Source organism: Lampris incognitus, chromosome 11, assembly GCF_029633865.1.
Source record: "Lampris incognitus isolate fLamInc1 chromosome 11, fLamInc1.hap2, whole genome shotgun sequence".
Lineage (NCBI taxonomy): Eukaryota > Metazoa > Chordata > Actinopteri > Lampriformes > Lampridae > Lampris > Lampris incognitus.
In genome coordinates, this window is record NC_079221.1 from 25,801,793 (window position 1) to 25,856,410 (window position 54,618).

Below are 54,618 nucleotides of genomic sequence, written 5' to 3' on the forward strand. Positions count from 1 at the left end.
CGGTCAATTCCGTTGCCTACCAACATGTATTTCTATCCCGATCGTTTTATTATTACTGTTGATGCAGTGTTGTGTTCATTATCTTATTGTTTACTTGACATGATGGGGCGTTTATATCCATTTTTCTGTGTAGGCCATTTCAGTTTCTTTAGAAGCAACCTATAAAAGAAATGTAATTATTAAAATTAATGTGTTCCTTTGTTGATTATCTATTGGTGCACAATCTAATCTGGGGTCACCAGGGTTTACCAACTACTCCAGTAAGCTTTGGGTTGAAGGGAGGAAGATATCCTGGGCAGGCCAATCGCACCAGTCGATGGGCAATATTGAAGACTTCAACATGGCCAACATGAACGTCATCGGACTACTGGAAGAAACCCACTTTCCAACTGGACACTTAAGACTGGAGACTTAACATTGTTCAACTCTTACCCACCATGTTGTCCCCATTATCATCATTATTGGGCGGCACAGTGGCCCAGTGGTTAGCGCTGTTGCCTCACAGCAAGGTCCTGGGTTCGAACCCCGGGGTTGTCCAACCTTGGGGGTCATCACAGGTCGTCCTCTGTGTGGAGTCTGCATGTTCTCCCCGTGTCTGCGGTGGGGTTTCTCCGGGTGCGCCGGTTTCTCCCACCATCAAAAGAAACATGCGTGTTAGGGTTTATACTCCTGTCTGTGCCCCTGACCAAGGCAATGGGAAAAGAACTGGAGTTGGTCCCCGGGTGCAGCATCAAGGCAACTGCCCACTGCTCCTAGCTACACAGATCACAGCTAGGATGGGTTAATTTGCAGTAACTGAATTTCCCCAAGGGGATTAATAAAGGAAACTTAATTATTGTTAGTGATCCAACATCCTGCCTTTACTGCCTTGTTTTTCCAAGAGCCCATAAATGAGATTGAATGAATGAGATTTTTTTGGAACAACTTTTAAATAATATTAATAATAATAATAATAATAATAAAGTAAACTTATATAGCGCTTTTCTAATACTCAAAGTCGCTTTACAATAAACGGGGTGAAACAAGACGACAGATAAACATAACACAGACATATGGGGTGGATGGGAAGGGGGGCTACGAGAGGGAGAAGCGGCAGTCACACATGGTGCCAGCAGTACTCTCCGACTTAGACAGATGCAAAAAGGAAAGAAAAACAAACATCACAAATCACATAAATCACAGATGAAGTCTGTAGAGGTGAGTCCAGACCAATGACCTGAATGTGGGCAGACCGCAGCAGTGTCTGATGCGCTTGGGGAGGGAGTTGAGGGAGGGAGCAGGTCGAGCGCCTGGTCCCCAGCCTGCCCCAGACCAGGGGTGGACGAGAGGATGGGGGGGGGGGCATGAGAAGGCAATGGAGAAAAGGTCTGTCTTGAGACGGGATTGGAAGAGTCGGAGGAATTCCGCCGAGTCTCCAATGATTTGGGGGAGTGAGTTCCAGAGCCTGGGGGCTGCCCTGGAGAAGGCTCGGTCACCAAAGCTGCAGAGGTTGGACCTGGGGGTAGAGAGAAGGGAGGCTGAGGTGGATCTGAGGGACCGAGAGGGTTGGTAGGGGGAGAGGGCTTTATAAGTAAGAACCAGGATTTTGTAATTGATCCGGTGGGAGATGGGTAGCCAGTGGAGGTCTTTTAGGACTGAGGTGATGTGGTGCCAGGATTTGGTGAAAGTTAAAAGTCGGGCGGATGCGTTCTGGACCAATTGGAGTCTCTTGATAGAGCTACCACTGATACCATAGAGGAGTGAGTTGCATTAATCAAGGCAGGAGGAGATGAAGGCATTTAAGTATGAATGACGCAAGCAACATGTCATACACTCAACACATTCCAGTTCTACGTTAAAACACAATTTGGCAGGCTGCTTGGACATTGCATTAACTGATTTTTTTTCACCTTCACCTTTCACCTCCCCTTCTCAAAGTCACATTGTGTTCAGATGTATTTTATTCTTCTGTTTTCCTCATTCTACATTCTAAGTTTTGTCAGTCCTGTTGCCCATCAGAAGATACTGTGGCAAGATTTCCTTATAGTATTAGTTGGTCGTATCAGAAATACAATAGTAGAAAAGGGTCAGACTACATTTTTTTTGGGGGTGGGGGTGGGGGTTGTGATTTTTGTCCCCTCTTTTTCTCCCAAATTGTATCCGGCCAATTACCCCACTCTTACAAGCCATCTCTGTCGCTGCTCCACCCCCTCTGCCGATCCGGGGAGGGCTGCAGACTACCACGACTCCTCCGAAACATGTGGAGTCGCCAGCCGCGTCTTTTCACCTGACAGTCAGGAGTTTCACCAGGGGGACGTAGCACGTGGGAGGATCATGCTATTCCCCCCAGTTCCCCCTCCCCACCTGAACAGGTGCCCCAACCGACCAGAAGAGGCGCTAGTCCAGCGACCAGGACACATACCCACATCCGGCTTCCCACCCGCAGACACGGCCAATTGTGTTTGTAGGGACGCCCGACCAAGCCTGAGGTAACACGGGGATTCGAACCGCTGACCCCCGTGTTGGTAGGCAACGGAATAGACAACCGCGCTACCCGGATGCGCCACACTACATTTTTGACCAATAAACATTTTTGTTGATACATCGTGGTACAGACAAAATGTTCCATTGTGAAATATAACTGTACCAATGCTGGAAAATGTAACAGCTTATTCTCTCATTCGGTCAGATAGAAATGAAAACACCCTTAATTGCACAAAATGTGGGTGACATAAAATTCATGCATGCTGGGACCACAGAAGGGGGACAATTGTAAAACTGTGACAGTGCATAACATGAAGTGTAAAAATGTGGCTTTACACAAAAGTGTCCACTGCAAAAAGTTTTTGACTTTAAGTGTTATTTATTTCGAAAACCTTTTGGAGGGCTGAATGCTACTGCATACAGAATTAAGGTAGTTCTAAAAACTCATGAATGTCTGCTCACCAGCAGAGTTGAAATAAGCCCCAACAGAGCAAAGATTGACAGCTATGACAAAGAAAACTTGAACGATTCAATGGATCTTGATGGCTAATTAACTACGGGGTTCCCACAGATTTTCCATTTTAAAATTCCACATCTTTTCCAAGACCTTATAGATTTATTTATTTTTTTTAGCTTTTTTTCAATTGCTAATAAAGGAAGTTTTCTTTCCATCCTCTGGGGCACAGGAGCAGCCAAGTCTTCAGGTCCCCGGGAACAGGAGGGGATCATGGTCCATAACACTTTAAGGTTTAACCATGGAGGATTGAACCTGGTCCTTTAGTTGGGACAAAAAAAATTCTAGACTTGATTTGAAATTCTGGGTCATGGAGGTTGCAAACTTTCCAGTTTCAAAACCCTGTGCTTACGGAAATGTTACTATTTGTTCAGGCTGTGTGAAGCATAACATTCCAGTACTCAATCTCAACAAAGTGAGAATCGCACACAATAAAAATCACAGTACATCTTTCCGATTAAATCCACTGCTGCTTCTTCATCAGCTCCACATGGCACATATGAATGGCACATTAGTAAATCTAAAAGGCAGAACACACTTCACGGTGGTTTATATTCAAGTCAAAAAATAGCTAGAAAATTTGTTTACAATCTTATCAACTGTAAAATATGCCGACACGGAGGATGGAATGTCAAAGACAAAAAAAACCAAACCCTGATCACTGATTGGGTTTAGCCCAAAGAAAATGCATGGTCCAGTTACAGTTGAAATATTGAGAAGGTGAAGGTCAAAATACAGACTGTTCATACAGAAGAGCGGTCAGGGCTATGAGGCACCCTTTGTCCTCAGCTTGGATAGCAGCATCTCATTCTTCCGACACTCCTGTTGACGAGAAAAAAAAAGACATAATGGGAAGAACGGTGATTTCAAAGACTCAGCCATTCATCATTATCATCAATCATACATTTGACATTCAAGCACAAGTGGCAAATTCCCTGCATGAACAAAACAGATAATTAAATGTTTTAGTTTAGTTTTTTTTATGATGAATTTCCATGTCAGACATTTGATTTTAATATAAGGGACTCTCATACCTTTGCATGGCGAGGACCCCAAAATAAGTTATTTATTAAACCACAGGCCCCTCTTAGGTAACATTTTGTAGGAGTGACCCAAGCTGACTAGATTTGTATTGTTGTATATAGTTGTACAGGGATTGGAAAAATAACAAGGGGGGGAGGGAGAAGCCATAATAATTATTCTTATATTGTGTTCTCTCCTTTGGCTAAATGTAAAGGGGGGGGGGGAAGACCACTCCTGTACTGCCTTTACTTTGGGACCCCTCCACAGCCAATGATGCCTGGAGTCGCCAGCCTACACATTAAAAACCATTGCTCTGTATTTTCATGTCTTTTTTCCTAAATTTGTTGTGTGCATTTTCCTGTAACCTTGGGAAGGTAAGCATGCTCACCACACAGTCAGCTATCAGGGATTCATATATTGAATGACAAGTAGTTCAATAATTCAGTAACAGAGGGATATTTGTAAGGAAAACTGTAGCTAACTGGACAACCTGAAATACCAAGAGCTGCTTGGGTTTTGGTTCCTAAAATGATGACATTTTGTTCCTTTCTACAGGGGTACCCACAAGAAACAAGAGTGCAGGTATACTTGACTGCAACAGGGTTATACTACAGGGGAAGAATTAACATTTTCTTTGGATCTTAGGGATAACCCAGCCACTGAGGATGCACAAGAGTTAAAGGAAAGATTTACAAGATGGTAGTGAGACCAGCTATGTTGTATGGTTTAGAGACATGGCACAGCACTGACAACAAGACAGGAGGTGGAGCTGGAGGTGGCAGAGTGGAAGATGCTAAGATTTTCATTGGGAGTGACGAAGAAGGACAGGATTAGGAATGAGTATATTAGAGGGACAGCTCAGGTTGGACAGTTTGAAAACAAAGCAAGAGAAGCAAGATTGAGATGGTTTGGACATGTGTGGAGGAGAGATGCTGGGTATATTGGGAGAAGGATGCTGAAGATGGAGTTGCCAGGCAAGAGAAAAAGAGGAAGGCCGAAGAGGAGGTTTATGGATGTGGTGAGGGAGGATATGCAGGTGGCTGGCATGACAGAAGAAGATGCAGAAGACAGGAAAAGATGTAAATGGTTGATCCACTGTGGCGACCCCTAACGGGAGCAGCCAAAAGTAGTAATAGTAGATTGGATCCTAGGGATGAAAATGTTTCGGGAGCATCAAATTAGGCTTATCAACCCTATTAGTTCTGGTCTTTGGTTACAACAGAATCATTTTACAAGATGTTAATTATCTGATGAATGCATTACTGTGAATGCATGAAATGTATAACTTGATGTAAATATCAATGTATACCAAAACTCGTATTGGTAATGGCACGACATCTCCAACAGGCATCTACTCATATATTTTCGTAATGTGTGTGTGTGTGGTGTTAGTATGTGTGTGTGTGTGTGTGTTAGTTAGTTAGTTAGTGTAGATAGTGGGACCGAAAACTAAAGCATTTATGACCCTAATTCTTTTTGGAGGTGGTAGGTATCGTCTCAGAGAGTAAGGGAAAAATCCCAGACAATTAAAATTATGCATAATTATGCATAAATTTGCAAAATATGCATTTTTCTAAAAATGGCTAAAAGCCACTTTTCTCGGCATTTCAGATGATTCTGAGCATCTTTGATTTTTTTTCACCAATATAAAAAAAAATATGGGACTTAGAAATGTTTTGGCATTATGCAAAATATGCATTTTTGCAAAAATGCACTTATGATCCTAATTTTTTTTGGAGGTGGTAGGTATTGTTCCAGAGAGGACCAGAAAAATAGCAGAAAATTAAAATAATTATAATAATTATGCATAATTATGCAAAATATGCATTTTCTAAAAATGGCTAAAAACCACTTTTCTCGGCATTTCAGATGATTCTGAGCATTTGGGGGGAGGGAGTTGGAGTGGGGGTGGTAAACCACTTTTCTCGGCATTTCAGATGATTCTGAGCATTTGGGGGGAAGGCGGTTAGCTGGCAGGATGAAGAGGAGGGAGATTTAGACGGGTGGATAACCAAACCGCTACATTGTAGCGGGGTTCTTCTAGTCACTCATATATTTTCGTAATGTGTGTGTGTGTGGTGTTAGTGTGTGTGTGTGTGGTGTTAGTGAGTGTGTGTGTGTGTGTGTTAGTTAGTGTAGATAGCGGGACCGAAAACTAAAGCATTTATGATCCTAATTCTTTTTGGAGGTGGTAGGTATTGTTCCAGAGTACGGGAAAAATCCCAGAAAATTAAAATTATGCATAATTATGCAAAATATGCATTTTTCTAAAAATGGCTAAAAACCACTTTTCTCGGCATTTCAGATGATTCTGAGCATCTTTGATTTTTTTCACCTATATAAAAATTTTTTTCTGGGACTTAGAAATGTTTTGGCATTATGCAAAATATATGCATTTTTGCAAAAATGCACTTATGATCCTAATTTTTTTGGAGGTGGTAGGTATTGTTCCAGAGAGGACCAGAAAAATAGCAGAACATTAAAATACAATTATAATAATTATGCATAATTATGCAAAATATGCATTTTCTAAAAATGGCTAAAAACCACTTTTCTCAGCATTTCAGATGATTCTGAGCATTTGGGGGGAGGGAGTTGGAGTGGGGGGGTAAACCACTTTTCTCGGCATTTCAGATGATTCTGAGCATTTGGGGGGAGGGAGTTGGAGTGGGGGGGGGTTTAGGGGCAGGGGGAAGGCGGTTAGCTGGCAGGATGAAGAGGAGGGAGATTTAGACAGGTGGATAACCAAAGCGCTACATTGTAGCGGGGTTCTTCTAGTGTTTAAATATTACTAAACTTTATTTTCTAAAGTTTTCTTGAGTCTGTACCATTTATTTGGGGTTTCCATTTTTAACAAAGCAATGTTAACATTGTGATACAAAAAGAAGTGTGGTATGTATTGTGCCCAATACATCATGAATGTTTAGAAACGAAAAAAAGAATGCTGCTGTAAGCTCCCATGGCCTTCTGCTCAATAAACGCAAGCAGTTCAGCCAAAAGTTGGCATGTGAGTGTTTTTCCTGCAACCTCACCTCTTTGAAGTCCTTGACAGTTTTAAAGTAAAGTCGCTGTTTGTCGAGCAGCTCCAGGTATTCATCATTGAGCTGATCTCTCCTCATCTTGTTCTCCTGCTTCTTCTTCTCCATCTGTGAAACCACACATGAAGGAACCAGGTGTTACGGACACACTTTGATGGCTGATAGTTATCCGACACACGTCAACCTCATTGATTACACACTTTAAAACACAATGAAGGAGTTTCAGTCAAAAGGCTTTATGAAACCATAGTCATAACAGAGGGAGTAAATATAGGTTAAAAGAACAAATAAAATAATTAGATTTAACAAATGGCTATATCAAATTTAATTGTATCATATCTTTAAAAATATAAATCAGTAAAAATAAGAATATGAACCACAGTTAAAAGGTCAGTGAACTGAAACAAGTTTTGTTTTTTGGATTTCCCCCCCTTTTTTTTCTCCCCATTGTATCTGGCCAATTACCCCACTCTTCCGAGATGTCTCAGTCTCTGCTGATCCAGCGAGGACTGCAGACTACCACATGCCCCCTCCGATACATGTAGAGTCGCAAGCCGCTTCGTTTCACCTGACGGTCAGGCATTTCACCAGGGGGATGTAGCGCGTGGGAGGATCACACTATTGCCCCCGGTTCCCCCTCCCTCCGAACAGGTGCCCCGACCGACCAGAGGAGGCGCTCGTGCAGAGACCAGGACACATACCCACATCAGCAGACACAGCCAATTGTGTCTGTAGGGACACCTGATCAAGCCGGAGGTAACACAGCGATTCACAGCGGCAATCCGGGTGTTGGTAGGCAACGGAATAGACTGCCATGACACCCGAACACCTCTGAAACAAGTTTAACTGTTTTGCATAAGGGACTATATTCCCCTACAGTACAAAAGTTCATATCATTATCATTAACACAATTTTATATTATATAATAAACATTAACATTTTACCCATAGAGACATTCAATCTCAACTAATTTACAGCTATATAATATCAGACTTTTTCGTTTTCTTATACGCAATATACTTGTTTTTTGTTTATGCATTTTGATGTTAAGGTAAGAGACATGAAAGATGGGACAGTTAGGGTGAGTGCTTTGGGTCTGGCTGAAGCAACATTCTCTCGCTCCATCGGGCCAAACTCACTCCCTGATCCCTGGATGAAACCGATGAGATCACTATCTCTGAGTGTGCCATGAGGTTGTGTTCACACAAACTTTTTTGTTAAAAAAAAGAAAGAAGAAAAAAGTGCATCATCAACTACATTTTGTGTTGACAATGAAAAGTGGTTTGTGTGATGGTGCAGTGTAATGGCCGACTACAGTAGCAGTCACTATCAGCAGGAAATACTAAGAGCCCCCCAAAACACAACCAGAACTCCCTCACTGATCAACCACTTTTTATGAGCAGAGTTTCTGGTAGCTATCTGACAATTTCAACCAGCATTTATACCAGTATTTTATCCATCCTCAAATCTTTATTTTTCCATTGTTGTTGCAACTGCCCAGCCGCCATCTTAAAATAAAACCCAACTTTCTCTCCTTTGTGATTTGTTGGATTATTAGATGAAGAAGTAAATAAATACATAAGTGGGTGACTAACCAAAGAATGCCCAGCACAAATGCAGCCTTGGCTCTCTGATCTAATAGGATGCATGAAACACATATGTTAGCCCTGAAGTTAAAGTCATAAAGTTAACCTTGATGCGACTCTGTTTGATGCCTTCCACAATCTGTTCCATCTGTCTCAGGAACTGTTCTTTGGCTCCTGAAGATGACATCGCCCTGAAAAAAAATAAAAAAGAAGTGTGACCGTATACAGATGTATAGAGTAGTATAAATTATTGTGAAGGTGAGATCTGACAAAGGAATGTAAAGTTCAAGTTCAGTTCAAATTCAAGCCAAGTATACTTGCACTTATTAGACAATTCCCAAAACATAGACACAAGGATCAGAACACACCTTTTTATGCAGAAAAACACTGAGTATCTCACAATATCTAGCGAAGAGTACTTACATACTTAAAGATTATCAGAATATCTAAATATTTGAATCTGAAAGTAAGTAAGGAATGAGGAAATTACAAGTATCTTTCTGTAAAGACTGCATAAAGCAACTACTACAAAGTATTCCCATATTTTGCATGAGCTAAAAACATACTGCACTCTCTAGAGGACATGTAAATATGAATATTTACAGATGGGATAAAGGTAGCATAGTAAGAGGGTAGACGGAATTATAGCTCCACTCAAATGAACCTGGTTAGGATAATGAAGCTGCTTATGTAACAATGTGTTACATAAATATTAACATCACTGAGTCAAAAGTAAATCTATACTCACTGCTGGAAGTTGTCATGGATGGAATTCAGCAGGTTCACCTATGGGAACAAATGGAGAGCCGAGATGAAATACTGGTCAAGTTGAGCTGTTCTATTTTGAATGTATTCTGAGAAAAAAAAAACCCTGCAATAAAACCTGATTGAAAATTGCTTTTAGATTGGTTTTCTTTAATATGGATAAATACTGTGTAACAGTTTAATTCATTTATCTTTTTTGACATTAGATAATTTCTAATATCTTAATCTATCCATCCATTATCCAAGTCACATCCCAATCGGGGTGGCGGGGATGCTGGAGCCTATCCCAGCAGTCATTGGGTGGCAGGCAGGGAAACACCCAGGACAGGCCACCAGTCCATCAACAGGGTCAACACACACACACACACACACACACACACACACACATACACACACACACACACACACCTGGGGACAATTTAGTACGGCCGATTCACCTGATCTATATGTCTTTGGACTGTTGGAGGAAACCGGAGCACCCGGAGGAAACCCACACAGACACGGGCAGAAAATGCAAACTCCACACAGAGGACGACCCGGGATGACCCCCAAGGTTGGACAACCCCAGGGTTTGAACCCAGGACCTTCTTGCTGTGAGGCGACCGCGCTAACCACTGTGCCACCATGCCGCCAATATCTTAATACTAATACTACTTTCGGCTGCTCCCGTTATGGGTCGCCACAGCGGATCATCCGTTTCCATTTCTTCCCGACCTCTGCATCTTCCTCTGTCACACCAGCCACCTACATGTCTTCCCTCACCACATCCATAAACCTCCTCTTTGGCCTTCCTCTTTTCCTCTTCCCTGGCAGCTCCATATTCAGCATCCTTCTCCCAATATACTCATCATCTCTCCTCCACAAGTCCAAGCCATCTCAACCTTGCTTCTCTTGCTTTGTCTCCAAACCGTCCAACCTGAGCTGTCCCTCTAATATACTCATTCCTAATCCTGTCCTTCTTCGTCACTCCCAATAAAAACCTCCAGCTCTGCCTCCTGTCTTTTCATCAGTGCCACTGTCTCCAAACCATATATCATAGCTGGCCTCACACCATCTTGTAAATCTTCCCTTTAACTCTTGCTGGTACCCTTCTGTCGCAAATCACTCCTGACACGCTTCTCCACCCACTCCACCCTGCCTGCACTCTCTTCTTCACCTCTCTTCTGCACTCCCCGTTACTTTGGACTGTTGACCCCAAGTATTTAAACTCATATGCCTTCGTCACCTCTACTCCTTGAAACCTTACCATTCCACTGTCCTCTCTCTCATTCACGCATATGTGTTCCATGCCGCCGATATCTTAATATTAGTTAAACATTTCCTTGGCTTTTATAATTTTTTTTGTTTGAGGTTTGATTTTAAAACTGCCAAATCAAAACATGTACAATTCAACTAAACAACACAAATGAGAAAAAAACGTTATGGCTGTTTTTTTCCAATTGCCTTGGGTAATTTTATTAAATAATGTCATATATGCATGTAAATTCACGGTGGTTTGCATACACAAGCCACCCTGGTAATAGTCAGCCACTTCAATTACTTACCTCCTTCTCAAGATACACTTTCTTGTCATCTAATGTGTTGTAAAGGGTGAAGAACTGCTTGGTCTCTTTATGTGTTGCAGAGACTGAAATGCACAAGCAGAAAAAAAAAATATGACGTTGCTGTACTACATATATTAAATAAATGCTGTGACTGCTAATGTTGCGACGATATTCTGTTTCCTTTTAGGATTTCATTTCTTTCCCATTGGAGGGTTGAATTGTCATACTCTCTTCTATTTTCTTTTTTCCCCCCACCAAGTTCAAGTTTTTTCAGCTACCAAGTAAGTTTGCAAATCATTCACTGTGAAGCAATTAAACTATTTTAAATATTTTTGTATCTTCCTAACACCGCTTCTTCCTGGGGCAAACGTCGGGGTCACCGACCTTGGCCATACAGTTCAATGAACCTCTTCTGATATTGGGTCAGCTCGGCCCGACTGGGCACCTCGTCGATCTTCCTTTGCAGGATGGCAATCTCACGGTTCCTCCGAGCCTGAGAGACAAAAACAGAAGATTCTGTGGAACATCCATAGGTAGAGCACAGCAATAATGCTTCCAGGGTTGAGGGTTAAACTCCTTTTGCAGCTCAGTTGGCAAAGAACAGCAGCAATACTGACAGAACTTGGGGTCAGCAATTTTCCACTCAGCAATAAAAGCTTTCTGTCACTCAGCTCCAGGTTTTCTATTTTCTACTCTGTGCTCCTCACTCACACATGAGGGAAACTCCACTCTGTGTCCACTCCTGGGCCTGAAACCACTGATCTAATAATAAAAATGCCCCCACACCCTTTTCTCCCAAATTGTACCCGGCCAATCACCCCACTCTTCCGAGCCATCCCAGTCGCTGCTCCACCCCCTCTGCCGATCCGGGGAGGGCTGCAGACTACCACGTCTCTTCCAATACATGTGGAGTCGCCAGCTGCTTCTTTTCACTTGATAGTGAGGAGTTTCGCCAGGGGGACATAGCGTGTGGGAGGATCACGCTTTTCCCCCTCCCCCCTGAACAGGTGCCCTTACCGACCAGAGGAGGCGCTAGTGCAGCGACCAGGACACATACCCACATCTGGATTCCCACCCGCAGACACGTCCAATTGTGTCTGTAGGGATGCCTGATCAAGCTGGAGGTAACACGGGGATTCGAACCGGCGATCCCCGTGTTGGTAGGCAATGGAATGGACCGCTACGCCACCCGGACGTCCCGAATAATTGTTTTTTATTATTATAGATCAGTTACACAGGAACTGAATAAACTGAACCAGTAAACAAATATTAGTTTTGTTTCTATGAAAATCTCCAATTTATTTCACTGGTTGGAATATGGATGCAACTCAAACAATTTAGCCTGTCATAGCCGACATAAGTGCAAGGCAAGCCCCACTGTGTATACCCATTCCCTGCCATTTGCATCTATGATGAATTTCACATATGATTGGCCTATAATGCATAAGGACACAAATTTTGTTAAATAGGCCAGTTTAGAAACAAAATACTGTGAATGAGCCAGTGTGAAATTGTAGAAGAAATGTGAGCATATTTTTTTATAGACTGTGTGTTTCAGTGTTGCACATTTTTGCCAAGGGCTCAAGTTTAAGTTAAGACTATGGCGAACTGAAGACTTAATTTATCTGATAGTGAGGTGTCACGAGTGATCTCAGAGCGAGGGGGAATGTCGCTCTGACTTTCAAAAATGCAGCGACCCCCTCCTGACAAAATCAGGCCACTCTGCACTGCTCACATACCCTGGTTAGAAGTTCGATTTCCTGTGTAGCTCAATTCCTGTGTAGCTCAATTCCCGTGCAGCTCATAGTGTAAAGTTTGGCCATTTGGAAGAACAATTTCTATTATTGTCTCTTGTTTTACAAATGGCCACTTATTTTCATTGTGGCCATTGATTAAAAATAAAGCCACCAGGTGAGTCGCCGCAGTTTGTGCATGAATTGAAAAGTCAGTGGAAAAACTTGTGGAAAATTATGATGCCCTTTTGCACAGCTTGATCAGACGGCATATATATAGTTAAGTCATTACCATGAGCAAGCGGATCTTCTGCAGCTTCTCTCGGTCTGTGTTGTACTGTTTATCTATGACCTGCTTCCTCTCCTAGGAAGAAACAGACAGATGGCAGTTAAAAGACACCACATGTCATGTCAGTGAACAATTGAAAACAATCTATAGGTTTTTTTTTAACCTGCTTGTTTTGCACCAGATGGGTTTTAAGGAGATAAGTCAACATATTAGAATGATTCTGACACTTTCAGGTAGGGAGTCAGGAACAGAAAGGGAAGCTAAATGAGTACACAAATCTTTCTTTCCCGTTACCGTCTGGACCTAATGGACATTCACTCTGTTGTATATGAGGCAAATCCATCTAGTATGCTGAGCAGGTAAAAACAAGCCAAAAGCATTTGCAAATACTGTCTGGCCAAGCTTTGGAGAAGATGGTGAGACAGACTATTTAGGCTCCTTGTATTTCTTAACCTGTCCTGTGTCTAACAATAAATTCTGATTTCAACACTTTCATGTGCTCACAACTGCATCTTTCTTTTCTATATTAAAAATTTCAGAAAAGTGTCACTGAAAATTTTAATGTATGAGTTAACTGGAATTTAATTTAAATTTTCACAAAATAAACTACATTTTATTATTCAAATCCTGAATGAAGAAGCCAACTATACAAATGGGGACTATCACAGGGGCATGAAGCTGACATAAAACATGAAACAATGTTAAAATAATGATTTTTCAATTACGTCTCATCATCTGGATCTCCATTTATTCATCTGCAAGGCTCAGTGTTTTCAGTTTTTATTTTTCAAAAAAAAATTAAAAAAATAATAAAAAAAAAATCTGGGAATTTATTGTTTAAACCGATCTGCTCCTTTTAAAAAATCTGGGTATTTTTCAGTGAAAATAATCCGTGGAAATATAAAATCGAAGTGAAAATCAGTTTAAACCGATCTGCTCCTTTTAAAACATCTGGGTATTTTTCGGTGAAAATTGGTAAAAACCAAAAACGCTGAGCCTTGTTCATCTGCCATCATTGAACAAAAGCTAACTCTGAAGAACTTATCATGAACACCATACTGGTATGCTTCTTAGTATGCTTCTTAAGATTTCTCAGAACATATTGAGATGCATTCCTGACGTTTATGAGGACAACTTGTTACCAAGCCATCTTCAGCAGTTGTGAACAATGAGCACGTACCCTCTCTTCCTCTGTATCATCTCCTGAAGCCATCTTTAGATCCTCAATATTTTGCTGGAGACGGGCCATCTCCTCCTGCAAAGAGCAACCACACATAGGACTTGTGTTTTAGGATTTTTCTTTTTTGTTAATCATGTCGAAAATGTTGACCGATGCCAGGATCACAATTTTAATCCACAAAAAAATGATCCTGCTGCAGTCGAGTGCAGGGAAACTCAAATCAATATCGATTGTAGGATTTCAACATTGAAATACAATTACCACCAATTTACTGCCAAATCGTTTTTTACAATAACTATATAGAGTTGGCAAAATTGGAGGAAGGCAGAAAATTTGTTTTAGTTTACACACATTATTAAAACATATCTGGAATGAATCAAAAGCATGCAACACCTTCATTGTAATAATGCTAGGTGTCTGCAATAGGACAGTGTCATGGTAATTCTCTCATTTAGGAATACAGGAATGAACTTCCATCAGAAAGTAGTGAAAATCAATGCCCTGAGTGTCACTATAGCATGAGCATGCCTTACTTGACATTTACAGAGTACCACATATTCATATTTTGGAGCTGCCCATTAAAGCCAACAATCTGCAACTATCAGTCAATGTATAAACTCTGCTGGAACAGTTGGGGATTATGTGTCTTAATCAGCAGTTGTTTGAGGGGAACAGATAATCTCATTCACTTTCCCTGTCTAGATTTTTTAGCTAATTTGGGAAAATCAAATGGGCAACTTTTCTGTGAGAAGCATGTTTTTCTAACCTCTAGGTTGCCACTACTCTCATGCCTGTAGCAAAATTATATTGGAGTGGAAATGCAGCGGTGATGCAACACAGGTAAATATGATAACAATATTGGAAATGATGCAGTAGGACAGAGGTTATTAGATGCGGTCAGGGCAAGGGACCCTTGATGGGAGTAAGATAAACCTCACTCACAGAACCCACTTCAACATATTAGCATGTTCGTCATGAGGGGACCTCTAAAAAATACGACTCCACTTTGGGTCCTAAACCATGGACTGGTATCCAAGTATGCATTTAAATATACTCACTCTGCAGTGTGTGCGGAACTCTTGTTCTTGGTTCTTGAGGTTGTCGTTCATGGCTACCAGAGCTCTCATCTTCTCTAATAGGCTGTGGTACACAAAAAAAAAAAAAAAAAAAAAAAAGTCATGGATCAGTAGAAATATTGAGGTTATAATACTGTGCATGGCAAGAATTTCATCACATTTTTATTTTGGCTGAATGCCCCAGTGAGCCAACACCAGGTCAAATTTCCAACATTTAAAAACCAAACAGGCTTACAAATCAGGTTCTTATTTCCACCACTTACCTGCTGTCAGCCTGCAACTCTCCCTCCTCTAAAGACTTCAGGTCTTTGTCCAGTTGCTCAGTGTGCTCTGTAGCCTGTTGATAAATACAAACAGAGGAGAGAGGGGATATTTTCTTACATTTCTGGCTAGGGAACTCGTGCAAATCTAATTGGTAAACTAAAATGCCATGGTGACATTAACTTTTTTTTAAAATATGAAAACATTTCTGCAATATTCCACAGGGAAATGGTGTCTTTTTATTTTCACTCATTTACATATCACATACACAGCAACATATTGGGAAAAAAGCAACCTAATTTTTATTATTCAATGTTTCAGAAATAGACTAAGTCATAAAATGCTATTCATTAATTGTTTGAGATGGCTGCTGACACTTAATGGCGAGTTTTGTTTTTAAGACCACCATCAAAGTATTGTTTTTGGAATAAAAGTCTTCAAATCTAACACGACTACTTCAATCTGCAGTCTGGCACTCATCCTGAACCACATCCTGAAGTTCATTATCTAGAAATTTGAGGAAAAGTGGGTATGGCTGAAGGCCGACACAGGGTTGTATCCTTAGCTGCTGTAACAAGCCTGTCAAAGACATCCAAGTTACCAGTTTTTAAACAGATTCATAGGTAGGATTCTATAATTTTCTATGATTTAGGTAACTGTAGCAGTTGAAAAACATCTATAGTTACCATGGCACTGGAGCATGAATTCCTTAAGTTAAAACCCAAAAGCAGATGGTTGCACTGCTCCCATTAACAACAACAACAACAATTTTTTTGCTTTGTATAGCACCTTTCAAGGAACCCAAGGATGCTTTATACTAGGTAAGAAAAAAAACAAAAAGATTAAAATAAAGATCAAAAGACTACAGTCCACAGGCCTTTGTAAAAAGGCAGGTTTTCAGTAGTCTGTTAAAACTGCCCAAAGAAGCAGCGCTGCGGATCTTCGCTGGAATAGAGTTCCAAAGGGTGGGGGCTGCCACACTAAAGGCTCAATCCCCAAAGTCCGCAGGCTGGTGTGAGGGATGGAAAGCAGGCTCGTGTCTGTGGACTGCAGATTCCAGGATGGAATTTAGGGGTTGAGGAGGTCTGATAGATACTTGGGGGTAAGGGCATGGAGGGATTTATAGGCGAGAAGAGGATTTTATAAGAAATGCGGGATTTGACTGGGAGCCAGCGAAGGTAGACAAGGATGGGAGTGATGTGTTGCCAAGGCTTGGTGTGGGTGAGCACCCTGGCAGCTGAATTCTGCACATACTGAAGCCTGTCTAGGGCATTGCTAGGTACCCCAGACAGGACTCCATTGCAATAATTCAGATGAGAGGTGATGAAGGCATGGATGAGGGTGGACTAGATTTGAAAGAAACTGTCAGCGCTACACTTAATGTCCCATGATGTCTTTCAACGGATCCAGGTGATACGACGGTATCTTACCTCCGCCAGCTTTCTCTTGGCCTCTTCACAAGCCGTCTTCACCTCTGCATGTTTGGCCTCAAGCTGTAAACATGCAGGTACCCACACAATTTAAAAAAAGTTGTTCACTTTAAAATTGTGGTTGTTGCCCTATTTTGTGGTTGTGTGTTAAGGATTTTTCTTTCAACCTAATGATTTTTTTTTTAGTAACAACAAATAACTCAATCATCAATTTAAATTGGTAGAGGGTCAGAAGCTACTGTCAAAATGTATTATTGCATACCGAGACTAAAAAACAGCTGAAAAAAAAAGCTTTTAAAGAACTTAAAATTATCTGGCTCATTCTCCAAACTTTCCCCAAACATCCCAGACTTGCATAGGAATATTTTAAATAAACACATCCCTCAACTTCATGCGTCAAAAAATGAGTTCCTGTAAATTAACTGTAGATGGCATTCAGTGTGCTTCCGATTATCAGTGAATTACAGCAAGGAAGACAAAATGGCATGTGAGATAGCAGAGTAAGACTACACAGGACTTTATACCTCTTCTAGTTGTTTTTTATTTTGCTGGATCTGTTTGTTGAGCGAAGCCACCATCCTACGATGCTGCTGGAGCGGGCCAAACCGCTCTGTGCGGTCCTCTGACGACAGCTCAGATTGCTGTGGAGGGACGGTGAAGGTATTCGAGCAGAGAGGAAAGGAAACACGATCAGAAAATGTCTCAGGGAGCAGCTTCAATGTGCATTAGTATAAAATCTACAAGTAGAGGAAGTTTTGGTGACCAATTAGCATACTGCATAATCTAAAACGTAGGACTTTGGTTTAAATCAAAATGAGGACCTGTGTTGTACGTCATCATTCACTCTTCACTGTAATGTTTAGTAAACCATAAAATTCCTGAAACTTATATAAAAAAAAAAAGCCCCCAGGAAAGTGACTGAAAAACAAAAATGCTGGTGGTGTCTGGGTAGCGCAGCGGTCTATTCCATTGCCTACCAACACAGGGACTGGCGGTTCGAATCCCCATGTTATCTCCGCTTTGATTGGTCATCCCTACAGACACAATTGGCTGTGTCTGTGGGTGGGAAGCAGGATGTGGGAATGTGTCCTGGTCACTGCACTAACACCTCCTCTGGTCAGTCAGGGCGCCTGTTCAGGGGGGAGGAGGAACTGAGGGGAATAGCGTGATCCCCCAACGTGCTATGTCCTCCTGGCGAAACTCCTCACTGTCAGGTGAAAAGAAGCGGCTGGCGATTCCACATGTATCGGAGAAGGCACGTGGTAGTCTGCAGCCCTTCCCGGATCGGCAGAGGGGGTGGAGCAGCGACCGGGATGGCTCGGAAGAGTGGGGTAATTGGCCAAGTACAATTGGGGAGAAAAAGGGGGAAAATCTGCCCAAAAAAAAAACAACCAAAAACCCAAGAACGCCATTTATTTATTCTTTGCCCATGGAGGGGTTGGGGGTACAAGCAATCTTCCGTGCTGTCTCAGATCACCATTAAATATTCAATTGCTTCAAGACAGACATGATCAATGATGGGAACAAAGTATGTGATTCACATTGTTTTACAGATCATGAGAGCATTTAGTGATTCCCTATGGATGAAAGGAAGTGTTGTGGCATTACTACTGGTAGTAGTAGGTGTTTTAACAGTGTTAAAGTTAGTGGCCCATTACTCACCTTCTCGGCATACTCTGAGGCAATCTGCTTTATCTCCTCAGACTGCAGTCCCACTATCTGACCCACTGCACTGGCAGTCAGCCTCCCCTGTAGGAAATGCATCAAGTCACAATACCACTCTGTTCCTTTTTAAATGAAGAGACACTGTGTTTTTAGCTATATTCTACAATACTGAAATCAACCTCCCTTATAAGAACAATCAGACATTATTTGTATAGCACATTACGTACACAACAACGCAATGCCAAGTGCTTCACATTAGAACAAGTTCAAAGTGATTAAAAAAAGAAAAGACAAGCATTTAATCACGCAAAGTAATAAAGAAAGACTGTGCATGCATGCATGTGTGAATATGAGGCCTCGTTAGTGGATTGGCCAAACGCAAGTTTGTATGTGTATGTAAGTGTGCCGACTGGCAGTTTTAGAGATGGATATGAAAACAGGAAAGGGAAGGGTGTTGGGGTTGGTGCCAATTTGCATTGTAGCAGTTTAGCACAGCGCAGTTCATAGTTGAAAAAGTATTAAACTATGGGAGAAAAAAAGTCTTTCCAACCTCCTCTGTTGCCATTGCAGCCATGTTGGTCATCAGAGTTTTTATGTGCAACTAAGGGAACAAAAACAGCTACCGTCAGTGACATTATTTCAACCAAAACTCAACTGCAACCTGACACTTGCTCGGCCATAATCATACACACATTTAAATGCATTACAATTTCTACAAAACAACATGCAAGATCCCTAAATTGTTCTGATTCAATTTTCTTGCGGAAGGAGGCAACAGACTGTTAATTTTTGCTCATAATTTTCTTCTTTGCATTTTCTTCTGTATATTTGTTTTAGAATGTATAACTGGATTTTGTAAGGCGCTTACCTCCTCTGCGGCCTGCAGGTCCTCCTCCTCCGACACATCTGTCCCTCCAGAAGAAGTTGTCTGAGAGCCAGCAGCCAATGAGGCCTTCTGCTCATCCACCTAACAAAGGGGACAACAGAAAGAAGAAACTGTAACAGCAAAACATACTAGTGTAGGTAAAAGAATAATAATAATGACAAAATCTTTGATTCTATGCCCTCTAAATTATACCCACTTTTTCCTGTTTAGAGTGCTTGCTGAATCCATAGCGCCTGAAGGAAAACAAAAGTAGGAAAAATGAGTAACTAACATAGCAAAAGGAGTTCAAACTAACAAGCATTAATTTCAAATAAGCAAAGTCCAGCAAACCACTATTGCTACAGCATGCTACATAAGACACTGACCACATTCATTAATAACAAATAACAAGATTAGCAATTCATGTTTTTTTTGGGTTTTTTTTATAGAAACAAGACCCCTCTCCATGCAGGAAAACTCTTCATGATTACACCACAGTATCTGAGTAACAGCAGAGGGTTGGATTGAAAATGCCAAAATGAAAGCTTTTGAAGCAGCATAATGGCATAAATGTCATGCGTGAGTGACCGGTTGGCATTCTCCGGCCTGCAATTTCAACCACAACCTCACAAAGTCGTGTGCTGCCTGAAACACAGATTCACACATTCATACTTACAGAAGGTAATCTGACATTCTATTAGAGAGATGAAGAGGGTTGAGTGGCGATGAGGAAAATGAAATGACAAAGAGATAAAAGACTGAACATGAGATGAATACATATGGAGGTCAGGGTTAAGAATCAAAAAGAATTTAATTCTTGTGGGGCTAAGAATGAATAAATCATAGGAAAAGAGTTGGTAAGAGTTGGTTAATTCATACAGGTATACTTTGAATAGAGGAAAGAAAAAGATCTCCCATAGTCTGTGATTTCACTTGTTTAGGAGCAAAGAAAAAATAATTTTTTTTTGGGGAATGACAAAGTACAGACTTGAAATGAAATGAGGCCAATTCGCCTTATTCACCTCAGCACCATGTTTGGTTGACAGATGCAATGAAGAGGATAAGACGCAGAAGTGCCATAGACTCCAAAGTTAAAACTCCGCTATAAAAATACTATTTCAAAAGTAGTACTGAATAAAATGGCATAGAGATCAGGCTATAATAATTTCAATGCCCTTATTAAAGACTTCAAATGTGTTTAACTGTAGTGGTTTTCATGATATAAAATGAATGAAGACAATGGCTGCTCTGCTGATTGACTTTCAATCATTGTAAAGCAGGGATCAGCAAACTCTGGCATGCGAGGCCAATAACACGGGCATATGGAGCAATTCAATTAAAAAAAACTTTTTTTTTTATAGGCGGCACCATGGTGCAGTGGTTAGCGCGGTCGCCTCACAGCAAGAAGGCCCTGGGTTCGAACCCCAGGGTTGTCCAACCTCGGGGGTCATCCCGGGTCGTCCTCTGTGTGGAGTTTGCATGTTCTCCCCATGTCTGTGTGGGTTTCCTCCGGGTGCTACGGTTTCCTCCCATGGTCCAAAGACATGTCGGTCAGGTGAATCGGCCATACTAAATTGTCCTTAGGTGTGAATGTCTGTGTGTGTGTTGGCCCTGTGATGGACTGGCGGCCTGTCCAGGGTGTCTCCCAGCCTGCCGCCCAATGACTGCTGGGATAGGCTCCAGCATCCCCATGACCCTAATTAGGATAAGCAGCTTGGATAATGGATGGATGGATATTTTTTATTAAAAAAAAAAAAAAACATTTTTAATTTAAAATTTAGCCTAATGGTAAACTAAACAAACTATTCAATTTAAATAATATTGAAGTAATTAATTAGTGTCAATACACCATTGTTTTTGACAGCAAGAAAGCGTGCACAATTTACATGGTCTATCATGCCCCTCCTCCTCTGATCTGCTGATGAGCCATGGATGTCATGGGACATCCAAAAGGTTGCCAACCCCTGTTCTAAAGCAATAAAACAATGGTAAGAAAACATCGCTCAGCCATGGGAAATGTTTTATTGTAGCTACTGGGATGATTTCCAGCTTTTACTGTGATTAATCCTACTCTTGAAATTGTATTTTATAGCGGCGTTATAACATTGAAGTCTATAGCACTTCCGCATCTAATCCCCCTCATGATATCTGTTAACCAAATATGGCGGCGAGGTGAATAAGGTGAATTAAGGGGACTGGGAGCTGGTAATTGATGTATTGATGTAGATAAGGCAGGAAGTAGGAGGGGAGAGAGAGAGAGAGAGAGAGAGAGAGAGAGAGAGAGAGAGAGAGAGAGAGAGAGAGAGAGAGAGAGAGAGAGAGAGAGAGAGAGAGAGAGAGAGAGAGAGAGAGAGAGAGAGAGAGAGAGAGAGAGAGAGAGAGAGAGAGAGAGAGAGAGAGAGAGAGAGAGAGAGAGAGAGAGAGAGAGAGAGAGAGAGAGAGAGAGAGCGAGAGATGAAATAGTACAGAATGAGAGCACAAGGGATAGACAGAGGAAGTGCGAGAGCTCGCATCAGAACAAGGGAGTACAGGAGAGAACTAAGGTAACAAGGAGAGATCGAGCTGAAGCCAGAAAGAGAATAAGCAGGACAGACAAGGAGGATGACAGCTGACCCTACCTGCCATACTCCAGAAGTGTAGAGTGAACCCTAGACTCCTCATCCAAAAGCTCCCCTGCGTCCACCTGCCTCTTATATTTCCTCTGTGGTTTGTACACTTCCTGTACAGTGTGCAATGAAGAAAAAGGGGCAAAAAAAAAAGAAGAAGACATTACTAAGCCACTTTTTTGGAGTTGTGGAATATGTGTTTAATAAATAAAGGTAGTAATCAATTTGACCATTAAGGGATGTGATAGGATCCATTAAAAAAGCAAGAGAATGGTCAACAGCCATTAGAATTTGAGTTTACTATGTTTAAAAAAAAAAGGAGAAGAAAATCTTTTGAGATGTGTTGTTTGCTTTGGTCATTGTCAGCATGCTGTCAGACATGTCAATAATTATTAACTATTACAATTTAATTGAACTGCTTTAGGCCATGAATTTCAAACACATGTATTTTGATCAGTTCATTTTCTACTAATTCTCAGTCCGAGTTTCAACTCACCGACACATCTCGAACAGCTGCCATGGCCTTGTCCTTCCTGTGGAGAACATCTTGATCCTAGACCATGGGGGTTAAACAGCAGATATGGAAGCTAGTTCACATTTGAATTGCAGTTGAAGGAGACAGCACACAGTTTGATATCAACCCTGATGTCTCACATGTTTTGTGTGATATACAAGTAAGCACACCTGTTGTAGTTTAATGCCAATGAAGTGCCTTAAACTTACTGATTATGTATATGTATTTCTGTTATCCGAGGGCACAGTTGAGCACATGGTATGATGCTTATTGGCTAAATCATCATGAGATCCAGCTGGACCAGGTGTTTCTGGTCTTGATTTTTGTTATCATACTCTATGTTAAAACTTTACCTCTGAGACCTTATGTTTGTTACCTCTGGGAAGCTGTGAGTTTTCTGGAACTGAGATATGGAGTAGGCTCTCACATAGTCACCCATCTCCTCCCTGGTCTCTATGGCTTTCTTCACTAGCCACTGGCAACAGACACAACATTCAGAAGATTAACTATGAGACCAACCAAGTTGCATCCAGATAGATATTTTTTAAAATACAAATGATAAAATTACTTTTGCTCACCATGCTAAGTGCCTATAAACATAACAATTCTTTGTCAAGTCAATTTTATTTGTATAGCCCAATATCAAATGACAAATTTGCCTCAGGGGGCTTTACAGCAATACAACATCCTGTCCTTAAACCCTCGCATTGGATCAGGAACAACTCCCTAAAAAAAAAAAAAAACCTTTAACAGGAAGAAAAAATAGGAAGAAACATCAGCGAGAGCAACAGAGGAGGGATCTCTCTCCAAAGAGAGACAGACGTGCAGTCGATGTTGTGTTTACAGAATAAAACACAATTTACAGAATACAACATTCAAAGAGGATAACAGAATTATAATGAAATTATAATGGAATTATAATTCTGTTATCATGACGAGGATGCCAAGCAGTGTACAGAACCACTGCACTAGTGATCCCCCGCCCCCTTAGCTGTGACTGAAATGACACGCATGGTGCAGAAGAGTAAAGACCTGACAAAATGGTGCATAAACACGGCTTGTTTATAACAATCCAAGCTGACCTGTATGACTGGAAAGATGTGAATGAAATCCAGCCCTTGGATTTGATGGGGCTCCAGGCGATGAGGGCACTTCATCTTCGGAAGAACAGACACTATTTTCTCGGTGAGGGCTCTGCAAGAAGACATACAGTGCTCGTCATTTACTGAATGGGGCTTCTCAATATTCAAGACCTTGAGGTCATTACGTGTAACTCATCAGGAGATTTATGCTGTGTATGTTGTGTCTTGGTGGCTCATGAAAAATTGTAACCAGTATATTTGTTATACAACCAACTTGTATTTAAAAGGTGACCAAACCCAATAAAAAAGTTAATTTTGGCCTGGTGTTGACCAAGGCTTTATGTTTCCATAATGCTAAATTGTGTGTACTAAAAGAATTTTGTTATATGTTGGGGAAATCTGAGATGCCTGAGTAATTTTTTCGGCCTTTTTACGTGCCTGTGGCGTACCTTAGAGAGCCACGGGTACACAGGTTTTCTCTCCAACCATAGTCCGACCAACCCTCTTCACTAAACTAAAAGTTAGCACCATTTTTGGTGATGGCAACCATGGGCTGTGATTTAAGTTAGCCAAAATTAATCTTTAAAAAAGGATTGACTGGTAATCACTCAGTTCCTGGCTATTTGCATTTGCATTCACCTGCCATTAGCTGCGTCACTGGACCCAAGACTTTATGAACAATCATTAATATCCTGAAAGGTAAACCTTAACATGTCTACTTACAGATACGCCACTTTAGTGTAACCAATTTCAGGTCATTCGTTAAACCAAGGCTGAGACTGGCCTAAGCATTACTGAATCACATGAGAGATACCCACATTTTTTGGCCGATTGTGGAGTTTTCTTGGAAAAGTAGATCCACATCAATGTCAAAGTTACATGTGGTGATACACCAGGTCATCCCACCAACCACCTGTGAATAATAGTCAAACAAAGTAAACAGAGTTAAACCAGTTAATGTCCAGCTGTTTACATTATTATTTTCCACACTAAGTTTGGGGGATACTATTATATTTTTTTTCTGCTCTTTGAAAACTTCAGGAAACAGTTGGTTACCTGTGACACATGTAAATCTTGTATTACAATAATATTTGCCTCAGTTTTACAAGGTGTGAAAAAAATACTCAACATGTTGTTGCAGACAAATGAGTGACAGTGCAACAGCTTACACTGTAGCACCCACAATAGCAACAGCGGTTCAGGACTTGGCTTTCAAAATTACTATTTACGTCAGTTTAAACTGCAATATTCAATGATGCACACAATTGTGCAGCCCCAATGGTAACTGGTTTTCTTCTGAAATGTTTACAGGTGGCAACAGATCGGCTTAGTGGTTAGCACTGTCACCACACAGCAAGACAGTACTGGGTTTTGATTTTAACCCATCCGTGTGGAGTTGGCATGTTTTCCCTGTGTTAATTTGGGTTTCCTAACAGTCCAAAGACACAGTACAAGACATTAGAGCTTCCAAGTCAGCTAGGCTTCAAAGCTCTAAATTGCCCACAGGTATGAATGTGTGTAACTGTGTGTGTGGGCCCTACACTGGACTGGTGACCTGTCTAGGGTGTCTCCTCTGCCCAATGTATGCTGGTACAGGCTCCAGCCCCCTGGACCAGGGGACTGAGCAGGTATAGACGATGGATGGATGGAGTTCATATTACCAGTATGCAAGTTAACATAAAAATCAAACCGAGTGTACCTTGTCAAAAGGGGACAGGCCTTTGATTCGGGCTCTGAAATATCCAGCTGCCAGCAGGAGCTCCAGGATCTCTGCAAGCTTAACACTCTGCTCTTCATCCTCTCGTGTTTCCACCTGTAAATCAAACAGTGTTCTGTAGCTTGTTTGCTATGAAATAATAGTGTTGCTCTTAGTTAAGTCTTATTGTTGAGGTAAACAGCAAGAGAGTGAGGACTTTCCCCCACCCATCAATTTGATCAGACAAATCGATGTCTTTAAATCCGTGGATTTACCCATATCTACAAGAAAGTAAAACAAAAAGCGATCTTTTAAGATTGAAAATAACACCAGTGTTGGAGAAATTCGGCTTATCGAGTTAACGTAAAGGTCAACGTGAGCTTCTTTTTTGGCTGTCAGACTTTGGTAGACCCGACACCATGCCGCAGCAAAGCAAAGAAACGTCATACTTATAAGTCGTGTTTTAGCGTCAGTTACAGTTGTCAGTTGCCATAGTGTCGAGAGCACTAACTAATGCTTTTTACCTGAATGAGGTTGCCCTCTTGGTCATACTGCGCACCTATCTTGGATCCTGCTCTCACTCTGTGGAAGACCGACGTAGCCGCCATGTTGGACTGATGTGGTGTTAAATCACATGACCAAAGCTTATGGTCAGCAGCGTCCTCAGCCACATAACTTTCGTTTATCTCATAAATGTCCCTCTGTCTATTTTCACAAATATCTAATTAGGCATATCTTTGTGAACAATCTATGAGTACTTGTGTACCGTGACAAATGTACGGAAATGTAGAAGTAAGCAAATTTAATAAAGGGAAATAATGATCTAGAAGGACTGTAATGACACTTTGATCCTGATGAGGGCAATCTCTCCCAACTCAAAATCAGCCGAAACGCCTGCAAGGAGGAGACAGTTTGCGACCGTTTAACTCACTTTGGGGCAATTATTTCACGACAACGGAACCGATAACGTCACACGTGTGTACAGTTCGTAGGTGTTCGGTCAACATGGCAAAGACTTCTAAAAAGACAGGTAGAAAATCGAGAAAGAAAACCGAGCAAGTAATAGATAAAACCACGGCAGTGAAGCCAAGTATGGATTATGACGATGACGACGATGAAGCGGTGCCTCATGGCGGAGATGACAACATCGAGGACGAAGAAAGCGAAGATGAGAGAAAGCACATAAAGTTACTGGAAGCTATCAGCTCTCTCGGCGGTAAGAGAAAGAAGAAACTGGCTGAACGATCCGAAGCGACCGTACAAATGTCCGAATTCATGGTAAACGCAGAAGGCGAGGGTGACAAAATCAACTTATCAGACCTCATTGTGACAACGGAGAAAACTCCTGCCATTTCAGTTAAGACGAAAAAGCAGCTGAAGAACCTCCAGCACAGTAAGAGAACCGTTGATTGCCCTCTTAGCAAACAGCAGACAGAAAGAATCCAAAGGGACGTTGCTTTCCAGCAAGCAGCCACCCAGGTTTCTCGCTGGCAGGGTATCGTTAGACAAAATCAGAAGGCGGAGCAACTGGTCTTTCCACTGAACAGAGAGCCTTCAGGACCCAAACCCATTGAGCGAGTGGTGGCTGGGTGGAAGGCACGTACTCCACTGGAAGAGGAGATTTTCAGTCTTTTGTCTATCAACAAGCAGCCTATCAATGACCCAGTCTTGACCCCTGTGGAGGAAGCATCCATGAGGGCTATGAGCCTGGAGGAGGCGAAGATACGCCGTGCTGAGCTCCAAAAAGCCAGAGCACTTCAGTCATACTATGAAGCCAAAGCCAAAAGAGAGAGGAGGATAAAAAGCAAAAAATATCACAAAGTAATCAACAAAGCAAAACGGAAAGACTTCCTTAAGCAGTTTGATGAGATGGTAAAAACAGACCCTGCCGCTGCCTTGGAAGAACTGAGAAAGATGGAGAGGTCTAGGATGCAGGAGAGAATGTCTCTGAAACACCAGAACAGTGGCAAGTGGGCCAAATCAAAAGCAATCATGGCAAAATATGATGATGGGGCTCGCAAAGCAATGCAGCAGCAGCTTGAATTAAACAAAGAGCTAACCCAGAAGGTGGTGACCTCACTGAATGAGGAAGATGATGTGGAAGAAAGGGAAAATACAGAGGTGCTCCCTGATTTCGTAAATGATGCTGAGCCTGTCCTGGACCCAGCCAATCCATGGATGAGAGGCAAGCTGTCTGCAGAGCCCACAGAAATGGAGACAGCTGGTGGTGGTGAGATGTCTATTGAAGCAGGGCCTTCATTGACTGGAAGTGCCGCTGACAAACAAGAAGATAGTGAACAGGAAGTTGAGGAAACTGAAGAGGAAAGTCTCCTGAGAGAGTTTGATGCCAGGCGGAAATTGCGTCAGGCTCATGAGTCTATCACAGCACCAGTGATTTGTGTGGATGATGACAAAGAGGCAACTGAGGAAACTGAAGCTGTAGCTGAGGATGTCCTTTCTGATGAAGAGGGAAAGGAACTTTCAGAGTTCTCTAACCTCTACCGAGGCATAGCTGACAGCAACTGGGAGGCTGAGTCAGAACAGATCAAGGTTGCCACAGATGACAGCCAAGCGGGGACCTCAGATCAACTTGAGGAGGGGCTGAGGAGGATCCAGAATTTGGAAGATGTGGAGCTCCTCATTGAGGAGGATACAGCTGTTCATCCAGCAATAACAACAACCCAGCAGTCGAAAGCTACAGAAGATATGGCGTCAGGCACTCAGGAGACGGACACCAAGAAGAAACGTAAGAGGAAGATAGATCTAAAAGAAGTTCTCACCAAAGAGGCCAAAATTATAAAAATCCCATTAGCTCCAACAGATGTCGAGGACATGGAGGAAAAGGAGGAACAGAGAGACATTGTGAAAGAGGCTTTTGCTGGGGACGATGTCATCTCAGACTTCCTGAAGGACAAGAGGAAACAGGAAGAGTCAGGAAAGCCCAAAGTTGTGGACTTGACATTGCCTGGGTGGGGGGAATGGGGGGGGCTTGGCCTCAAACCCTCCCGTAAGAAGCGTAGACATTTCAGAGTGAAAGTTGCCCCTCCTCCTGAGAGGAAGGACAGGAGCTTGCCCAGTGTCATAATCTCTGAGAAGAGAACCAGTTCTGTAAGTCTACACCAGGTGAATTCCCTACCATTCCCATTCGTGAACCCCATGCAGTTTGAGAGTACCATCAGCACCCCTTTGGGCCGCACCTGGAACACTGAACAAACCATGAGAAAGATCACTAAGCCTAAGGTCATCACTCAGTTGGGTGCCGTCATTGAGCCGATCACTCGGGAAGAGTTAGTGAAAGTCAAAAAGTAGGTAGTTACAGGGAAGAAGACCCCATATTAGTATAATGAGTGGGAAAAGAAAACTCAAGATGAAAACTGTCTTTGAAGTGCTGGTAGATAGAATAGATAAAAGTACTATAGCAAAAGGTTGAAGATTTGTTTCATTGATTATCAATACTGAATTCCATTCAATAACTACAGCCATTTATTTTCATATGTTGGCAATGTTAGTGGGATTTATCTGATCAGCTCCATGAATCCATGTCAGTTATGTCAGTCATGTGATAATTAAGTATTGATTTTTTTTTCTTTACAACTTTTAAATTTTCATATGTATTTCATCATAAAAGAAATGTAATTGACCAACGGTGAATAATGGTGTTAATAAATTCAGCCATTGGAGTTAAAGACAAAGGTTGGCAACGTGTGCTTTGTACAGACACATTTGATTATCAACTATTTATAATCCTTGTGTGGTTAAATATCTTATGTGGAGATGTTGCAACATATATTCTACTTGCTAGGGAGCCTCATATGAAGTATAAAATTGCTTAAAGCAAAGTTTTACACACATAATAATATGCAAACAATTCTTTACTGCCATCGTTTCAATGCTGTTGGTTGTTGTCATCGCTTTTTCAAGGTCCAACCTAACAGAAACCAAAATCCAGAAACCTTTTCAGCCACATTTCATACTAAACACGAACGAGTGAAATTCTAATGTATATCATTGTTCAAATTAGGTGTACCATGAATCACAAGTGTATAAGGTTTGAGGAAATGTATAAAACTTGATGACTGGGCCATGGCTGTTTTTAGTATCCTGTATCTGTTTCTAGTATCTTGTGATTGATTTATTTTGCTTATATCACACTGCATTGTGGGTATTGTTTAACCCATTACTTTATTGTAAATATTTATCTGATGGCTGTTCGGTCAAACTCATAAAACAGTGTAACATTCTGACATTTAAGACGTACTTCTGCTCGAGAAAGATATGCCTGATAAATCATTTGAAGTTATGTATCTTGAAATGGGTAGCTGTTTCTGCAGTTCTCAGGAATGCCACAAAAATGTGTGTGCCATTGCAGAACCATGACCATGTTAGTTCAGACCACTTCACCTGAAGAAGAGAGGGCAGCACCTTTGATAAAGTAACAGAACCAGTTTAGAAGTTCCAAGTCCAAGTTCCTTCTCCTCCTCTTTCTTGGAAGTGAGTTGATTTTCAATACATTTGTAAGGCTATGCAACACTGTCTAAGAGAAAAGCCATTAGAGTTGGGTTAAACCTTCACACATGGGTGAGAGTGCATGCTTTGGCACCTGACGTCTCTGTATTTCTCATGATAGACACTCTATTAAAGTGGGGGGATCCCGTAATGGACTATGCATCAGCGCAGGTAATGGTTGTCAGCTTGAGCACCCAAGAGCCAGTAGAGAATTCCATTAAGAGAGCCCGTAGTTACTAAATCAGTCATTCTCCCTCTCTCTCTCTCTTTATTGAACTCTTTCTCTCCATCTCTTTCGGGCAATTACTACAGCTTCATACACCTTTCAACAATGAAAAGAGACCTAGTCCTTGTACTTACCCCTGCCCATTGGACTGCAACCACCGCAGAAAGTGATTCTCAGTCAAATATATGAAGGCCAGTTCAGCTGTAAATCACAGAGCTCAAAGTGTAAATGGACAACGGCCCCTGTGATGGAACATGTTTTTCTCCATAATGCCCATTTGTGAGATCCAGTCAAATGTTTACTCTGGGTCGAGGATGAAGGAATATCCTAAAGCAACTTGTGGTTTATGAGACATGGGATGATAATAATAAAAAAAGAGGTACATGGAAGTTATCATATTGGCTTTTATTTTCCTTTTAGCACATTATTGCTATTTGAAATGCAACAGTTCTCAAGGTGTGGTCTAGGGCCCCTTGGGGTCACAAGGGGTCTTAGGGGTTCTCCATGAAATGAGGTGAAGCTTATTTTCACTGTCACTCAATATGAATTGTCCCAGTTAGAGAATGTATAAGAATGACCATTGAGATCAAATGTTTGACTCAGTTATCTCCCTGCATAGTGTAGACAGTAATACGATTCAAAACTGAATCAACAACTGCAAAAAAAAAAAAAGCCTTGAAACTAAATCATATCTAATGAGAGCCAGTGGGCCAATGTTTTTGTTTTGGAGCATCCGTGGCATGAGAAGCTTAAAGAACCTCTGTTTCAATTTTATGGTGATGTGGAAATTGAGAATCAATATGGTAACCACCATGAATAATTATACATTAATATCAGCTCATCTTTGAGAGGACTTAACTGTAGCTTTTAAAATTGGTGTGAAGTACAGATGACTATCCCCAGAGTACACTTTAGCTACTAATCAGTTTTTACCGATGCATCATAATTGTAGCAGTGCTTTGTTTTCACCCATTGTGATGTCTTTTCAAAGCGATCCGCTGCAGTCTAGCTGTATTGTTGGCCTATGTATGAATCAGTCTTGAGAGGACTCTCTCATTTCCCACTGCAATCCAAGGCCCAACTCCATTCCACCCTGACAGGTGTAAGATTAACTTAGTTAGGTGCTAACCCGCTCATGCGGGCCAAATTAAATTAATGGAACAAATTTCCCCCCTAATTAAGATGAAAATACGTGTCAGTTGTAACCTTGCTGAGCACTAATTATGTACAAATGATTTATCATCTGTTTCGTCCTGAATAGCAATGGGCTCACCTCTCCGATAGCCCCGGCTGGCTGTTAAGAGATGGCCGCTGATCAACACTGACAGGTTGTGCTGCGGAGAAGAGCTGCACGTAGCCAGCCAGCCAATGGCAGACAACCTGAGCGCAGTCTCCCCTCCCTTCCATTAACCTACATTGAGTGTGCAGCTGAACATCACTGTGCCTCAGTGCCTTCTTGTTTCTCTCCCCGGAATGAAAATAAAGTACATTCAGGGGTTGACTGATGCAGCCTGATGAAGCTGGGACTGCAAGTTGTGGGGATTGAATGAAAGCCGAATCCTTTTTGATGTGCCTCATGCTGAGAGCGTTTTGGAGCCTGTACTCTGATACAAGCAGCATGGGAAATGAACCATCTCAATTTGCATTTTGTTAACAGTCTTTCTTCCTCTGATAACAAAGTTAATAAATGTAGAATACAATCAACTTTCATACATCAAGGTTTTAGGTCCTTTAACAGATAAGTGCCTATGAGGCCTATGATGAGTATGTACTGTTGAGAAGCAAGCTTATACAATTCTGAGGCCACCAGGTGGTGCAAGAGGTTAAACATGGCAATATCCACTGTACAAATTCATGTGGGCTTAAATATCAAAAAAGGCAGGGGTTTATGATACAATTATGGCCTAACTGGGATATTCCATCTTATTTTCCTGTGCCTTGCAACCACAGATATATTTCAATGGGCACCAGCTCTGATTAGCATTAGAATCAGAGTCCCTTGTGGGGGTAAGGATACACCGGCCAATCTGTAATCATTGTTCCGCAGGCTTGCTCACAGGGGATATAGCCTGCTTTGTCATTATCATTCAATATGCCACACACATGCTGGTATTGCCTCCTTGGTGCTGCCAGCAATTGGGCATTTGCATTTCTTCCACAAATGACCACCCTCTGTTTCCTGTGCTTGAAGATGAGAGCTGTATTTTCTCCCTAAATGGTGTTGAAGAAAGCAAAAAAAGCAGCTCTCTGTCGGTCTCTCTTTCTTCCGCTCTGTTTCTATGACTTGGTCTATGTCTCATTTTCTTTGTGTCACTGTTTTCTTCTGCAATTGTCTGTACATGCTTCTCTGGGAAGGTCACATGTACAGCTGTCTAATCAGGTCATTAGGGATCATTTGACTTTCTATTATGACTCTGGGTCATTAAGCCAATACCTACAATGCCATAATTTGGTTGTTTTGGTGTCTCATTGTTGTGGTAAATGTCAGTATGCTGCACTCTGATTTACCTTTTTTCTTGGGCTTGTGTCTTCAGCCAGGCCATTCCCCTGCTACTGGATACATGGCAGAGATACAAATGTTAATGTGCATTCATTGCATGTCAAGCGCACAGAGAGAGACAAAACAAACAAACAAGGAATGTCAAACACTTATTGTACGAGGGATTTCCAGATCTTTCATGTGCCCTGAGGTTGTATGTTGTTGTGACATGCATACAACTGGAACAAAAGGCTTTCTCTGCCAAAATTAAATGAAGGAATTTGAAATTATAATTCTTTAATCATCATGAATGATGATGCCAAATGTTTAAAGTGCAAGCCTTTTCCTAACCAACAGAACTCCGAATAATAGACTTATGCTTATTCATGTTTGGAATTCTGACCCTGATCATTTATCTCTCTAATGTCCTTGTCATGGATGAATTATAAGGTTCTAGTGTCTGAATAAATACATTTACAATTTTGCAGACCACAAAATGCCTGCTCTTTTATCACTTACACAAAACTGCATATGATTTTCCAAAACACATTATTAAATTCACTGTAATAGACTAGTAGCAGCCATTTTCTTTTGTTGCCCCATGCTTGTCGGTGCTCAAAAGTGAAAGAAGCAGCGAGGACCGCGAACACTCGGCAAACACATGTATCATCGTTGTTTGGAGATTGGCGGATGAAGCGAGAAGGGAGGGGGTTAGGGGTTAATTATAGACAACAGAGAGGTCAGGGGGCCTATTATTTGGGAGCCGAGACCTGCAACGGTCCAATGGGGATGACATTTATGAGAGCCCCACTCCACCCCACCCCACTGTCCCCCTCTCCAACCTACCCACCTGCGCCATCACTCACATTTATACCAAGGAGCAGACAGTGGGACTCACTGGTCTTATAATTGAAAGGCCCTTAACGTTTGGCACAGGCAGGATGATAAATTGTATCCCTGGTTCTTCTCTAGCTGTGTCAGGGGGCCTCCAAATAGCCCTTGACAACTAATTGAAAGTCCCCATATCCTCTTTTTTCCTTACTAGACTTCCTTTATCATTCTAATTATTAGGGTTAAAGACATCTCCTGTGGAATTGAAAGGTAGTGCAGCATGCAAAAACTGCTGAGTCACTGTTTTTTAAAAAAAAGAAAGAAAGTGGTACACGTTATATTAATTACTTTTGCTTGTTCCCCAGTATAGGAATGGCCCTGATAGGTCCAGGCCATGCAAAGTAAAATTCAGACTGTGGCATTTCATCGTGTTTCCCTGTGATTTGTGCAAAGTTAATTAGAATGATCTTTAAAAGTGCAATCTTTACATTGACTAAACATATTTAGAGATAACACAAGAAGTGGCAAGGTCATTTACAGGCCTACACCAAGATCTGTAAAAGTGCCTAAAGATAAACCCATGGTGAACACTGAACTTCATTAAAAGCACGGATGTTGTATAATGTAGGTTATGCTATAGCAACAAGAAATCTCACTGCTCAACTGGTCAAGCAGACTATGAAAAGACAGAACACTGACCTGTTTCAGCTTCCTCTAGAAAAGGTTAACCTCTCTCCATGAACATTTGAAAACAAGGTATTTTTCCCCTCAGCCATCTACCTTTCTTGCTTCTAGTTCCTCTCCTCTCTGCTTTTGTCATAACAGTTTCATCTGCACCATATTTGATTTGCTCTCGTGGTCTAATAGGCTTATGGAGGTGCAGAGGTGAGGGAGTTACGGTGCGGAGTGGATCACAGTTAATCCCTGGTCCCATTTACACTTGATTTTGTATTCAGCATGCCAGGGCCCGGTGCTCATGATTGGGTTTGGGGGATTATATCTGGCTGCACAATTGTTGGGACACATACAGAGCAGACCATACATGTTTTCTCATTTCACTGTGATTCAGTGTTGACTTTATGAACGTTAACTGTAGTTTGTGTTCCATGCAATGGATTTAAAACTCATAATGAGACAGATCACATCGAATACAGCTGGTGTTGCCTCTCAAGGTGCCAGCTGTGTGCTTTTGCATTCTGACGTGTCTGTGAATGTTCTCATTCATCCAGGTCATGGTTATCCAAAGGAGTTGAATCAAGTGCATACCAAGTCCAGTTGCACTTGATTCAACTCCTTTGGATGATTTGCATTCTGAATTTCATAGAAAACAAGGGGAACAAGACGGATGACACAAGAAAATAACAGCTTACTTTCCAAATCTAAATTAAATCTTTTGTTATCTGCATTTGTGTCCAGGGTGATCCCTGAAATCTAAAAGAAAAACAAGGGGGGAAAATACGTAAAAAAAACTATACCACTACCATTACCAGTTCCTTACCCGATGAGAGGGTCTAAGGACAGGATGTTGTGTTGCTGTGAAGCGCACTGAGGCAAATTTACAATTTGTGATACTGGGCTATACAAATAAAATTGACTTGACTTGACTCGACTTGACCTCTATGTAATTTTTTTTTACACCTCTGTCTAAATGTGTTAGGTTTTGTGTACGCGCTGACGTCATGAATTTAGAAGCTGATTGGCTGCGCCTGTCGGAAGTGTCCCAAGTTGGCGAGAAGGCTAATTTTACAGTGCGCTTAGTTTGGTATCAAATCCAGATAATTTACCATTTAAAGTTTGTACGAAATGCAGGATTTTATCTTTGAAATGTATATTTCAACATAAGGTAAAATTGATAATTTACTCGAGCCAACATATCGCCATGGATAGTTAATAATGGTAGATATAGTCAAGTCAGCAATGTAATCAGCTAGCTTGTCCAAAGCTACCTTAGCTCTCTTTCGGCTGATATAACTAACGGGGTATTTAGCTGTTTTCTAACTAAGCGTGCTAAATGGGTTGAAAAGGTTGTTAGTTTGATTTTACTTTTTGCTTTATCGTATTTCGTGACATAAACTGTAAACATACTACTTCCTAAATCTGATTTCACCGTAGCAGAAAAGGCTATGATTTGCGCAATGATTAGTTAGCAAGCTAGCTGGCTGGCTAGGCTAGCTGAGCTCAAAAAGGTTTTCCAAGTCTTACCAATTTTAGTTATTGATGACTGCCCGATGCATTCACTTGAAGCGAACCCTATCTTTAATTCTGTTTCCAGCCAAAAAACAAAGCATGCTTAAAGTTCATTCATTTATTCAAGAAACTAGTAAGCTACCATCCACGTCATCGGTAATCGTTGCAAACCAAATGCACTACCAATTACTGGCACACAGTTTACATCTGATAGAAGAGTGAGCACTTTCTTCTTACTTATGAAGTATTAGGACAATCTTCCAAGACTGCTTTTTAAAACAACATCCAGTAACCGTTGTTCTCCAAGCCCTTGCTAATTATCGCACTGCTTTTGCTTTTCAGCAGTGCTGAGATGTCGGTGGAAGGTATTGAGCTCACGGATGGATAGATTTGGCAGACAGAAATACATTTTTTTCCGTTTGAGAATTACGAATGTCCCTAACATTGACTGCCATGGCTGACAACACAGTGACCAGTGGCCAGCAACAGCGGTCGGGGTCTGAGCAGTTGCCACGACCCTTCCGCGGGCCTTACATTTCAGTCATCACTAACAGGTTTGTTGTGGACATCTAAGGTTAATGGCGAGTCTCATGAAACAGCTTTTTTAGGGTTTTTCCTTATCCGATGTGAGGGTCTAAGGACAGGATGTTGTATTGCTGTAAAGCCCACTGAGGCAAATTTGTGATTAATGGGCTATACAAATAAAAGAAACAGAAACAGTGCCCATAGATTAGTGCTCTGGTAGTTATTGATCAGGATGCACTTGAGATTTGGACCTTAGGTCATATTTAAATACCTAAATAATGTAGCAGACCAAGTAACAGCAGGCTTTTCCCTGTATTCATTTGCTCTTGTAACATAACATTTTGTTCATCAGTTGCAGTTAGCATGTTTTTCCCACAATTCATCAGCTACTTGACAATTTATTTTACAGGTAACTAAGTTTTTTGTTGAGAATAATTAGTCAATAATCAACTGATGGTTGGTTCCTCGGCCATATGGCTTTTAGAGTAGACATTATCTAATTTAAATCTACATATGCAGGATGGCTTGTATTGTTAGTTGTCTACAGCATTTCTAATGCTATTTATGATTTCCTGTTTTGATACTATGTGCATGAGTACATAGTACAGATGCTGCAAACTGACAATAGACATGTGGCTTTAATGTGTGAACTAGAGTAAATGAATGTAAGTCAGGCGTTTAACATGATGAGTCCTCTTTGTTACATGTGGCTGTGATGTCCTGATGATTTAATCACTGTAGGACCACTAACCTGGTGATACGCAGTGCCATGCTGTTCTCTGTGGGGGTGTTCCTGGCCCTGGTGCTGAACTTACTGCAGGTGCAGAGAAATGTCACCCTCTTCCCCCCAGACGTCATCAGCAGTATCTTCTCCTCAGCCTGGTGGGTGCCACCCTGTTGTGGTACTGCCTCAGGTAATATGTAAAAATGAACACACCCTGTTGGAAAGCGGTGATGCACATACTATGAGCAACTTTTGAATTTAACATTTGTTGCTATAGAGGTGGACATTAATCTATGTGTGTATGCCCATATTGGAGGCAGGGTAATTGGAAATTGACAGATGGCTGAACACCCTGTCTCCATTTTGAAACAAAATATGACACTACTTTAAGTGTCATGTGTTTGGTTCATCAATTAGTAGTTGTAAATCTAACTCATGTTCATCATTCTATAATCTATAGTTGCCAAAACTTTAGGTACATCAGCCTGTAGCAGTGGCACTCAACCATGTGCCATGGAGGTCCTTGTGTATGCTGGTTTTCATTCCAACCCAACACCACTTCAGCTGATTTCACTTCAAGTCCCCCCCCGATTGTTTGAAAGTGTGTTCATAAGAGAAATCAACCTGTGTAAAGAGAAAGAAAACCTTCACAATAATGGCTCTCCATGTTCCATGGTTGAGTACCATTGGTCCATATTCATAAACTGGCAGATACAGTCTGAAAGTTCTGTGTGTCAACCAAAAATTCAAGCTATTTATCATCCTTAAAAGTAGTGTCATATTTGTTGTCATTTTAAACTATCGGTCATTACATGAGAAGAGCTGGGGGAGTATGGGACAAATGTCTCCAAGTGCAGCCACATCAGACATCTACCAAGCATTTAATTGTTAATTAGGGACACAGACATTTTCTCACAGTAGATGATCTGTTTTGTTTTAATTTCATAGAAAAAAAATCTCACTTCAAATAAACATTGTAACAATAGCTTATGATTAGGCTGCATAGCTATAGGTAAAGGGATAATTGTGATAATTTTGTCAGCTCCTGTAATCATAACTTTAGTCATCTTTAGTCAAGAGAACTTAACTGAAGTCTGAGAACTTGATAAACAAAGCTCTTTGTTTCTCATATCAACACTTGCTGTTGTTAATCATATTTGATATATTTGCCAATGATGGCAGATGTTCCAAGACAAGTGAAAAGAAATGTTTCTATATGCCAGAGTTCTCCGAACATTAATTGCAGTAATTAACGGATTAATTGACTATCCATTATGATATTGGATCATCCATGACTGCGCAACTGCAGCTCGGGGTATTTTGAAGAAGCTTTTGTGGGCATGTGCAATGAAATAAATGCATATAAATTAAGACACACACACACCAGAATTTGAATGCACACGGTGCCCACCAGGCTTGACCAGCCGGCATTATTGAAATGTTCTCCCCTGGGTGTTAAGCTGTGAATGTAAATGTAGAGAAACGCAGCGCAGCAGTGGCTGCTCCCAAGTGGCTGCTCCCAAGTGGCTCAGCGAAAAGCACAACAGCCCCAGGCTCTCATACTCCTGAGACAGCACCACTCCTCCTGCAGGAGCTTGTCATTTCCACTTGTTGAGAACACACGCACACACATCAGGTGTTTGTCTAAACACCCCCACCCCCCGCTCCTGGGAGTGGGCTCTGTTGTGTTTTTGTTAACAAAATCCGTTTTTTTACTAACAACAAAAATGAATACATTAAGTTTTTTTTTTTGTATTTATTATTCTTTCCTTCATTTTTTGCTTTTTTTGTTTCTTTGTTTTGGTTCGTTCCTTCTTTTTTCTTTCTTTCCTTCTTTCTTAATATATTATTCTAGTGGTTGCAGCTGCCACCACCAAGTGAATCAGTGTAGTTAACACTGCAAATACAAGAGACTGTGTTATCAGAAATGTATTCATACCACACAAAACCTTTTTTTTCTGCTGCAAAACAATACCACTACACATGATGACTGTATGCTGCAGGAGCAGCCAAAGCCGGTTGTGTTGACTTCCTCGTTTTATTGCTCCTAGTCCTTTCTCACCATCTCTACCATCCTTCCTCCATCCTCCTCAGCTGTGATCGGGCTCCTGTACCCCTGCATCGACAGCCGACTCGGGGAGCCCCACAAGTTCAAGCGGGAATGGTCCAGCGTGATGCGCTGTGTGGCTGTGTTTGTGGGCATCAACCATGCCAGTGCTGTATCCTTAAAATTCTTTTCCTTTTCCTGTCATTATTATTACAGCCACTGTACCCATTCACTGACAGTCATGGTGTTAAAGAATAGAATGGGTCCTAAGGCTTACAAAGAATTTAAAGATTTTTTTCCCATAAAATGATATTGGACCCCAACGAAGATGGGCAGCATTTTGGAAGAGCCAAAAAAAAACAAAAAAAACACCTTACTGTTACAGCAAAGATATACTCATTGAAAAAAAAAATACTATATGGGAAATAGTTGGCTAAAACCTGAATATGGTAGGTTAAACAGAAAGAACTTTAAAGATAGTGGCAAGTTATTAGGAATGAAGAACCATAGAAAACAGTTCTCAATTAATTCTGCAACATCTTGTTTTCAGAGCAGCTATTATTTATGAATGGTTTGTATGATCTGGTAACCTTTTCTGCATTTGCTCTTAGCCTTGTTGAATTGTGTTGAAATTACAAATGAATCTATTTGCAAACTCTCAATGTTTTGCAGTCTTGCACAGAAACAGGCATTCCAATAAGACAAACCTGCTATAATCAGTACAGCTTGTATTTTGCAATTTTTTTTCTCCACAGCTTTTTTTATTGAAATTTTACAATCAAAATATTTTGCTAATTTAAAAACACAATCTTCTGTGCCTGCTTAGCTTGTCAGCAACCCTTTGGCAACCCTTCCTATCAGCTTAAGTAGTCCCACTCAAGTGCTTTTTTCACAAGCCAACAGTACTACAGTTTTTTCCCGCATGCAACATTTTAGTAGAGCAGGCCATTTGTGCGTTATTATCTTATTGTATTCTGATAAGCTTGAAACTCCTATAGATGCAGGATGTAGCTGGCTAGTCTATCATGACCTCTATTTCTGTTATGAACCTGCCGCATAAATTTGAATGTCGATGACTTCCAGATCCTTGACCCTACCACTTTCAGAAAGTGGACTTTGCCAACAACGTGCAGCTGTCTCTGACTCTGGCAGCACTCTCCATCGGCCTGTGGTGGACATTTGACCGCTCCCGCAGTGGCTTTGGTCTGGGAGTGGGCATCGCCCTGTTGGCAACACTGGCAACCCAGCTCCTGGTCTACAATGGAGTCTTTCAGTGAGTTCACAATCATAATTCAGTTGGTCTAATTTATGTGTTTGCATAGTAGTGGAACACTGAAGCAAAAGGAAAATGATGAAAACCAGAGATACAATCCAAAATTTTTGAAAACCACATAAAAGGGAAGTTGGGGGGGGGGGCAAAAAAACAAAAGAAAAAAACACTAACTATAATTTCAGTTACAACAAACTTGTCCATACATCCTGATATAAATGACCAACTAACAGCTAATCTTATACTGCAACCCCTGACGTGATCCTGGAATAAACCTGGAATTACTCCTGGAATAAACCAGGAATAAACCTTGAACTCAGAACCAAAATCTTAAAAAAAAAATTCCCACTACCCCTTCCAATTATGTAAATAAACTCCAACTAGTTTTATTACCTTGTCAAACTCACCACACTAGCAATTTTGGCAAAGGCTGCTGGATCAACACAGTTGTGATTAATGGCTAAATGTTGCAATGTTGTCAGAAGTAATTTATTGCCTTGTTAAGATGAACAATTTTGTGGAGGTGGTAGGATGGCTTTGTGTATTTGTGGGCAGACATTTACCACAGTGAATTAAAGGTGCTATATATGACATTTAGCACCAGCATCTCAGACCAAAATAACCCCCCCCCTTTTTTTTTGCATTCTTGGCTGACCCTTTATTCTAACTCCAGGTTCCTCAGGTTGGCTGACTTGGGACTCCTGGCTGTCCTGTGACGTAATCTTTAGCTCAGGGGTGACCGCGCATTTGCAGTTGCAGCCCCTAGACTGTGGAACAGCATTCCCCTCCCTATTAGATCTGCTCCCTCCATCGACTCTTTTAAGTCCAGGCTCAAAACTTACTTTTATTCACAAGCATTTGAATCCTCCTGGTGTGGCTGATTTCTGGCTTGTGTGTATGCCCATGTGTTGTCTATTTGTGCCTATGAGCTATATGCCTTTTGTTTATGTCAGTGTTTCTTGTATTTTTGTTTTTAGCTACCTGCTCTGGTTTGTACAGCACTTTGATCAACGTGGGTTGTTTTTAAATGTACTGTGGTGATACTTTGTAAATAAATTTGACTTGACTATGTTAATCTTCTAGCACCTTCAAAGTTTATGCAGGATTTCATCTTTATGCATGCTCAATAACCCAGGTAGGAAAATTACAGAAAGTTGAATCAGTTCATCTGGACACTTTATTGAGAGAAACATTTCATCACCTATCTAAGTTACTTATTGAGACTGAAGAAGTCACTTAGATGAGCGATGAAACATTTCTCTCAATAAACGTTGTGTCCAGATGAACTGATTCAACTTTCCTTGATATGTAGGATTTCATTCCAAATAAGCACTTCATCAGTTGATGTCTTCTACAAGTGCAGCTTAACAAGGCGAAACTGTAGATTACCACTATGTGCAGAAATGACCTAGGCAACTTTGCGACCATTAGTTATTACTATTTTGCACTATGTACTCAAGGATACATATACCCAATAATTCCTTCTGTCTTGCTATGTGGATGTGAATACTGTGGTAATCTAAGGTATACTGCTGCTTATTTATGTAGATGTCATCATGGAGATTGTCCTTTTTTGTTTCATTATCTGACATCTGTGGTGATTCTTGTATTGATATTTGATCCCTCTAAATCCCAGAGATCCTTTTGAAAATCACTTGGGGTCACCAGTACTGTTGTCTACACTGGTGCACAAGAAATTGTTAAAATAGTTAAAAATTAGGTTTAGTCAATCGCATTCTAGTACTTATTGATAAAGTTCTTCTATGAGCTTGGTCTGCTATATTTGCTTGTTTGACCAAATATTGCTTTTTCTTCAAACTTGACGCCACCTGCCGTATTCATCTATATTTCTCTGCTGTGGTGAGGATGTAAAACGCTGTCTAGTGAACTACTTTTCTCAAGAATGTCCTTCTAAACAGTAATTGAAAATAAGATGTTTCATAAACGTTGATTATTGAAGTGCCAGTGGATTGGCTCTCGTCTTAAATACACTAGTGATAGAAATTATGAAAAGGTTTGTGTATAAGTCTTAAGGATTGTAGCTTTATTTGATGCTTAATATTATCAATTTTCCACAGGTACACTTCTCCAGATTTCCTCTATATTCGCTCTTGGTTACCTTGTATCTTCTTTGCTGGTGTGATAACCATGGGAAACATAGGACGGCAACTAGCTTTGGTAAGCTACTGCAACTTTTACAGCCCTACTGCAAAGCCATTATAGTTCTAACAAGCTATATTTGTGAGATTTGAATCCATTCTGGATGGTGTACTTCATATTCAGTGTCCCTCTAAAAAGCAGGGTGAAAGTTTTGCTTCGTGCAAAACTGTACTCTGACTAAAATGAACCTGCCATAAGAGTTTATTCAATTGTCATGTCTCTGATTTTGTATTTCTTTTCTTTGCTCTTTTATGTCCTTTTCCTCAGTATGAATATAAAGTTGTTCAAGAGAAGACCCATCAAGACTGAGGGAATCTGAGCTCCATCAAACCTCTGTTCATAATGATGTCTTTGTTTCTTTGCGCCAATGCAAAGCCAAAAGCAGCTCATAAAAGGATGTCTGTATGTTGCGCCAATTGGGATTGGTCAACTCCAGCAAAGGCAGGATCAGACAATCACAGCCAGTTGATAATGGGCTCCTCATTTGTTGCGTGGTGCTTTCTGTCGGACAAGGCAGTGTTTTTGATCGGCTTTTGTTGGCCCATTCAAGACTCGGGGCAACCTCAGCTACATTGTGATCCTTCATTTACCGAAGTGAGTAATGAAAGCAGAGGCTTTTTTAAATATTTTTTTTTCTTTTAGGACATTTTATCCATGATGCTGTCTGTGATGGCAACTCAACTGGAACATAATTAGCGGCAAAAGTGTCGTCATTCACATCAACTCAGCCCTTGTGTTTCAAAAATGTTGGCTCCATTGTGCCAAATGCTTAATACTCATATGCTAATATGACATTGTTCTCTGCACATCTTTCATCCACTGGGGGAGAATCTTTGCATAGCTAGCTTATATCTAGAGAGATATATATGTACATATTTTAGGCTTTTACTGTCTATATTAAGCTTGTATACATCTGCACTCATTTGGTAGTGTTTATCTTTGTTTGGAGGGATTTAAGATGTGCATTCCTGTATCTATGCTTTGGATATCAGAACAAAGGGGGCTGTGTTCAGTGTTGCTGCACTGCCAGGTGCCATTCCAGCATTCATATCCAGTGGGTATTTCCACCTGCCTTACCTGTCCCTGTACTGGGCCCTATGTTAAACACTTAAAATCTACAGTATCATTGAACCCAATAAAGAAATCTAAAGTTCACTCCCAGTTTGGACTATGAAAAGCTGTGAGGGCTTTAGCATGGGGGGATGATATACATTTGGCTGAATTTAAGCAGGTGGACAAAGTCTGATTGCTTTATTCAAGTGTAAACCAGATTTGATTTCAATTAATTGCTGACTTTTAGAAGTAAGATTCAGATTCTGTGCAAACGCAGCCCTTTGTTTCTTCTGCAGTAGGAATGCCAAACTACCCAGATAATTTGGAGAAAAAAATAAGTTTTCTGGAGCACTTGAACAACAGTTGAATACTATCTATTTTAAACAATGTATCAGACAGTTAAAGCAATATAATGAAGGCATTGAGTTAAGATGGATAGCGTTTTTTTCCTAAAGCTGCTACATGCAACTTGTAAATTTATCTGGGGTGCCCTTGATTTATCTGATAGTGTGTGATCTTCATCAGCCGAATATGGAAATTGAACATTTACCATTATGATGCTCATATAAATACCATATGTCAGATTCTTGACAACGTCATGAAGTTAAAGTGGCTGTAGACAACTTTCAACCTTCCCCCCCTTGCGTTTTCAAAAAAAATGTTTTGTTTTGTTTGCGCTGCCATCGCAAAGACAACCGGATTGCTTCTGTCCAAAGCAAGAAACAACTGTAACTAGAAAACCCGATCTCACTGCTATGATAAAGGCAGAGGTAAAACATCCGGTCATAATGATAAGTAGACGGGTTGTGTTACTTACTGATCCAGCAGAAAGAATGCTAACTTAATGTCGGCTTGAAGCCATCTCAAGTCCCTGGTGTTGCATCGAACTCTTGTTTCTCCATCAAAATCTGTTTCCTCCTAGCCAGAGTTCAGTACAACACTGGGACACTTGTGTAACCTTAACCTATCCTCAACCTAACTTCAACCTAACCTTAACCTAATGCTTACCTTAACCTAATTGTAACCAATAGCTTACCTGGTTCCATGCGAACGCTTTCATCTCAGTAGGGGGAAACATCTTGGCAAGGAAACTGAGTTCGATACAACACCGGAGCCCTCTCCATCAAGAGAATACCCGTCCGAGGCTTGCTCTTGTTTTATTTCTCTTTCTGTCACTCCCCCTCTTTACCTTCTTTGCCTCCTCCATCAATAGGTTCTTTTTCTCTTGCGGGGTAGAGTTTCCACTGTCACTTCGGTTGTTCCACCATCCACCATTTCTGCTACTGGGGATAGCTACCAGGGAAAACAAAAGTGCTATCCTCTTCCTATTTTGGTTGCACAATGGTTGACGCACTTCCTTTTTAGCCGTAAATCGAGGCTTCATTTTCCTATGAGATTGTACCCAGTGGCAAGGCTTTTAGAGAACCAATCTAAACGCCGATGGTGTCATTATTCTATAGCCATTACACTGAGCAATCAACATTTACTTCATAATGATAAGTTAAAGCAAAAAAGTTGTCTACTGCCACTTTAAGTGTCAGACTTTTTTTTTCCCCCCTCATTCAGAAAAGGAAACTTTCAAACATTCAGGATTGGATGTTGATTTTCCTAAATCCCATTTGGGATGACATTTATTCATCAAATGCCATTAGATAATGATAATCAGATAATGTCAACATGACAAAACAGCTTACTCTTACCACAGGACCAGTTTGGTGTTCGTGTCAAGGCAAGTACATTCCAATTAAAATGGATGCAAGTAAAAGATTCAGATTCAGTGTTATAATTCTGTCAAAGGTTCTTATTCTACTGGTGTAGAGTAGTTGTTTTGTTTTCAACTGATATGTAATGCTGTATGCCAGAAGTGTTGTCAGGTTGGAAAGTTTGAGGATGGGAGGATTTTTTTGGAAAATCCAGAGGAAATTGGGAGTGTTTCCTGTGTCAACAGAGGGATGGAACACCGCACGGTCAAGGGAACATTTTTGATCTTTTTATGCTTTAAATCCATGCAGGTCCAAAAAAATTACATGTATTTTTTTTTCAAAAAAGGAAACTTTAAAAAATAGTGTTTTTGTAATGTTTATGACTTAGGTTGCAGAACAACATAGCAACACAGTGAAATACTTTTTTTTTTTTTATTGAAACATGCTATGTTTCATGTCGGCGTCGCATCTGCAGGATTTATGATTGAGAAACAGAGACAGACATTTTTATTTCGTTTTTACAGAAACTGGAAATTAAGTTGTGTGTTAAACAGGGACTGAATGAACCCGCATACTAATGCTGCCTCTGGTATCTGAACATGTGCAATCTCTTTTGGTGTAATAAATACTATGACTTTTGGCAACTGGCTCAGGTTCCTCATTTTCCCTTACCTACCCCACATTCTGTAGCTGAAACTGTACACACAGTATTTAGCTAACCAGGTAGTTTAACGCTTACAGCTCCACTGTGTGACAGGAGAGCTTGCAGGGTGAAATACCTGTTGGAAGATGTGAGGATGCCCTTGACAAGGGCACTTCAGCTCCAGTTGCTACAGTGGAGCTGCTCCATAGACCTGAAATGTGCTGTGTGACACCCAGTCATAAACGTAAGGGAGTGTTAAGTAATGTGTCGTTGAAAAAGAGCAAAGATGTTCACCAGATCTTTCTCTGCTAATTTAAAATCTCTCGACAATCTTAATTTAATATATGCAATATGCTGCTGAATTACAGCTGTCTCACTTTGCCTCTGTCAGATGAATATTATTTTCTTTTTTAAAATAACGCTTTAAAGGGTTAGCCTGATAACTTTATTTCAGTTGAGTGATTAAATCATTTTGCACTATATTAATCAGACTTGACTACAGAAAAGTAATGGTCATTACACATTTGAATAAACATGAAATAAAAAAAGAAAAAATCAAAAATATAAAAAAAATCCTCGGCTTTATTCAGTAATAGTTTCCTATGATATGCCCAAATGTCTACGTCCCTTTTCATCTATTATGTATTTTATACATGAGCGAGGTCTTAATTTAAAGTTAGTCTTTTCAGTTAAAATTAATAATGTGAAAAGTAGTGTTTAAAATCAAATTCAAAAGCAACGAGGCATGCCATCATGTGGATGCAGATCAGTTAGCTGAAGTTGATCAATGACGGGTTAATTTCATTAATGTTTTTCAAGTTATCCCTTATAACCCATAACTGTAAGTTAAAATATGAAACAGCAAAAGGTATTAAGTCGTAACCATTAAAAGGAGGGGTTTAGATGGCATTTAGTTAAATTTCACCTATTTTCAATTGCTACTTAAACTAATTCTGGGTTGGGGGTGGGCTTTAACTCCAGCAGGCATTCTGGGGGGGGGGGGGGGGCAGAGAGACACCTATAAGAGGCTGCTAGTGCATAGCAGGGCAAATAAATATTTAGTCCAACAAAATTGTTAAATATAAGTTTTCCCCACATAAAACCATAGGTGTGTGTGTGTGTGTGTGTGTGTGTGTGTGTGTGTGTGTGTGTGTGTGTGTGTGTGTGTGTGTGTGTGTGTTGGCCCTGTGATGGACTGGCGGCCTGTCCAGGGTGTCTCCCTGCCTGCCGCCCAATGACTGCTGGGATAGGCTCCAGCATCCCCGCGACCCTGAGAGCAGGATAAGCGGTTTTGATAATGGATGGATGGATGGCTGTTTTGAACTGCATGAGACATGACTGTAGAATAAGAGTAAACACCGCTTGCAGTTGGGAGTTATTTGAAGCGGGTGCTATTAGGAGTATTATTGGGAGTATTTTAAGTATATAGGTTAGTTTTTGGACCTGAATTGAAGTTTAAAGACCATTTAAACAACCAACTAATTAGGTAGAGATATTTTTGGCACAAACACTGCAGAAACTGCAGTGGCATTGCAAAATTGCCCACATCAACTGGTACTGTGCTCATTGCTAATGTGGATTAATGTCTCCTGTCTTGTACTTGCTCCCACTGACACAAGCTCGTATAGACAAAAGTAATTAAGATGAATAATCAGGATTTTAAAGACCCTTTGTTTGCATTATTGCTAAATTCCAGAATAAGGACATAGTCCCTCTTTGGTTTACGCGACTGTGTGAGGCAATTTGCTGTGTGAATGTTATTGTTCAAGGCTAACTAGCTAGTAAAACAATAGGCGTGATGTGTCATAGCAGTAAGTGCTGCTCCGAAGAGCTAAACTCCCCACCGCTAATGAATTCATTAATCTCTCTATTTATTCCTGACAAGCAATTATCTCCTCTCCCAGAATGAGGGTCAGGAGGCAAGGTTGAGAGCTCTCAGCTATATGCTAAGGAGGAAACACTCAGAGATAGCTATCACTTCTCTCTGTTGTGTTACTACGCCTCATCCAAAAGCATGTCGGTGCTTTGAGTTGGTTGTTTTGGTTAACATCATCACCCTTATGGCACAACAATGATGTACTACCTAACGCTTGCTTCTTTGGCTGATTCAACTCCTTACATCACTGTGGCACGTTTTGAACTGTTCAGACGAAATCCAGGATTTTTTTTTCCATTGATAAATGGTTGTTGCATTCATCTGGATGATGGAGTTTGACTGAATTACACTAACTGGTACCATGGTTGGAGGAACTCTCTATGAACCGCTGTTGAAAGATTTGACCAGGTAAGACGAACTCTGGCGCAGCAGCAAATACGTTCCTACTCAAACAGGGAACAGGAGTGAAATGTGATGACGATATGACGGGGGTCAGGTCAGTGGCCATAGTTTTCTGTAGTTTGTAGTACATTGGAATTGCCTGTGTTAGCTTTCATCTAAGGACGCCATTTTTACATGGTTGGGGACTGTTTACTGCTGAGCTGATGATACACAACCCACAATAGCTGCTACACCTTGTTTGTAGTTCTCACTGGCTGAAGAAAGGACAGATCAGGGAAATCAGGGATTTCAGCAGGAACCTTCATCAAAACGAGGGACATCTCTGCTGTTACTCGCCACACTCACTCTTGGAGCATTAGAAATCTGCGTTGGGGTTTGACCTTGAGCCCCCTCAGGTGTTTTCACACCCAGCAGGGCACAAAACCTATAAAGGCATACGGTGATTTCAGTAAGTAGCGTAAAGCAGAGTAAAATGAAATAGGTGCTGCCTCGGAGGCCCCGCTGTCCCCATCTCTGGGGTGCCTCTGAGGGATGACCATCTAAATGGGTGTAAAATCCAGTTTAACTGTGTCACAACATGTATCACTGCCCCAGGAGACATCCATCACCTCCTAAAAGGTGACCACAAATGATCTGTGAACCAGTAGATATTGATTACTCATGTGCTGCAGGTGTCAGGTTTAATGTTGCCGCGGCTTGATAGTGTCGCCTCTGACAGGCGCTGCCCTAACTCTCCTCTGATAGATTTTAATGGTGAAATATTGATTTCTTTCTGGCCAAGGTCTGCTCATGAGGGCCAGATCATTTGTTGGGGTAATGCAGGACACTCTGTGCCCTGGTCCTAATCAATCATTTTGACAGGGTGCACCAAAGAGAAAAGAGAAGAAAGAAGACGGAGGAGGGAAAAAAAGGGAGTCCTGGTGAAGCTACACCAGATACATCCACAATCAGGACGAGCAGGGCTGCAGAATAGAAGGAGAGAGAAAGAGAGAGCGAGAGAGAGAGAGAGTGCGAGTGAGTGAGTGAGTGAGAGAGAGAGAGCGAGAGAGAGGCTGTGGATATCTCATACTCTGGCTCAGGGTAATATGAATACTAACGATGTGTTTATTGAGTGGGAATGCTCGGCAAATCACAGCTGACGGGATAACAGTCGGAGTGCCTTGAGCAGGGAATGAGGATCTCGACGAGAGGGTCTATATTTTATTTAAGCTCCTCTCGGATAGGGCTGGGTGGGGGTGGGGGGGTGGGGTACTCAGGTAATGTGTTGTGTTACAACTCAGTGGTCGTTCCCCCCAGCCGGAGCGATAACACACCGACTAATGGGAAGACATCAATCACAATCAGCCTCCTATTCCGCCAGTGTCTCCACTCCTCTCAGCTTTGTAAGAGGGAGCTGGAATAGAGGCTATAATGGAGTTTTGTGGGCCCAGCAGTAGCAACGGCAGGAGCATCAAATCCTGGAGTCATATTTTCAGTGAAAGCAATAGATGCTTTGCCCTGTCAGCACGTCTTTTAATAAGAAAGCCACAAACCGACCACAGGAAGCAGTTAAAGCCAGGACGAGGCCTTGGACGAGTAAAAGGAGAGGAGAATCAAAGTCGGCTCTGTTTCAGGTGGGGTGTGTGTGTGTGTGTGTGTGTGTGGTGCCAAAAGTAGCTAATTGGTTTTTCATTACACTGTGTTCAGTCCACTGTTAAATAAACTGAGCACAGGCCACAGACAAAAAGGTCAAATGAATAAACAGATGAATGAAAGAGTAATGAGCATAGAGTAGTCTGGTCTTGGGTTTATATCTGCTATTTATTTTTTTTATTCCCATGATCTAAGATTGAGATCGCATTTCATCACAACGGACCCAAAAACGTATGATGTACATGTAGGACAGACATATTTTCAGACTAAACACAGGCCACAGATAAAAGGGAACCAAGATTATAAATGAACGACGATTGGTAGTATGGTCCGAGGTAATCACAGGTATCCTCCCTGTTTTCTTTGTCTGTAGAGCATACCCTCCTATCAGCCTGAATCTAGCACAATAAAATGCCATGGGTTTGTAGCACATGCCCTGGACAGTGTGCTAACTTTTTAAAGCTGCAGTCCTGCTGATTTTTGTCTGACTCACTTGTGATAGAGGTAATTATGTTGGTGTTTCACCATGCCAAATCCCAGACATCCATTTAACAAGACATATAGAGTTGCTGGTGCTGTTGCTGACATTCCCTACAAACAAAAAGACATCGTTGAACCTGAAGTTTAGCTGTCGATGTAGTTAGTAAAGGCCTTTTACAAGCTTTGGTATGCCATAACAACTTCACTTCTTCTTCAAACTTGCCACTACCTGCCTTATATTCTCAGACATCTGGCTATTACTACACATAAAACGTTGTGCATGGTGTGATTTTTTTCCCTGGGAAAGTCCTTCCCTGAGTGTAAACATTAAATTGAGTGACAATAAAAGCATTGGTGACCTGAATATTTGTGGTTTAGATGCTGTCTTAAATACACCAGAGATAGAAGTTATTTATTTTCATGAAAATCTTCGGGAAAATCTTTCTATTATTGAGACCATATTCCATCATACCTAATCAGGGAAAAAAAATATATATATATAAAATCTTAGCACAAAAAGTAAGGAAATGTGTGTTTGGTAGATTATTTCTTTGTTGTAACAATGCTTCGTGGCAATAAATCTTATATCAGGCACCTGACTGTCAGCGTCTGGGGTACCAGAAGCTCAAAACAAGAGTCAACAGCAACAGCAAAATAAGCTGTTTGGCATTGGCAGAGAAGATTTGGCAAATTTTTCATGGGCGCAACCCACATACTCAGCTCTGCTGCTCATCCCACAAATACATGTTCCTTACAAATGTGGCCCCATTTAAAAGGGCAATAAACAGGCTTTGCAACGGTATACGATTTATTGCCAAGAAGCATTGTAACAACAAAGAAATAATCTACCAAACACAAATTTCCTTACTACTTTTTGTGCTAAGCATGTGTGTGTGTGTATATATATATATATAATGTTCCACAAATGTTTCATTGATTACACCATTGCATTGGCAGAAATCGGGACTATGGGACGCCCCCCCCGCTCTTATTTTTATTTTTGATCGGCGTCATTGCAGGGACCAGCTAGACTTTCTTTGATAGGTGAAAGACTATTCACTCAAGTCAAGCCAAACAGTGTGTCGTGGCCCCCTCCTGTGAAGGTTCATGAATGAACAAATAAAGGTGTGTAAATGGCCAGAAGAGGGAGCAACACCACACGTCTCCTCGAACAGCTTCGGTGTGTGTCAGCCGCTTCTTCTACACACCGTTAACACACTGGGTGTAATAGATGAAGTGATATTGACCAGGGCTAAAAATAAGAGTAAAAAAAATGTTTGCAGTGTTTATTTTTGATACAGAGTCTTGGACTCTAATGAATAATAAATTCGGCCTGTTTTTCTTTTCTTTTCTTCAGTTATTCAGTGCTTGTTTACTCCGGGAAGCTGCTGGCAATTAATTTGCACTTTTCTCCGCCTTCAAAAGGATCCACTTTGAAGTGAGTCGAAAATGTACTCAAGAAATAACGAATTTCCCTTTAAACGTTAGTGGGAACGCTGACGACAGGGCAGCTTCTTAATATTGTACGTGTATCTATTTACATTCCTTATAAACTGATACGCTGGCCCAGTGTGCCTTGGTGTTATTCACTAAAAACTAAACACACAAACTGTCTCTCTCTCTCTTTCTTTTCATCTTTCTCCCCCCATCTCTTTTTCTTTTCTCACGAGCTCTTGTGAGGGTGATGCCAACACACACACACACACACGACACACACAACACACACACACACACACACACACACACACACACACACAGCTTCCCAAGAGGGATCAAGTAGAGGTTAAAGACTTGTAACCAGACTAATGGCCGACTTCCGCCTCGTATTGTCTAGTCGTCTTCAAGCTGTCCGCAGGGAACATGTATGTCAATCAAGTATTTTTTCCGCTTGTGGTACTGCGTTCCCATGGCAACCTGGTAGTATCTGAACAAATGCACACTAACGGGGGTCCCAGTCCTCGGTGGCCATTTTAGCCAAAAACACACCAGGTTTCACCCAGCGCAAGAATTCAGCATGTGCCTTCTGACAAATGAATGCTTTTCCTCTCACACTTCGTTTCCACCGTACGGTTTTGTTTCGAACGGAAAAGATGCTGCTGATTGTGGTGTTAATGCAGTGTTTCACAACTATCCACTTTATGAAAGGAGGCATGGCAAATGTCATCACCGGATCAGAACCTGACGCTAATGTTCTGGGGGGGGGGGGGGGGACTCTCTTCAACAGGTCAACAATGCTCAGGACTTGGTGCTGGGATGGGTATCCAGAGACGGACACTAATCTGAGAGAATCGCACATCAAAGCCAGGACTTTGTGTGAGGAGGAACAATGGCGCGGTCACACATGATGGGCTGCGTTTTGTGGCCGACGTTCAAGTGCCTGAATCTCCATAGACGACCAGTCAGTGGGGTATCAAATAGGCGAGGGCACTGCCTCAAAGATAGGTCAAGACCAAAGTCAGTGGCCTGGGGTAAAAGTAGCAAGACAGACTTTGGATATTTGTCCTTCGAAGCCCATTTGGAAAGCCTAGAAAGGAAAAAAAAAAGAAGGAACTATTATTGATCATTTAATGCAAAGTAATGGGTGACAAACTCACAGTGATCAGTGTGGGACTGAAAGGCTGGAGCTTTGTCAGCGTAAATGGTGAAAACACAATTAATAGTAACTGGGTTGTAGCATTTTTGTTTTCTTTCTGCTTAACAAAATAAGGTTTCATTGCATGAGAAACCCTTCCACCAAAAATGGCAATCCAAACATTTACAATCCCCAGTACGCTAACAATCACTGCACATATTTTCACAAACACAAATTCCCAAAAGATAACCACAGCCACCTGGAAGGAAAGAGCAAAACCATGTCTAACAATTCCTCCAAAAACTGTATCTGGGGAACAGTGAAGGTCTTTCATCACCAGATGAGGATCATCACCAGGGCCATAAAAGACACTCCTTGGTGGTGTGGGCTCTCCGAGCACAAAGGCTGACTGTGCTCCTCCTTGGAGAGAAAGTGAGTTTGTGTCTAATCACATATGGCATTGTCATCATACTGTGATTTCCCGCCCTGACACAAACTCCGCACTGATTCCGTCATGGAGGTCAAACCAAATTTTCTCAGAGAGGGCCCAGAGATTCAAAGGCACTGTCACGGTCCCCTCGGTGATTGGGCTCATCCCCCAGGAAGGTACAAAGCTAACTTTTCCAATGAGAACGAAGCCCGTCATTGTTGGGAGCACATGGTCATGGCGGTTGGACAAGTAGTCTCCAAGCTGAGAGGTCAACATTTTGCGGAGAACACACACGTGCAGGGCTCAGCTTATGAAGAGACATAATGTATGATTCTCTTGCGATTTTCCAAGCAGATAGTGCTGTAGCTCTCAGACTTTTTCTCACCCTCCGTTTTTGACGTTTCCTCCCCTGCCCAGGCATTTCCCTGAGGCGTACCTTATCACAATAATGTTCTGTGTAACTTCAAACATAGTCATCTTAGGGCTTGCCCCTCCCACTTGTCAGTGGTTCTCTGGTTGCTTTTGTTGTGTTATACATTGATAGGTGGGACACTTTGTTTAATACTTTACAGGAGTACGATGTTTCTATGAGGGACATGACATGGACTGTTGTAACATCTGGTATGAATGGAAAAGAGAGAGAGAGAGACCCAAATAATCTCTCTCTCTCTCTCTCTCTCCTCTCTCTCTCTCTCTCTCTCTCTCTCTCTCTCTCTCTCTCTCTCTCTCTCTCTCTCTCTCTCTCTCTCTCTCTCTCTCTCTCTCTCTCTCTCTCTCTCTCTCTCATCCCCTCTCTCATTCCCCTTCTCTCTCTATCCCTCCCCCCCCCTCTCTCTCTCGGATTTGTTTTCCCAGTTGCTTTCCTGTGGTAGTCCACACAGTCTCCATCTCATCCTGTTAGCTTATATGCTGACAGACACATATGACATGCTAAATCACAGACGCCATTAGCTATGCTTGCTGACCAAACGGATAACATGCTAGGGTCCTAATCCCTGGTTTGAATTGCTGTGTGCGCCGTGACTAAATGCTTCTGGTCAAACACAAATCATCAGTGTGTAATCCACTTAGCTGTGTGTATGTGTGTCTCTCTGTGTGTGTATACGCGTATGGATGTGTGAATGTAAGTAAGAATGAGAGAGAGAGAGAGTCTGTGTGTGGTCCATCTAACATAGCATGCTGTAGCATAGCAGCTCTCAAACCGTACTACACAGGCTGTGGGTCATGAAAAGGCTGGGATGCTAAATCTAAGTCAAGTGGCCAACATAGCAGTTTAAATTAAGTATTGGATGATTTTCTAAACATCGGGGGGTTTTAAGACAGACACAGTTTGAGTAACCTGTTTGATTCAGCTCTTACATGAATTGCTAAGAAAGATGAATGATTTCTTAATTGACAATTAAAATTATTTTGTTTCATTTAATGTTCCAATTTTGGATGATTAAGAAATTAGTTTGGAGTCGGAAATATTAAATTTATTGTCTAATTCTTCGCCTCTGGTTTTATTTTTTTCAGAGCTGGATGTAGTTGATTAGGCGTTGG

General features: G+C 41.3%; 3 protein-coding genes across 6 annotated transcripts; 2 read left to right on the top strand and 1 right to left on the bottom strand.

Annotated features, from left to right (window-relative positions):
- Nucleotides 1–2,835: 2,835 nt before the first annotated feature.
- Nucleotides 2,836–26,048, bottom strand: ccdc93 (coiled-coil domain containing 93). 2 transcript variants are annotated; one of them, XM_056289553.1, is made up of 24 exons: nucleotides 25,855–26,048; nucleotides 25,334–25,447; nucleotides 24,453–24,547; nucleotides 23,635–23,746; nucleotides 22,929–23,027; nucleotides 22,535–22,591; nucleotides 22,051–22,151; nucleotides 19,650–19,686; nucleotides 19,436–19,534; nucleotides 19,118–19,168; nucleotides 18,565–18,651; nucleotides 17,427–17,543; nucleotides 16,903–16,965; nucleotides 15,475–15,548; nucleotides 15,194–15,275; nucleotides 14,136–14,210; nucleotides 12,959–13,030; nucleotides 11,318–11,426; nucleotides 10,934–11,016; nucleotides 9,373–9,410; nucleotides 8,731–8,815; nucleotides 7,033–7,146; nucleotides 3,718–3,799; nucleotides 2,836–3,238 (listed from the first exon to the last, which is right to left on the bottom strand). In XM_056289553.1, the coding sequence occupies exons 1-23, from the start codon at nucleotides 25,936–25,938 to the stop codon at nucleotides 3,743–3,745; spliced, it is 1,905 nt and encodes a 634-aa protein (XP_056145528.1). In that variant the 5' UTR covers nucleotides 25,939–26,048; the 3' UTR covers nucleotides 2,836–3,238; nucleotides 3,718–3,742. The 2 variants fall into 2 exon arrangements, with proteins under 2 accessions (XP_056145528.1, XP_056145527.1); XM_056289552.1 differs by having other exon boundaries at nucleotides 2,836–3,799; nucleotides 25,855–26,047.
- Nucleotides 26,049–26,316: 268 nt separating this feature from the next.
- si:dkey-251i10.3 (uncharacterized protein LOC553498 homolog) lies at nucleotides 26,317–29,016 on the top strand. Its single transcript, XM_056289785.1, has one exon. The coding sequence runs from the start codon at nucleotides 26,336–26,338 to the stop codon at nucleotides 28,637–28,639; it is 2,304 nt and encodes a 767-aa protein (XP_056145760.1). The 5' UTR covers nucleotides 26,317–26,335; the 3' UTR covers nucleotides 28,640–29,016.
- A 6,070-nt stretch (nucleotides 29,017–35,086) lies between these two features.
- insig2 (insulin induced gene 2) lies at nucleotides 35,087–45,679 on the top strand. Of its 3 annotated transcripts, none has more exons than XM_056289368.1 (7): nucleotides 35,087–35,215; nucleotides 35,905–36,113; nucleotides 36,826–36,998; nucleotides 38,903–39,027; nucleotides 39,962–40,128; nucleotides 42,204–42,303; nucleotides 42,553–45,679. In XM_056289368.1, exons 2-7 carry the CDS (start codon nucleotides 35,992–35,994, stop codon nucleotides 42,592–42,594), a joined length of 729 nt encoding a protein of 242 aa, XP_056145343.1. In that variant the 5' UTR covers nucleotides 35,087–35,215; nucleotides 35,905–35,991; the 3' UTR covers nucleotides 42,595–45,679. The 3 variants fall into 3 exon arrangements, with proteins under 3 accessions (XP_056145343.1, XP_056145345.1, XP_056145344.1); XM_056289369.1 differs by having other exon boundaries at nucleotides 35,103–35,215; nucleotides 35,902–36,113; XM_056289370.1 differs by lacking the exons at nucleotides 42,204–42,303; nucleotides 42,553–45,679 and adding an exon at nucleotides 40,799–41,157.
- Nucleotides 45,680–54,618: the final 8,939 nt, after the last annotated feature.

Bases quoted from the DNA above. Each gene is read 5' to 3' on its own strand.
- ccdc93 (XM_056289553.1), bottom strand. From the start codon at position 25,938: ATGGCGGCTACGTCGGTCTTCCACAGAGTGAGAGCAGGATCCAAGATA. The intron at 23,028-23,634 runs GTCAGCTTGGAT...GTCTGTTGCCAG, and splicing joins ACATCTTTCCAGTCATACAG to TGGCTAGTGAAGAAAGCCAT. The intron at 16,966-17,426 runs GTATAAAGTCCT...GCATGTTTACAG, and splicing joins ATAAAAAACAACTAGAAGAG to CTTGAGGCCAAACATGCAGA.
- si:dkey-251i10.3 (XM_056289785.1), top strand. From the start codon at position 26,336: ATGGCAAAGACTTCTAAAAAGACAGGTAGAAAATCGAGAAAGAAAACC.
- insig2 (XM_056289368.1), top strand. From the start codon at position 35,992: ATGTCCCTAACATTGACTGCCATGGCTGACAACACAGTGACCAGTGGC. The intron at 36,999-38,902 runs GTAATATGTAAA...CATCCTCCTCAG, and splicing joins CTGTTGTGGTACTGCCTCAG to CTGTGATCGGGCTCCTGTAC. The intron at 40,129-42,203 runs GTGAGTTCACAA...AATTTTCCACAG, and splicing joins GTCTACAATGGAGTCTTTCA to GTACACTTCTCCAGATTTCC.